Source organism: Parasteatoda tepidariorum, chromosome 2 (genome assembly GCF_043381705.1).
Source record: "Parasteatoda tepidariorum isolate YZ-2023 chromosome 2, CAS_Ptep_4.0, whole genome shotgun sequence".
Taxonomy (NCBI): Eukaryota; Metazoa; Arthropoda; class Arachnida; order Araneae; family Theridiidae; genus Parasteatoda; species Parasteatoda tepidariorum.
The window spans coordinates 97,156,820-97,228,908 of record NC_092205.1 but is presented as its reverse complement, the minus strand read 5'-3'; the positions used below and the strand labels follow the sequence as shown (position 1 = coordinate 97,228,908).

Below are 72,089 nucleotides of genomic sequence, written 5' to 3'. Positions count from 1 at the left end.
AGCGTTCGGTCTTAGATTTCCAAAACTCGATCAATTTTCCTTCATCAACGAGCAATTCCTTGACCGTTTGCTTTGTAAGAAGTAATTGTTGTGAAAACTCAAACATTCTACATGCAAACTACTAGTTACAAAAGCCTTATCTCCCTCTCTCATCTCAGAAACTGATCCCTATTTAAGAAATCGCAACAAGCATCCCAGGAAAAATTTTCTGGATATGTAGAAAGGCTGTAGAAATTTCATTGCCCAGTGCAATAGCCTGTGCATTGTAACAATTTTTATGTCAAAGATTTGATTTATAACATTTTCCTTCTTTTGTGATTCCTACTGACTTCAGGAAGGTACTAATCCTTTCAGTCTATTACCCTCCCTTAGAATAGAAAGACCTTCTTACTTGACAAGATTGTGATTATCTCTTATCTCTGAACTATTTTCTTGTCATTTTGCTATTGATTCACTCCCCTAAATATCTAATCCATTTTACATGTTCAATTTAGGGCTTCAGGAAAGTAAAAAAAATTCTGTTAAGTAAAAATAATAAATTAGAAATGGAAAAAAAAATCATATTTTAAGCAATTTTCGCGCAAATCAAAACATATTAAGAAATTCGCGGATTTTAGAAAGAAAAAAAAGGGACAATTTCGCTGAAATCATCGCGGAAATTCGCGCTGCGATAGACCTGCAGCCCTAGCTATTGTCCTCCTGCCTATTTCAATTAATCCAAAAAAGGAACATCATTATTACGAAGCGTACTAATACATTTATTTGTTAATTATTTAGTAATACATCGAAGAAGAAAAAAAGATGAAACATGCTGGATAGCATATAATAAACGAATTGCCTGAGTTAGTACTTTTATAATGAGTTTTGAAATCTTTGATTGTATATAAATCAAACCTATAATTCATAATTTTTTTAATCTTCCTGCTGCCTTCGCGACATTACTTCAAGTAAAATGCGAAAGAAATAGAAGTGGCATTTTTGAAAAGAAAATATAATATTTCTTATAACAGTATATGGAACGCATCTGTTTCTTCCTCTTCTAATTGGTGTTTGCTATGAATTAATTTACGGATTCAGACACAAAACGTACTTTCTCTGGTTAAGCCTATTTTTTGGATTTGGATTATTAATCCTAACAATATAGTGGATAAACGCTATCTTAAAAATATGGCCCTAATAGCTTCATTAGAGCAAACGTAAGTTAGGGCTCCTTAAAGTAAATTTCACCTTTGCTAATCTCAGGAACGGTTTTAAGTGAATCAAGAAAAAATTTTAATAATTCAAATTAATTAAAACGTTCATAATTATATAAAATATTCTTAATTATAAAATTTGTTTATCTAAGGAAAATTTCTTGTAGAAATACTATAACCTTTAAAATTCCTTTATTGTTTCCTATTATTTTATTTAATAATAGATGAAAAATGTTGGGATGTAAATATTATTATTCTTACATTTTATAAAAACGGTGAAAATAATGCCTTTTCAAAATATCGCCAAAGTAAAGGGGTTATCTTATAATCGTGAGAAAAAAAATTTCTCTTTTTAATCAAAAAATTTTAATAATAAAACACTTTAAAAACAAATATTGCGTGCAGGGATAGAAACGTATTGAATCCTAGTACTTGAAAATCCGACCATTAGATCGAAAGTTATTTCAGGTGTTTTATTTATTTATTTTTCCTCTCAGTTCACTTTAAAACTTCCAATTTTAAAGCTTTTCTTCGTTTTTTTTATTTTTTATTATTTCATCTCAAACTGTATATTTCTTCTTTTTGCAGGTAAAGCCGCCAAAGTTCAATGGAAAAAACTAAGAGACAATTTCCGGGAGGCTTTAAAACGCCAGAAAGACTCTAAAGGATCCAGAGCTTGGAGATATCATCAACATATGGAATTCCTTATTCCATTTATGCAAAGCAAAAATGGCGACTTGATTTACGAAAACGACAAGGCCTCGGACACGACGGCCGAGATCCTTCCATACTCCGAAGATGCCAATTACGTCATTAACTTAGAGGAAGAAGCCAGTGACTCGAGTTCATCGTTGCCTCGAAAGAAAAGAAAAAATTGCACACCCCTGTCTTACCTGGATGATGCAAAACGAATTGAAATGGATGAGTTGAATCAAAATCTACTATCTGCAGGTAGAAATCCTCTTTTAGAATTTTTTAACAGCATGTACAGCACGACAGAGACTTTACCCGCTCACCTGCAGTTGCAAGTCAAGAAGAAAGTGTTCGAAATCGTGACAGAAGCCGAAGAAACGGCCCTCATGTTGCAAGATCAGTATGAGAAACAGAATAAAGAATATGATGTAAAGGATTTTTTGTAGAAAATGTATATATTAAAGTATTTATTTTTGTCGTAATAATTTCTGATATTATGATTTTGTTTTCGAAATGTGCGAGTAGAGTTCTTTTCAGTTATTCAGTTGTTAGAAAAAAAGTTAAGTTGTTATGAAATGTAAAAATTTTATACACGGTAAAACGTTTTGCTTGATAGAATCATTATTGTTTGAATAAATAATTAAATTTGTGAAAAAATAGCTCATTCAGATTACAGATTATCAATGGGATTTACAATTTTTACCCTACTTCTTTGTAGACTTGGTTCTTATTCTTACGAGTTTCAATTATAATAACGAGAATCGTGAACTCCCCAAGTTTCAAATCTTTTCCAGTATTTTTTTTTCTGTAATTTTATAATTAAAAGATGTTAGCCGTCTTAAATAATTTAATTATATTTTTTTTTTAAGATTTTGGTGTATAATCATATACTATATATAAATTTAGGAACAAAACAATATTTCGTATTAAAATTGTTATTAAACTGTAAATTCAAAATTATGCTGACTATTATTTAACTCTTTCTTAAGATTTTAGTAAGACTTCTCCCTTTTTTTTCAATCAAACATACATTTTTGAAATTAAATTTGAAAAATATTTTGAGTTTGTTTTATTCCCATCTAGCATATGCAAAGACTATAAAAGTAAAAATTAGTAGTATTCCTCTTTGTCCTATTTTCCTTTCTTTTTAATTCATTATTATTAAGCAAGACAGTGAAATTAAAATTAAATTTTTGAACATAATTATGCTTATAAATAAATTTAAAATTTTCTGGCTTCTATAATGGAAAAAGCATAAAGCCGCTACATCTATTAGATATAGCTTAAGTTGAATATATTTTTTTACATAGAAATTATATTACTAAAATTACGCAGATTTCTTTTCTTAGTTTTCTATAAAATTATGAAAACAATATTTTGCTTTGAAAATGATTTTCATTTTGAAGTATAGAAGGAAATGTTTTTGCTTTATATTATTCGAATAATAATTTCGCAAAATCTGAACTGGGGTTCTAGTTCTATTAAATAAAAGCTTAATTATAATTTAATTGTAAATTGGGAACATGTTTGCAATTATCATGGTTACTTCATTTCAAGTTTATTTCCCTATCTTTTGAATTTTCTATTTTATAATTTTTTAAGGATTTCAGTTTTAATAATTTAACAGATTTTGAAACCACTAAGAGTAAACTTAAATGAAAATTATTGGAATTTGGAATCCGAATGTTTATTTTGAGAGAAAGTTAAATCATGTAATAATGTTGTTTTAACCTACATATTTACATTATACATTTCAAAATATTCTCTCAAACTTCGTCATCAGCATGCTCTGTAACAATTATCTAAAATAAGTTTATCATATATGTTATATTCATTGCAGTGAATAAAGTTCGTATAGTTTTTTTTAACTATTTTACATCCAGAAAAATTCTCATTAAAAAAATTTTATTCTTCTTACTATAAAAACTATTTTAAATATTATATTAATTTCTATCGCCTGACGCATAATTTTATTTACTCATTTGGATTCATTTACTCATAAGGAAAAGAATTACTATTTTTAAAGTATTTAATTAATAAATATTAAAAATCGAGATTTCATAGTGCAGGACATTTAATTATAAATTTTTTGATTTAAAGATTGGAATTTAATAAAAAAAATTAAAATCGAAGAGCTTAATGGAAATAAAATTTTTAAAAAATATTAATAAAGTTTAAATCGAAATTTTCTGCCAGTTCGAATGTTTTGTAATTTATATTCTTCTGGGTGCTTAAAGCCGCGAAGTGGCCCTTTCCCCGTACATCATGACCATGATCATGACGCTTGGTCAGTCAGGTAGGACAATGCTCTGAAGAATTACAATAGTTCTGAACTTGGCCATCAATTGCTGTTAACAAAATATTTTTTAATTTCGTCTTTTCACAAATCTTAAAATGATTGGTGTCGCCATCTAGCAAAAACAGATGAAACCATTATATAAACATTAAGATTCGTTATTTTGTTTTATCTTATATTTTATTTTTTAAAAATTTCTTTATATTACAAAAGAGAGTGAAACTAAAGCTAAATATATGAATTTAATCTTCACATATTTAAAACTTTCTAACTTACAAAATAAAACTAACACAACACATCGTTTTAGGTCTTTAATCATCGTTTAGGTTTAGGTCATTGTTTTAGCTTTTTAAGTTCCAGAGAACACTCGCTACATTTTTTTGAAAATTAAATCTGGGTTAAATGCAAGCTTGACTTTTTTTTAACTTTCAATTTAATAAGAGTATATAGAAATTAAGTTTTCTCGTTCGTGTATTTGTTTAATGCCTTTAAAATGTGATTGTGACGGTATGAAACCCTTTTTTGCTCTATTATTAATGAATGAAGTACAAGTAATTTTTCATGACTTTCATGGAAATACTACTTTCAAAAATTTAAAGAAAAATTACATTTCTTAAGATAGATTTAAAAGTTTGTAATCGCAAATTGCATTGAAAATTTAAACCAAACAGAGAGAATTGTGTATAAGCGAGCTCGAATATAATTTTAATCATTGAATGTTCTTTATGCGTTGGAATGATAAGTTTAAAAAATAAATGAATCAATAAATAATTCATAATTACAGCGAATAAGTTTTAAAAAAGTCTTGCGTTGGCCGGGAGTCGAACCCGGGTCAACTGCTTGGAAGGCAGCTATGCTAACCGTTATACCACCAACGCTTAAAGAAAACTGTACTTGTAAGATTTAAATAACAATAGTATGTAAACTATTTGCGTTCTATTTTCATGTAAATAAAATTAGAACAAGACCTTTACACGAAGAAGCATTGTTTCTTTAAAACTTATACTAATACATCCATCTTTAAAAAAATCTTACTTGACAAAAAGAATTTAGAAATTTATAGAGAGATTAAACTTATAAATTGGCTACTTTTAAATTCTATAATAGATTTAGAAAAAGAAACTATCCTCTACTTTCTTTCTATTTCTTTCTCTCTTTTCTTTTGTATTGAAAATTTATTCCTTTTTATTCTTTTTTCTTATGAACGTATATTCATCATATCATTAACTTTTGATCAATTATGACGAATTGCGATCACAAAACTTATGCAATATTATTCACAAATGGCACCACTGAAAAATATTTCCATCAGTTAAACGATGTATCTTTTTTTATTAAATATTTTTGTCATTTTCTACAATTGAAAATAATAGCTGAAATTAGAAAATGATCAAATGAACATACTCATAATTGACTTTAAAAATATTTTTTAGTGTCATTTTCTCCTTTTTATGATATTAGAATAAAGTATTGTTTTGGTCCATAACTTATTAAAATGTATCACATTTGTTGTTGATTACAAAAAAGGCCTTAGTTAGAGGAAGGGACCAAAGAAACAGATTTTGACTCCCCACATTTTAGTCAATTATTTTTTTAAATCTCATAAATAATATTTTTTAAATGGTCTTTTTTGTAAACATCTGTAAACCAACGATATAGTCTAGTCTAATACTACGATACTTACGATATACTGTTGTTTGCATGCCAAAGTAAACTTATTAGCTTTATGAGCAAACTATTTTTGAGCTCTTTCCATTTTCATTTCGCCTGCGCAAGCGATTAAGTCGCCAAAAAGAAGAAGAAAAAAAGAAAAAATTAAAAAACAATGAAATCAAAAGATACAGTAAAATCCAACTGTTTTTTTCTCATCAAATTTGAATGCATTAAAAAATAAATAAAAAATTTAAATAAGTAAATGAAATAGCTGCATTTAATTGCACCGGCGCACAAATTTTTAAATCGGTTTCTATCTTTTAAATCGGCAATTTTTATTTCAATAAAATAAGATACATGGTGGCAAAATTACTTTTCTAAGTTGTAAACGCGTCCTACGCGTTTACAACTTTAACGAGTTAAGTTCAACGACGGACGAAAAAGACAAAAAAAAAAAAAAAAAAAAAAAAAAAAAAAAAAAAAAAAAAAAAAAAAAAAAAAAAAAANAATAAAATCTATAAACTCATTATAAAACAATCTATACATCTCGTGCTTGTTTCTATTTATTCTTACCATTTTTTTCAAGCTCTTATATATTTATTTCTGTTATATATTTTATTAAATACATTAAATGATTCCGTTTTCAGACTTTGGGTATTGGTTATTCCAGAAATTGGAATCTCTCAACATGAGGATAGTTTCAAAAAAAGATATCTCTCTATATTAGTTTACACTAATATTAATATCGGCCCTTGAATTGAAATTATCATACATTTTTTTTTAAAAATTAAAGTAGATTAAGTATGTTTGGTTTGTTTTTCTTCAAAATGGCAGGAAAATACGATTTTTTTTTTCTATTATGAGAGTACGTAGCTGCAAAATAAATTATAATTTTATTGTCATTAGCTTTTCCCTTTACATCAAAAAGTCTAAAAACCATCCAGACAATAAAACAAATTAACGATATTTCATTAATCCAAAACTAGTTTAAAGTTTAAACAAAATGAAACGACTTGCTCAAAATAAATATCGATATATATGTATGTATTATTATAACAGTTTTCATTTAACTGGACATTTATCTAAAAATATAAAAAATTTGCATCTTTTTTTATTCCCTTGTTTCTTTTCCTTGAGTAAGAAGCCCACGCGGTGAAAATTTTCTGAAACAATAACAGTGGGGCGATGACTAAGAGAGATAAATCTTTAAAAATGACGATCTCAAAACCAATATTTTAAATTAATCAAAATATGTAAGCTTCCTGCTTTTTAGACAATACCAATGTGTAAAAATATACTCAAAACCGATATGAAGATTCCATACTTATGAAGCAAACAAAAGGCAAAGCAATGAAAATTTTGATTTTACTATCACATCAACTGAAACCATCGTTTAAAACGTATAATAATATTTTAAAAAAAACCTGAAATTATGTCACTTGGCATATTCTCCCTGTAGCATAAATAATAACCTTGATAGAAGAACATTCAAAAAACGAATTTCAAAATTCCTTTCTTAAAAAAAAAAAATTTTAAAAATTAAGAAAAAAAAACTTTCAAGAATAGCATTTTCTTGGGAAAGTTCTGAGGAAGACGAAGACAAGAGCAGGCGACCCCCTGCAACTGGACAAACGTAGGGGTTCATTTACAGGAAGGGCAGGAAGTGAGTCAATCGTGATCGAACTTGTAGCAAAAATGCAGAAGATAAACAGAAAATTCTTGAAGATATTCGAAACCTACTTCCTGTGTATTTACTGATAGAAAAGTAAAGTTTTCCTTCCTTTTCCTTTTTCAGAAGAAATAAGTTTCCAATTTTCCAAAACTGTAATAAGAAAACGTAAAGAAAAAATTTGCATTCACGGCATTTTTTTTAATTACTTGACATATTATTTTTTTTAAAAAATAATTTTTTAAAGAAAAAATTACTTTTTTATAAGAATAAATGCAAATGCAATGCTCTTATTACAAGAAAAATATAATTTATTTATGTCAAAACACTTTTTTTCTTGCATCTACTCATTTCAGTGGTTCATCTGGTCACCTACTCACTTAAAATGAACGAGTTAAAATAACTCAACTTGAGTAAAATTTAACTCATTTGTCTGGAAAAAAGGAGCCTTCTCATCTTGAGTTAAATTCACTCTCAAGTCAAAGAGTCAACTGAAATAACTCTAGTTTGAGTGCATGATTTTAACTCACACTTAAGTGACTTTCAATCATTTTTAATTGGCCATCAGTATTACTTGAGTGGATCAATTTAATTCGAACTTGAGTGAATTTTAATCGTTTTTGATTGACCATCAGTATCACTTGATTAGATCGCTTCAACTCGAACTTGAGTGATTTTCAATCATTTTTTATTCATCATCTGTATCATTTGATTGGATCATTTTAACTCGAACTTGAGTGATTTTCAATCATTATTGATAGACTATTAATATCATATCAGTGCACGATTTTAACTCGGATAATTAGGGAACTCGTAAGCCCCCTAATTGTCTTTAAGATTTTCTATATACAAACCATTGAAGGAATTAAAAACTAATTAGAAAAATAGTGGATTTTTAAATTTTTTCCATTTAAAATTTCAATATTTACACTCTGTGTATTGTGATGTAATAAAATACAAATAATACTTTTTCAAAAAGTTATTTCATTAAAAATTGTATTAAATTGAAATACTTTCTCTATTTTGCGAATGATTTGAACTTACCAAAAGGTTTATCCCTTAAAAGACTATTGTTAATTGATTTATTATTCAAATCAATACTATTATATATTATGTAATTGTATTATAAAAAATATATATAGTGTTAAAAGTTTCTTTCATTCAACTTTCCTTTGTATACAATTAGTTTTTAAGAAGTAGTTAATTACTTTCAAGAAATTTTTTTAACTACATTACATTAGCGTTTGTGAGATTCGACTGAATTTGAATTGTAACGTAACCTCCGACGCGGAAGTCTAGTGTCTGTAGACATTCTCGTGATAACAGGACCAACCGCAAAATTTATCGACGTGTCATTATTAAAGAATAGGAAATAGTTTATGATCACGCATTTCTTTTTGTCACAAGTTTAAATATTCTTTTAAGAGTTAAAATTTTCATATTAACTTCGTCACCATTTTGATTTTTGATAATTTTGAAATTTTTTGTTTTTGTTACTAATTTAGTAAGAACACAAAACTGTAGGAGTTTTACGTGCATACAGGTAAAATTACATCAATGTGTATGATAAAAACGTGAACTTAGCCATCAACTCTAAAACTAGATACCAAGTAAATTACAAATAATAACATTATTAATGTTTTTATTTAAATTTTATTTTTTAAATTACCTCTTAGTATCCCAGTTCAAATATTTGATTTGAAAGAGATATGCTCTATGCATTTTACTATGAGTTACGTTTTTTTTTAAAATTACCTCGTAGTTAATATCCCCGTTTAAATATTTAATTTGAAAGAGATATGCTCTATGCATTTTACTATGAGTTACGTTTTTTTTTTTAAATTACCTCGTAGTATCCCCGTTTAAATATTTAATTTGAAAGAGATATGCTCTATGTATTTTACTATGAGTTATGTTTTTTTTTTTGGGGGGGGGGGAACATTTTTTTTATATTACTAATTTTATCCACGAAGATTAAAATTAACAAAACCGTTTGAGAATTAACTGCTTTCTTGTTATAGTGCAAAGACGAATCACGGGGAGGGGGGACCAAAAAAAATACATGCTATTAAAAATTACATAAATTTTATATCCGATTCGATTCCGACCGTTGAACCCGAATTTAATGCAATCAAATAACTACTCGAACAAAATCAGATATTTTTTAAAAAATTTATTAATATTTCACGTTTAAACTGTAGAGGACTGGAGGGAAATTTTAATATTTTATGTATTTTAATTGTCGATATAATTTTATAATGCATATAGCATATAACTACATTAGTATTGTATTACATAATATATCAATTAACAATAGTGTCTCGGGGCTTGAATCTTTTGATTAGTTAGAAACAATGAGAAAGATGATATTATAAATAAAAATATAAAATATATCTAATAACGTTCGAATAATAAATTATATAACAATTAATTTATAACAGTTAAGGAATTGCTTTTTCTTCCAGTGCTTTTTTTTTTTTTTTCCTTCGCGATTTCCTCAAAAGAACTTTTAAAGTAAGATACTATCGCTGCTGTACAAGATTCATAAGCAACCTGATACTATTAAATACATAAAAATAAATAGAATGAATTGGATGGCCAGCGTGATTCGAATGAGTGATGACAATGCAATAAAGAAGATACCGCTTTTTAGACCCACTGGAACAAGACAGAGAGGAAGGCCGCGGTTGAGATGGGCTGACTCAGTGGAGTCTGATTTTCTAGCAATTAATGAAAATAATTGGAGATCAAATGTGAATCAGAAGTTGTCATGGAGAAATCTTCAGAGGAAGGCATTGGCTCACATCGGGCTATCTGGCCAACTATGATGACGATTATCGCTGCTTTTAAAAATATTTTTATTTCTCTTAGAATATAATTTTTAAAAAAACTTTCGAGCATTGCAAAACTTTTATATTTTGTATGTAATAATCTGCTGAGATATAAAAGATAAGATAGAGGCACTGTTAAATAATATATCGATAATAGCATGATTTACGTAAAAATTACACCTTGAACAATTTTTTGTTCAAAGTAATGCAATTCGTTATCATAATTTAAAATCTGATCCATCATGCTCAAAGTCTTAAAATCAATTACGTAAGCCATCCAAAGTCGACTCAAGACGAAAATAGACACTTNCGCGAAGTCGAGCACTTTACGGTAGCACAGTTTAACGAGGACCAATACCGCACACCGTCGGTCCCTACGCAGACTGATCCAAGTGGTCACCCACCCGCACACTGACCGCAGCCAGTGATGCTTGACTTCGGTGATCTGATGGGAACCGTGTCTTTACGATCAGTCCACTGCGGGACTGATATGCTCTATGCATTTTACTATGAGTTACGTTTTTTTTGGGGGGGGGGACAAATTTTTTTAATATTACTAATTTCATCCACGAAGATTAAAATTAACAAAACCGTTTGAGAATTAACTGCTTTCTTGTCATAGTGCAAAGACGAATCACGGGGGGGAGGGGACCCCAAAAAAGCACGGAAAAAAAATTCATGCTATTAAAAATTACGTAAATTTTATATCCGATTCCATTCCGACCGTTGGACCCGAATTTAATGCGATCAAATTATTACTCGAACAAAATCAGATATTTTTTTAAAAAAATAATTAATATTTAAAGTTAAGAGTGAAGAGAACTTGAGAGAAATTTTAAAATTTTATGTATTTTAATTGTCGATATAATTTTATAATACATATAACTGCATAAGTATTGTTATATATAATATATCAATTAACAGTAGTGTCTCGGGGCTTAAATCTTTTTATAAAGTCGAAACATTGAGAAAGATGATATGGTAAATAAAAATATAAAAAAAATCTAATAACGTTCGAATAATAAATTATATAACAGTTAATTAATGAATTGCTTTTTCTTCCATTTTTTTTCCTTCGCGATTTCCTCAAACGAACTTAAAGAAGTAAGATATTATAGCTGCTGTTTAAGATTTATAAACAACCTGATATTATTAAATAAAATAAATAGAATGAATTGGATGCCCCACGTTATTCGAATGAGTGATGACAATGCAATAAGAAAGATACTGCTTTTTAGACCCACTGGAACAAGAAAGCGGGGAAGGTTGAGATGAGCTGAATCGATGGAGTCTGATTTTCTTGCAATTAATGAAAAGAATTGGAGATCGAAGGTGAATCGGAAGTTGTCATGGAGAAATCTTCAGAGGAAGGCATTGGCTCACATTGGACTGTCTGGCCAACTAGGATGATGATGATGACTATCGCCGCTTTTAAAAATATTTTTATTTTTTTTAGAATACAATTTTTTTTTAAAAATTTGCGAGTATTGCAAAACTTTCATATTTTTTTATGTAATAATCTGCTGAGATATAAAAGATAAGATAGAGGCGCTGTTAAATAATGTATCGATAATAGTATGATTGACGTAAAAATTACACCTTGAACAATTTTTTGTTCAAAGTAATGCAATTCGTTATCATGATTTAAAATCTGATCCATCATGCTCAAAGTCTTAAAATCAATTACGTAAGCCATCCAAAGTCGACTCAAGACGAAAATAGACACTTATCACAATTTTGAGCCTTTAATAACTCTCAATTACGGAATTTATACTATATTTTAATTAATAATGATGATTTAGAGCTATTCTTTGGTGACTCTGTCATCAAATAAATATAGCAAATAACATAATAATATGCTTTTTTTATAACTGTTCTGAGATTGTAACAGTTATTCATGACTGTTAGTGTTGGATTTAACATTACCCATTTTTAGCAAAGCTTACTCTCCGGCAAACGAAAAAAATAACACCAGAAAAAAAAGCACCTGAAAGAACAGCCGGAAAAAATAAATTTAACAACCGATTCATTTCGCATCGTTAAGCAAGAATTCAATATTTATTTGATTCAGATTATATATTTTTTGAAAAATTAATTAATTACTACATTAGTATTGTTATTTATAATATATTAATTAAAAATAGTGTCTCAGGGCTTCAATCTTTTGATAAGTTCGAAACATTGAGAAGGATGGTATAATAAATAAAAATATATCTAACTCAATGATTGACGTAAAAATTATACTTTGAACAATTTTTTTCGCAATTCGTCGTCATAATTTAAAATCTGATCAATCAAGCTAAAAGTCATAAAATCAATTACGTAAGCGATCCAAGCTCTCTCTCTCTCTCCTGGTAAAAGAAAAAGAAAAAGAAAAAACATGAAAAAAAGCACCTGAAAGAGCAACCGGAAAAAATGGAATTTAACAACCGATTCATTTCCGGTCGTTAAGCCGGAATTCAATTTAATTAAATATTTATTTGATTCAAATTATATATGTTTTGAAAATTAATTTATATAAGAAGATTAATTTAGAGTTCACGGAAAGAAACTCTTCTCACTTCATACTATTTAATGAAAATTATTCTTTAAGTTTCAATAATTGCAATTATTTTATTACAATGTAATAATATACAAATAATACTTTTTAAACTAGTTATTTTTTAACAATTACTTTATCATTTAAATAATTCATAATTCTTCTGATGTTTTTAACCTATAAAATGATTACTTCCCTGAGAGACTATTGTTAATCAATACATTAAACTCAGAGGCGCGACAACCCATAGAGGGCCAAGGCCTACTGTGCCCATCTCAGTTTTCTTAACCTTGGGCTCTGGGGTGCAGGAGCAGATGTTCCGGTCAAGTTGTCAGCCGAACGCGGAACCCCCAGTGTTTAGTTCCCCAGTGTTAGAAATATTTATTCAAATACAAAAATATTCGTGTATGTTGCTCTTTTTTATTTCATTTTTTTTGTTTTTTTTTTTTTGTATTTTACGAATATAACTTAGCATGTGCGTATCAGAAATGTTCTCAAAGAAATTCTCCTATTTAACTTTTTGAAACCACTCATTTTGGACGAAAATATTTTCACACACATTTGTAAATTTTAAATTTAAAATGTAAATATCTATTCTCTGGTGGTTGCAACAGACAAACCTCAATTTTCTCATTGAATATTTTGTGTGCTACTATGTAAGTTTAATACCTTAACATTTAGATATCTGTTAACATTTCGATATCTGTTGCACATTATTTGTTTAATACATAGGTGCACATTATGTTCTTGTAGCCCGAATTTTTATTATTTATTTAATATTTTTTAAAATATTATTAATAACAATTAAATATTTTTAAGAATCTACTTCTTATTTTAATTTGCAATTCAATACTTTTGTTTTGTACAACTTGGTAAAACTCTGACAGTAATATTTAATGTTCCTTCAAACATAAAAGCGTCCTACAAAAAATTTTGATAAAGCTGCGGCCCGCCATTTGATTTGTGTTTTTATTTGTGGCCCCCGGCCTCATGCAAGTTGGAAACTCCTGATATATATATATATACACACACAGAGACCGTATCTTAGTAAAGATCGAGATTGTTACTGATTATTTATTGATTTCTGCTCCAACCCTTATTTTTGGCTAACACCTGATTGGGGGAGGCATTATACTGACCCTTATATATTTCCTTTTCAAAGTGTGAGAAAAGTGCCAATTAAAGGGTTTCGTACTAACTTTTGGTCGTATGTTTCTAGAGGAAATTTATGGTCCGTCTAAGATTTCCCCTTTTCACACTTCGGTTTCGATGACTCATTTGAGTTTATCAGTCCCTGCAATGGAAGATTTATCCAGGATAAAGATTTCAATAGGCAAAATATTTCACCAGGAAACATGAAACTGCATGCTTCTGAAACCTGGTCAATAACAAAACTAGAGGAATTTTTGAGAGAGAGATTTTGCGGAGTATACTTGGTGGTGTAAATGAAAACAATAACTGGGAGAAGGAGATTTAACTTCGAACTTTACAAGATATATAAGCAACCTAATATTATTAAATGTATAAAAATAAATCGAATGAATCGAATGAGTGATGACAATACAATAAAGAAGATACTACTTTTTAAACCCACTGGGGCAAGTAACGCGGGGAAGATTGCGGGATGATTCGGTGGAGTCAGATTTTTTTGCAATCAATTTTATATTTAATTTCATAACCGTCGTTGAACAGCCGACCCTATTTTGGGCTTACGACTACTAATGTTCAACTGCGTAGTCTTGTCATTTTGAACCCAATCCAGAAGACGAGGAAACTTCCTGATCAATACTACCAGAAATATGATTTGTTATGGGAACATGTAGGACTTTGTGACCCGACAGATTTAATGTGCATCACTGACCATATACTACACGGGGAGTCTTCATCCAGGGCTGGGTACGAACCTGGGACCTCTTGAACATGGACCCAATGCCCTACCACCCAGGCTATCCCTGCCATTCTTGCAATTAATAAAAGGAATTGGAGATCGAAGATAAACCGGAAGTCGCTATGGAGAAAACTTCAAAGGAAAGTATTGGCCCACATTGGGCTGTCTGGTCAATGAGAGTGATGGGAAATATGTTTTTTTTTCCGACAAAAACTGGAAAAATCCAGTTTTTATGCATGTGATTTTTTTTTGTTTCGTTTAAGATTGAAATTTCTGGTGACATATATGAAAACATCCCACAAATTCTATGCCAGCAATGCTTACGTAGGTGCCGACCGGCCTGTGTAGGGGGCAGGGAACTGTCCTTGCATTAGAAAGGTTCTGGGTTCGAATCCCGGGCAAGGCATGGATGTTCTTTCCTTCTCTGTACTATCTGTCCTCACTGTGGAGTGTGGGAGTAATATGGTGCCCCTGAAAGAGAGGTCAATAGAATCACCCTGCAAATGCCAGATTGACGGATGTTAACACAGGTGGGCATTGGGGAAAAAATGCTTACGTAGGATAATAAATGGAAGAATTGGATTCATGCACTTCAAGAAGAAGAGGATCCCATATGACCACACATGTGATCTATGACGTCAGCGCCAACTGATCGTTTGTAAGGAAAATGGCGTGTTGAAGTTGAGTTAAGTTTCTCCATACAAGTCAAAATATTAATTAAAGTGAAGTTAATTAAATATAGAGCCGTATCGCACATCGAATTTGTTGAAATATAATTCTTTTTCTTCTACGTCTCTTACTTACATAACTTAGATTTATTATTCGTTTAGGTATTTCATTGTAACCATGATATATTTTTGTTTTGTGTTCCTGGAAACTTCGATGCATAATTATTCAAATTTTTTTCCTACATGGCTTCGTGCCTGTTTTTGTGTTAAATTAGAAATATAAAGTGAGAGAATTGAGATCTTTGTGAAATAATCTTTGTAAAAGAATATAGTATGTGTCACTTTAGAGCAGAGGTCGCCAAAGTGGTCTATATAGATCCCCAGAGGTCTATTTAACATAAGCGGGGTCGATCTGAGCCAGGGGGTCGAATGGGGGTCAATCCGCACCGGAAGGGTCGATTGATCGAAGGATTATCAATATTTTTCAGATATGTGACAATTAGAAATAAAAGAAGAAGACTTGGAAATATATACAGGTAATCTTCAAAAATTGGGCGATGATTTTAAACTGCGTTTTGTTGATTTGGAAAACATTGGCATCCCTGATTGGATTATTGTACCATTTTCTGCTCAAATTGAAAACGTGGACATCAACCTCCAAGATGAGCTTGCTGAATTATTATGGGGATATGAAGCAAAGACGCTTTTTAAAAATTTAACAATAAGCAAATTTTGGACAAATATAAATATAATGCAAAAATATGTAAGACNGGACTATTCTCTAATAACATCAATTTTAATTAACAGAAAATTACTTTTATGGGGGTCGATGGAGATTTCGAAAAATTAGGTAGAGATCGATGATCAAAAAAGTTTGGCAACCCCCGCTTTAGAGAATTGATACTTGACGGGATTGTCACTCGAAATGGAACGGAAAGAACTGTTGCTAACGTAAACAAATTCTATGTCACTTCCAGCTATCCCATATAAGTATGGGATTAATGACTATAGTCTGGAATGACGTCTCTCTCAGTATTTCAACGGATAAAAATAAAAGTGAATAATTAACAAAGGTTTGAAGAAAAATTTTTTTAAAAAATAATAATTCGTAATGAGATATCTATGATTGCCTGAAACAGAAAATTTCCATGGCTGTAAATAGGGGGTGAGTTTTTTCTGGTCACTCTGTCTTGAGATTTACGTTGAGACATTTCGTCGTTAAAGTGGTCTTCCTTTAATTCAAATTTGTTACATAATTTACATTTGTTACATTCTTAGTTACATAATTAAGACATTTTTCAATTTGTTATAAAAGTTTTTTCCCCTTTAATTATATCTTAATTGTTTCAATTAATCTAACTGTTTAATTTACCTAATTATTGTAATTGATTTTATTACTATTATTTTTTCCAATTAATCGTACTTGAACCCGTGGACTACGAATTTCTATATCAAAATTTCCCTTGGATATTAAAAGGGCTAGAGGGAGACAAATATATCCTTATTGATTCAGGTTTTTTGTGTGATGTTTTTGTTTATTTAAATGGTTTGTTTGTTTCTTTAAATAGTGGGCCACTTTTCTATTCCCTTTTTGACAGAACTATCTGCCAAAATTCTAGATTTAGTCTATCCGGGATAAAATTAAGAAAACGTATGTTTTTTTTTTTTTTTTTTTTTTTTTTTTTTTTTTTTTNTTTTTTTTTTTTTTTTTTTTTTTTTTTTTTTTTTTTTTTTTTTTTTACTTGAAAACTGCTAATAGACAGAAACTACATGAAATTCTATTTAAAACAGTATTGCAATCTAGTGATCGTCAACTAAATAAATGTTTAATTATGAAAAGAAGAAAAGCAAAAAAAAAAAAAAGAATGGTTCAAAACCCCCGTATAATCAAATTTCCCATATTTGAATATGGAATATTTTTAAGTTGTAACATTATATTTCATACAACAAATTCCTTTAGTTAGTAAGCTTATAATTCCATTGGTTTATTGATCATATTTGTTTCTATTTTTAGCTTCTTGATTTCTGTTATTATTATGTGCTTAAAATAATTAAGGCTTTTAAATTTTCAGTTAATGGGACTCTTAAATTTATAAATAATAGGGCTTTTAAATTTTTAAATCAAAGTCGAAACTACTTAAAATTGTAGATCGAAACTTCAAACTGTTTAAGAAATTTAGACAATATTGTTTTCATTTTAAACGTTTGCATTTAATTTAACAAAATAAAACAAATAAAAAAATATAAATAAATAAATAACTGAATGAAATAAAATAAAAGCAAAAACTTTGTTGTCAATAGAAGGGAATATATTTAAACAATTTGAGTATTAGTAAATCATTTAAAAATAAACAGTTTTTTAGCCATTGAAAAATAAAATTATTTAAGAAAGTTTTTTGATTTGTTTAAAAGGTAATTTTATTTCATCACTCGATCATCAGACTATTTAATATCTGTTTCTAAGGATCAGAATTCTTTTTTTTAATTTTTTACTCTGCAGTTTTATGTAATATGCTGCAGTCTTATAGATATCTTTAAAAAAATCTAAAAAGTGTCTGAAACTGAATGACTGGATTCAAAACTCAGTTAACTAATACTTACGAAAATTTAATTATCTCCACACGTTTTGTTTTGTTATCTCATTTTATATTATCACATTACGTGGAGCAGATAGTTGCGTGTGGGTGTGTGGATTTGGATTATGTAAGTAAAAGAGGCATACAAAAAAGTCAATTTCATTTCAGTCTCTACCCTCAAATATACATTTTTAGACTCCTCGCAAAAATGTACTAAGAAAGGTATACAAATTAAGTGTTATTGAAATATGCTGAATCACAAATAAGATGGGATAAAAAACATCCAAACAAATTTGATTGAATAGTGAAACTAAGAGAAGTTTCTAAAATCCAGGGAATCAATCAAGCTTTAAACTTTTTTCTGTCACAAAATTTCTCTGAGGTGATTCGTTTGATTTCAATATGGGTTATGTTTTTATTGATTAAATATTAACAGATATCTGTCTTTTAAATCCCGATTCAACAAGTTAAGGGTGAACGTTATAACCTAAAAAAGACTATTTTTAAAATATTTAATTAGAGGAATGAAGATTTTTTTATCATTATCAACACTAAATTAGGTTTTACACCCAACAGTTGCATTTGTATTCAGTGTGCTATATCTAGTATAGTTCTGAATTTGTTTTTGATGTATATTAACAAGCTGCAAATGAATAAAATAAACCAAATTATGGTTTACTTCGAAATGAACTTATATGAACTTTTATAAGCGTTAAAAATTGTATTTTGGAAAGCATTTTTTTAAATAAATCTGAGAATATCTGAGCATAAAATGGTGACTGGTGCATGTTAAATTTGTCGAGGTCACAAAGTCCTCCAAGTTCCAATAACAAATCAATATCTCAGGGAATTGACTCAGGAGTTCCCTTGTCTAATGGATTGGGTTCAAAAAAAGAAGGCTACGGAGTTAAACAATGGTAGTCGTTAACTCAAAATTGAGTCGGCTATCATAAAAAATAATAGTAATAATCGAATTGTATTTTCTTGTACTCTTTCAGGTTCCTTTCATATTTTCTACAGTTCTTCATAATTTTCTAAGTCTTATAGATTATGAGCAGAAAAGCAAAATTTAACGTAAAGAAAAAACAATTGAGAAAAAAAATTCAGTAAAAAAGCAAATTGCAAGTTTCATATATTCAGAATTTCGAAGAAAAAAAAGAACAAAAAAACTCTGTTAAATATATAATAGCCGTTTCAGCAGGACAAATTTTTACTCTATGCTTATGATAATTCTTAAAATATGTTTCTGTTGTAACTTTGCTTTCCTTTATAATCTCATCACAATGAATATATTTAACAATCAAGTAATATTATGAATTTTTTTTTACAATTTAATATAAATAACTCAACAATAAAAAACGACAGTTTACTTTAGATGTATAGAAATAGAATTGAACCTATAAGGTCCCCATCACTTTCAATAGCTTGAAAAATCGGTATTTACTTTGAAAATATTCTTAAAAACAGTAAAATTACATACTATTTAACGACTGTCTTTTTCAACAAATTGATTGTTATTGTTGTAGTTCATTTACGTCGCACTATTTCTGCACAATAGGCTATTGGCGACGATCTGGGAAACATCCATGAGGATGATCTGATTGTTGTTGTTGTTAATTTACGTCGCACTAGAGCTGCACAATGGGCTATTGGCGACGGTCTGGGAAACATCCCGGAGGATGATCCGAAGACATGCCATCACAATTTTGATCCTCTGCGGAGGGGATGGCACCCCCGCTTCGGTAGCCCGACGACCTGCGCGCGAAGTCGAGCACTTTACGGTAGCACAGTTTAACGAGGACCAATACCGCACACCCTCGGTCCCTACGCAGACTGATCCAAGTGGTCACCCACCCGCACACTGACCGTAGCCAGTGATGCTTGACTTCGGTGATCTGCTGAGAACCGTGTCTTAACGATCAGTCCACAGCGGTACGAGGATGATCTGAAGACATGCCATCGCAATTTTGATCCTCTGCAGGGGTGATGGCACAACCGCTTCGGTAGCCCGGTGACCTGCACGCGAAGTCGAGCACTTTACGGTAGAACAAGTTAACGAGGACCAATACCGCACACCCGCGGTCCCTGCGCAGACTGATCCAAGTGGTCACCCACCCGCACACTGACCGTAGCCAGTGATGCTTGACTTCGGTGATCTGCTGGAAACTCAGTCTTAACGATCAGTCTTCTGCGGGACTTCAACAAATTGATAGTTTCCCCATGGGAAATAATTTTAGTACTAATGTTTGCGATATTTAAGATAAGGCGATTTTTATTTAGAACTATGATCCTGTGATTCAGGCTTTAAATAACGCGAAAAAAGGCGATTTTATTTAAAATTATACTCCGGAGACCCAAGCTTTAAATAATGTAAGAAAAGACGATTTTTATTAAAAATTATCATTTTGAGACCAGATCCTTGAAAAATGTTTAAAAAAAAGAAAGATGATTTTTAATTTAGAATTATCCTTCTGAGACCCAAGCTTTAGATAAAGAAAAAGCGATTTTTATTAATTATCCTTTTGAGACCAAATCTATAATTTGGGGAGAGGCGATTTTTATTAAGAATTATCCACCTGAGTCCCGCGTTTTAAATAATGTAAGAAAAGGCGATTATTAAAAATTATCATTTTGAGACCATATTTTTAATTTAAAAAGAGGCGATTTTTATTTAAAATCACCCACTTGAGACCCGACTTTTAAAAAATGCAAAAAGCGATGATTTTTTATTTAAAATTATCCTTTTGAGATCCGAGCTTTAAATAATGGAAAAAAATGCTATATTTATTTAAAAATATATTGCTTAAAAGGAATTAAGAGCGTTAATGCAATGCATTCAATTTATTAAACTTATTTAATTTGTTTTAGATATTGTAACTGTTACGTAAAAAAATGATAAATTTTAAGTTTAGCATTCTTTTTGTTGATTGTGAAATATTTTCAAATTGTGGACATGAACCAAAATCCACTGAATTCATACAACAAGATGCTTACATACCATTAAACATTTCAAAAAATTATTTGAATAAAAGTTTTTACCCTTCTTATGATTTTTCATTGTAATTCTAAAATTATGTAATAACATAGAAAATCACTTCATAAAAACAAGCAAATAGAGCAACAAAAAAAAATCTTAAAATATATATTTTTTTTTAAATTCTACCAAATTTTATCCAATATATTGAACTCTGGTTCTTAAGAGGATATGTAGCTTAGAAGAAAGTAAACTCATAAATGTGACAAAATATTTTTTTTTTCAAATTCAAAAAGTTAATTTGTTATAATTATTTTTAATTGCATACAAATGATAAGACTTAATTTTAAAAATATTTTGCATAGTGTAGGATATTTTTGTAGTGTAGTTCTTAACATTTTGGTCAGTAAATTAAGAGTAATAAGTCAAAAAATAAGACATTTTATGCCACAAAAGTCACCGCCAAACGCTTACTTCAATCGAATTTTTGACCTTTCATATAATTTTTCATTGTAGTAAAAATCTTTGACCAACCAGGGTCAATCTAACTATATTTTAACACAGAAAAATCCCATATAAACAGAAAAGGAATCTTAAAATATTATTTTTTTTAACAATAAAATTGTATCTAATATTGTCCAATGTGTTGGACACAGCGTTGGGTCTGAGGTGGTTATATGGATCAAAATTGTAAAATTCAAATTAAAACATGATTTCCATTCATAATTTTGTAAATTTTTGAATCTAATAGTCTAATTATTGAATGCAAAATGAGCATGATTCACAGAATGTTCTAAGATCATAACTTATTAAAGATTTATAGAAAAGATAGTTAAGTTAAGCTGCTAAAATGGACCAAACATGATTTTTGCCAGAAAGTGTAGATGTACAGCACTAGATGGCGCTAAAATCGAAATATTTGGCAAGATCTTGGCCACAGTGGAAAGGCACCAATGATGCTCTCTTTTTCCTCTCCTCTTCAGTCTTCAATTCGGTTTGATTGTGTGCAGTTACGATGTTTTCAGCAATACTTGCTCTCAATTTCCATTGAACTTATCATCGATTTATAAAGTCTATCATCTCTGATGCTGACACCGATTCATAAGATTTAGATTATGGCGGAAAATGAATTGGATCCGAATGTTTATCTAAATGGTACAGAAGGAGCTGATGTGGACGTCGAGAATTTTGTGAATGAGTTTATAAGGGACCGTCTCCGAAGCAGCGGATATGACTGGGACCCCCCTGTTCGCCCAAGTGATACTACGCGTACTATCGAAGCTGATGTCGGTCTTGCTTTGAGATCTTTGGCAGACGATTTCACTTCTTTGTACCACGACCAAGTCAGTGAAATGTGTGCAAAGTGGGAGCTGACCGCTGACAAAATGAACTCGAATATCGAAGCTATGGCCAACGAACTGTTTGGCGAAGGTATCAAATGGGTTCATATTGTAGTCTTTTTCATATTTGGCAGTGAACTTGCAATTAGTTTCAAAGAAAAAAATGCGCATGAACTAATAAATACTCTTGCGCATTCAATATCTGTTTACGTGACTAATACACTTTTACCTTGGATTAACCACCACGGCGGTTGGGTAAGTGTTCAATTTAACATTTTATAAATCAATATTTTTTTTTGTTTTGTTTGTCAGTTGAAAATTTTAGATTAAGAACTAAAAATTACGAATTAGTCAGTGTTTGATCAAGTAAATCAATTTACATATTATTATAGTTAATATTCTTATTAGCTGTTATTAAGGGGTTAATCGTACTATAATTATTCGCTTACCAGACAGTTCATATTGTTAGTTCAAAATTACGTCATTAAATCTTTTATTTCTATAGTAAAGTCAAATATAACAATAGCGTTTTGATTTTGCCAATCGTGAATTTTTCGATAAATTTGGAAATTCTTTTAAAATTTTCATTAATAATAAGTTTAACTGCTGGTGAATTATTTCTGCAAAATTTGGTTAAATTGAAACTTTATATTTCTTATTTCTCTAAATTTTAAAAGCACTTCTTCAATCCGATGAACATCCCAAAATTAATTGTTAAAAAATATTAAGATTCCGAATTGTAGAAAGCGATATGAAATTGAAAATCCATATAGTTTGTGTTAAAAAAAATAAATGAATGAAACTTATTTTACGTCGAATATGTGAATGTAATCGAAATCGAACTCAAAATCTTTCTTTCAACCGTAAGTGTCCAACGTAAAAAATTATTTTGACGTTCAATCTTTTTTTTCGTCCTCCATTTATTTACTTCCGGTTTCTGTTTTTAAAATTTTTTTTGTGTATATTTTAATATATTTTATTTTTTAATATGCATTTTGCGTATTTAGCTATTTCTTACTCTTGGAATTAATTTAAATTATCAACATGTTCATTATTTATTAAAGTTTATTAGTTTAATTATTATTAAGTTATATTGGTATATAGTTATTATATAAATAAATTATACATTTCTATGCATTTTATTTGTTATACATACAATTATATCCCTTAAAAAAGAATTTAAATATCATTATTTTAATAAAATTTTTTCATATAACATAACTTTTTTACGCTGATCTAAGTTAAGCTGTAGGTGTAGACTACAGCATAAATTGAATCTACTTAAAGAAATACTTAAATTATTTTCTAGTATTGAAAAGAAACTGTTTTATAACAAACTTCTTTAAATCAAGTTACTAACTGAATTGATCTTATCTTCAGATGTGTTAAAAACTTGTAGCAATAGTACAATGACTCAGCTTTCTTTCTAAATAGTGTGAAATCGAAAGAAATTCTCAAAAAACTTCTTTTTTTCTCAATTGTAAAATTTAATTCAATATTTAAATTTCATATTCATCATAATTATAGAAAGAAAATTCTATTTTTAACTATTTAATTATAATTATTTAACTATTTAATATTAAGTATAAACTGTGATTCTCAACTTCGATATTCTATTTCTTTGAATTGAAATGTATTTACTAGTAACCCTCCCAATAAAATTAAGCAGTTGGACAATTTCCTCCATTTTGAATTCAAAACAAAAACATTCAGGTCAGTTTTCAAAATCTCATTCCAAAATCTCTGAAACGTGTTAGAAATTATCATTATTTTTGAAGTTATACAAATTATATCTTCTAAATAATATTCGATTTATACAGCCGCCATATTAAGTTCAATTTAAAATTATTTGTAAATAATGATGTAATTCTTTATTAATATCAAGTATATCAAAAATAAATTTCCCTGATTTGAAAGAATAAATTACCTTGATTTTATGGAAAATTGCATTTGAAATGATTATCTTATTTCTTTCCCTTGCTTAATTCTTTATCTTTACTGATAAGTCTACACACGTAATAGTTCATAGAAAGTTGTTTAATTTTTATACTAGATGGCGCTTTTTTAATTCGAAACGAAAGGATAAAGAATACAACTGCGTAAAGAACAGCCGGCTGTGTTTATTCCAAAACAGTGAATTGATCCGTGCGTATCTTGTAATAATTTCTTGATTACCATTTGTTGTCCTGCTTACATAATCCTAAATTTCGTCCTGCTAAATATTAATGCCGACATTATTCTTAAGATTATGGCGGAGAATGACTTAATAAACACAGAAACGACTATTCATCAGAGCAAGGAATCCGTCGATGCAGATGTGGAAAATTTAGTGTATGAATTTTTAAGAGATCGTCTTAGAAAACGCGGATATAATTTTCCTTTGCCGGAAAAACGACGGAATGCGAGACGTACAATCGAAGCCGATGTCGGCACTGCTTTGAGACAGTTAGCTGATGAGTTTATATCACAGTACAGAGAACAATTCAATGAAATGTGCTCACAACTGACTTTGACTGTCGATACTGTGAATGTTACAATTGAAGGTGTGGCTAATGAACTTTTCGGTGAAGGTATCAGATGGGCCCGCATTGTGGCCTTTTTTGTATTTGGTAGCGAACTGGCCATACACTGTATCGACAGAAACGCCCAAGAATTAGTTAATATCCTCGCAGATTCGATATCGAGTTATGTGACGAAGACACTTTTGCCTTGGATTAAGCACCATGGCGGATGGGTAAGTTAAGATTTAAATTATTATCGAAAAAATCAAGGAAATTTTTTGCTATAGCTTTTAATATTTAATTTTATTCGAATGATAAATAAAGAATCCTATTGAATGACTGGCTTTCACGCCTGGCACTCCCAGTCGCCGCTACAGCTGTTCTTGAATTACTTCCGGTTGAAAACGGAGAGTTTTGGTGTATTTTTTGTTTATTATTATTTTATTTTTTTTGAATATTTTTAATTATTTTTCCGAAGTGCATTTGTATTATCCACTATTATATACCATATATCGCCATAACAGCGTAATTTTTGCAATATTTAAGTTAATATTGTTCTAACATCGTATTTTGGTAATTAATGTGGTAAAATCAGTCAGTAAGACTTAGACGATAATTAGCTTTTTACTATTGACTTTTATAATTTTTTTTAAATATTCTTAAATCGAATGTATTATCTAATTACTGATTTATTCAACATTTTTTAAAAATCTTGGGAGTTTCAGTTTTCTACTAAACTGGATATTTATATTTATCGAGATATTAGTTAATTATTTTTTTTTATAAAGAGACTAAGTTCATTTCTTTGAAATTCGTGTTTTGTGTTATGATTAAATTTTAAATAAATTTTATTTGAACTTTACTATTTGAATAGGAAAACGTACATAAAAAAAAACAAGACAGCACTGGGGCTACTAGCGGTAAAAATACAAATTCACTGTAAACCTGCCTGCAATATCTGCCAACGTACTCCCCAGAGTAAAAAAATTGTTTCGTTTTCGTGATCGCAAAATTTTTTTTAATTTATAATTCTTAGTTTTGTTAACTTGATTATGTCTGTCAATAAGAATAAGTAAATCAAAATTTCAAGTAATACAGTGCCCATATTTTTTTTTTAATTTTCTCGTGATAATCCCTGCCAAATTAACCATAATACTGCAAGTATGTTTTTTTATTTAAAAATTTTTAATAATCATATAATCAACTTACTGTATGAAAGAAACAATTTTTGCCTTGGTCAAGTTGTGTAATTCATCGAATTAATGCAGTGTTTTTTAAATTGTTTACTAGTTGATGTTCATTTTTTCCCCCCTTCAGAATTCTCAATTATATCACTTTTCTTATTCAATTTTGTTCCAATTTTCGTTTTCTATTTAGAAATTTCTATTCTAAGATTTAAACTCTGGATGTTTCTTAAGTATCATTAATTCTCGATTATTGCGACGCATGTCAATTTTTAGCTTGCAGTGTTGTGCAATTTGCAGTTGATTTAATATATATGTTTTTTCAACGTCATTAGTATATGCTGAATGTATATGCTTTTTGACTATCCGAAATCTTTGTTAAATATCGATATTTCGTATTTAAGTCGGCAAAACATTAACCGGAATTTGGTTTTTAGTGGTAATAAATATATCCGTCTTATGGATTACATTTTAAATATTTTCAATGTTAAGTAAATCGATCATTGGGTAATGCTGACTCATTTTCTTAGAAACGCCTACTCAATGCGTGTTATTAAACAGCTGCCGCTGAAATATTCAATTTCCTAAGTCACAGGCAAGAAACCTTGAAATCGCAGCTTGAGAAATTGTTTATTACATTTTACATGTTCAGACATCTGAAATGATCGTTATCCCTTGCACATTCATTGGCAGGTTTAAATGTCATAAATCGTGGATTTCACAAAATTTATGAGCGTTATATATATATATTGAAGAAGATATATATATTGAAAATATTCGTAAATTTATCAAATGTTATGGTACGATAAATTATTTTTTTTTTGCTTGTGGTAGAGAACTATAAATTAATCATCAATGTTAAGTGTTTACAGTTTCAGTTTTTAAGCAGTGCACTATCGCGTTAGTTATGTTAATTTTTCACAAAATTTTTTGAACCTTTTAAATCAACATTTCTCTCATTTATCATAGTATTTGTTCAATGTTTTAATTCGCAAACTAGCAGCTGATTAATTCCAAAAGTCTGAATATTAAATGACGAAAAAAGGAAATGACTGTAATCTGAATTATCTATTATGCATTTAACAGATCTAATTTGAGGATTAAATATCAATAAATTCCTTCCCTGAATTTATTTCTTTGAGATAAATGCTTTTAAATTAATATTAGTGATGCCCTATTTTAGCCACATTTGTAAGGGTTATTTTTACGTGGACGCGAGAGGAAAAAAATCTTTTTAAAATGGCAAAGTTTTGATAGAAATTCACATCTAAAAATCTTAGAGAAGCTTAGGATAATGCTAGTTAGCGATTTTTGACGGACCAAAGGATAGGGAAAAGAAAATTCAAAATCACCAATCGTCTCCCTTTTTCGAATTTAGACAGATATCACTCGTTAAAATTTAAAAAAGCTCCTGAAACATATATTTTCATGGTAAATTGAAAGCAAGTAACCAGTAAAATCACACAGGCGTTTCTGATATTCTGATTGGACCAGAAATATCTAGATTGCTTTTGAAAAACATCTTTCGTTTTTCCCTGATTAATCTTTCGAATTTTATTTCTCATTCATTGAAATGATAATCTTTATCGCATCACTTTACTTTATCGTTATTTACCACTCCGATGAAGGTCAAGACCTACGAGTGGTTTATCGATACATTCTCATAGGTGGCCAAAGCTAAAATTCATTGACAATATTTTCAAGCACTGAGAAAGAGACTCCATTCATATTCGAGTCTTCCCGTCCGTTAGATTTGTATTCCTTATCAGTCACAGCATCTAACTACCTTCCAAACGCAGGATGGGAAATTTTTTACGTGCGTGCAGTTAATGAACGTGTGTAGTTGTTGTAGTACGTACACTTGGTACAGAATTGAAAAGATGCTTCATTCATTGATACAGTTGATGATGTCATGGTCGAATGACTTTCCATTTTGTAGACTCTTTTGTCTTAAGAGAGTGTCCAATTATCTTGAGTCGTTTATGTTTGGCATATTGCTCTGGGAAATGGGTTACGTGTTGGAATACAACCCGTCCGTTTTTAAGTGGTTGCCTTTGTTCTTAAAATTAACAGGTCTGTTTATAGCTATATAGAATGCATAAAAAGTGAAGTGCAGATATGGGTAGACTAAACCCTAGCGACTATTATACCTTTGCCTCAGTTGGGCTCAATATGGGTCCTATGTGAACATGTTCCGGGAAACCAATATTGGGATGTCTAGATTTTTTGATATTGGTCCCATGCAGTGTCAATATCGGCCTATATAAGGCTGAATAATGAATATAAAATATCGGGTGAATCTTACAATTCCATATGGGACTGATATTGGTTTTAAAGTGGCAGTAAATAATCGGATGAATCGGACAATTCTATATATTGGCCGTATGAGCAAAATATCGGCCCATTGAACCCTTATTGAGCCAAAATATGAGCCTTATTGAGCCAAGTGAATATTGGTCCAATGAGGGACCAAGTTAAGTTAAAAAATTTGTAAGCTTAAGTTTAAATATTTCCCAATGCCCACCTGTGTTAACATTTCACCGGGTAGATTTGTAGGCCACTATTTCAGGGGCACCCTATCAGGTGAGCCAACGTTGTTCCCACTGTAAGGACAGATAGTATCGAAAATGAAAGAACCCCCATGCCTTGTCCAGGATTCGAACCCAGAAGCTTTCCCATCCAAGGTTAGTTCCCTGACCCGTCATAGTCCTTTTTGCAAGTTTAAATGTTAGATGGAGGAAAATAGGCTAAGATTTTAAACGACGCAAAAATTGATAGACCAAGTTGAGCACAAGTTTCGCTTACCGCTGCATATCTTCTAAGCTTTTTAAAAAGGCAGTATCTAATAAATGTTTTAATCATCTACAAAGCGGATGTTATTTTATTGCTGTAGCTTAATTAAATTGTGAAATATTTAATCTGGAGTTTTGAGTTCGTTCCAGAAGTTAGACTGAAAGATTTGAGTTACGATATAATCAAACGTGCCTCACTCTGTAACTGAATCTCAGGACCGTAGAATATATTATTTAATTCGAAAGTTCATTCTAATAGCCGTGGCTTACTGCTACAACAAAAGCGTGGGGGAAAAAATCATCAATGCTCGGTAAAAAGAGAGCAGCTTTTATCAAAATTAAGAGTTAATACGGTTTATCTAAGTATTGATCCAGAAGTTCCTCCTCCCCACTAGAATCTTAAAATTGTCAACTTTAAGAGGTAAATATTAAGTAATAAAGTCTCAATATTTCATAAGTTTTGTATTTTTTTCCTTAATTAATTTTTTAATGAGCATAATTGAAATGAATACCTCCATCACACTAATTATTTACAACACTAAATTTTATATTACCATGTTGGGACAAATTCTCTTAATTAGCATCTACGCTTCATGAATAACAAAGGCACGGTATTCTCAATAATGAATGGCTTTTCTTTTAATTTTAAATGAGTCGCACCGCAATTATTCGTGAGAAGGTGCCAATTTCTAAGAAAAGGCACCTCTTGTAAAATCCCACAACGGTGTAACGGTTCACTGGTCTTGGGCAACTGTTGTTAACTTAAATGACGTCGCAGATTTGATGATTGTTAGCAGCAGATATTGTTACAACTAGTTTTTATTTTCTGTCCTTGGTAACATAATTTGTTTCTCTTTATAAGTGACTGGATTGAATTGTGTTCTGTACAATGCTCTTTGACTGATTAATTAATTAAAGTGACTCAATTTTTCAACTTTCTTGATTGTTAATCGAAGCAGCCTTGTATCGTCTTATTTTATTTGATTGCAAATGAATTGCACGTTTGAGAGCTGATTTGTTTCAAGGAGCGATGCAACTTTGAGCCTTAGGTTCAAAAATTTCTAACTCCTCTTTGAGCTTAGTCTTTAAAAGAAGCACTTGTTACTCTGTATCCTGAATTTCAAAGTTTTCTATTGTATTTTAAGCAGTTCAATTTAGTGAATAATTTGAATTGTTGGAGAGATTTAGCATTCTCACGTATCTTCTCGCAAGTTCAAGCATATAAGTTTTGCCTAAGCCCGTAAAAAACAAAGGTAATTCTGTAGTTATTATGCTGCATTACATAACAGAGGCTTATTTTAAATTCACACTTTGCATAGATATCGCATAAAAATACTAAATCACTGTTATTTATCATATATTTGTAAAATCGTTGGTTGAAATGTTACTATAAATTGGTTATTGCGACTTACCGAACGCTCTTATTTTGGACTACCTATAAAAAAAATTGACATGCTTTCGACATTTTGGGAAATAGTTGGTAATAATTTTTAAAAAATATCGATTATCTTGTTTAACTTTTATTTATTTTTGTTAATTTTTTTTTCTTCCAAAATGTAATTAAATGTACGAATAATTTAAAAATAAAAATATTGAATCGATGTTGACTATAAACTAGAATGCTAATTTTAATACGATTGCTCTTAATCTGTATATTAATAAGAAATTGAAGAATACGCACAATAAGAAGTATAGTTTCTTAAAAATTGATGTATTGGCAAGTTGTAAAAATTAGTTAAGTGCCAGACGAGCACTAGTTTTTCCAATTCATGGTATTTGGGACCGGGATAGCCTGGTTGTTAGGGCACTGGACCCATGTCCAAGAGTTCGTGGGTTCGATCCCCTCTGCCTAAAACTACCCGTGTAGTAAATGGTGACTTGTGCACGCTAAATCTGTCGAGTCACAAAGTACCCCATGTTCCCATAACAAATTATACTTCTGGGGGTAATGATCCAGGAGTTACCTTGTCTTCTGGATTGGTTCAAAATTATGAGGCTACGGAGTTGAACATTAGTAGTCGTAATCCCAAAATTGGGTCGGCTGTTCAAATACTGATATAAAATAAAATGCAAGATATTTAATAAACCTATTTTTGTAATAGTATTTAATATTAATAATCTTATGTATTTAAATAACTAGACTGTTTCAAACACAGTCATGCTTCACACAGTTTTATTAAGTAGTCGTGGTGTGCTACTTAATAAAAAAAAATGCATCTAAACAATTTTTAGAATATGCTCTTTTTTTATTATTGAACTTTTAACGTGTCTCCCCAAATATTGAATCAAATTGTAAACACAGTTCTAAAATTCTGCGCAATCCCTTTATTCTTTTTGCCTTATCTTTATGCCGGGCGTTTCCTACCGAAGTATATGAATAGAATCTCTTATGCATTCTTTTTTGAATGACATTTTTCCTTTGTTCTTACGGATAGCCACGCAATTCATTCATTGCTTTGTGTGTCTGGGTCGCACTTTGTTGACAAGGCATCTATAGTTCGAAACTATCCAAAACTTTGCCTAGCGAGTCCAGCCAAGCGTTAGAAGCTCTTATGCAAACGTCGTATTATTATTTTTAGAAGTTTCCAAATGGTGTATTCTATTGTTTTTTTTAGTTGGAGGATTATGCAAACTTCATCAATCTGAATAGGTTTTATTAGGCAATTCCAATCACTCACGCATGAAACCTCTGTTGATGTAGTTAAAAGTATTCCTCGCCATTTAGTTTATCAGCTTCCTTATTTTTTATTGTGAGGATGGTTTTAAAGAAAGCATATTTAGCATTATTTATTATATCTAAACTGTACGTCAATAAACATAAAAATGAATTTTTTTTAATACTTCTCTAAAGACTTTTTGGCCCCAAAGATAAATTTTTAGGCAAAAACTTAAAATTGTTGTTTTAAACAGAATTATCATAAATTTTCTCTGCTAACAAACGGGCAGCACTACGAATTTCTAAGTTTAAAAACAAAAATAAAAAGATGGGCTGTTACAAATCTAAAGATGTTATTTAAATGATAATACGCCACTTAAGTGATCGCGACAATTTTCGAAATGCACCAAAACTATACCGTACCCCTTTATTAATATGTTTTAGCCAGTTAATATTCTATAATCAACATATTTATAATTATCCCTTTGGTAAATAAACAGTTGTTTCCTAACATTTTATAAGAAAAAGCTGCAGGTTAACTTCCGAATTTTATACAACATAAATTTATTGTTATCTATACAACAATTTATTTTGAAAAACGTTTCGGTTTCTATTTATTTGGTATTGGTTACTTAATGTTTTTTTATCACCGAGAGAAAAATTGTAAAATTAACTTCCAAATATTTACATTTTTACTATATTGATCCATAATTTTTAATTTGAAAATCCACTTTGTTTATTATTTTAACCCTAACGCCATGGTTTAAAATCGAAAAATTAGGAAACTATTAGGAACTATTCGACGCGTTATTAAATTTCGTTTGCTAAAAAAAAAAAAAAAAAACTCTGAAAATTTGACGTTCTTAAATTTTATTTGCTTGAAAGTTATTTTTATCAATATTAAGATATTCTAAAGAGAATGGTGTCGAGTTCCTCTCTATAGTCAGTTAAAATTCGGCAAAATCTAAACGCTGATTTTAATACCATTGCTGTTGAAATAATGAATGTTCCGAAAAATAATAAATAAAAAATTTCAAACGATAAGTTTTGTTTTGAGACTCGCCGCTTGTTGACGTATGTTGTTGTATTCCTGCTTGTTTTTCGGCTCTTAAATTCCTATCTCCACTCACTAAAAGATAAGCATTCATTCATATGGTCAAGTGACCGGTCTTGCCGGCTTTCTTGCGACATGTTTTCTGACTCATTCATTGAAGTGGAAGGCAATTAAAATATTTCGTTTTGTTTTTTGTTCCAAAGACTTGTTTTTATAATCTCATTTATTTACACTTCACAGACATGCCGATTGAATTGTTTTCGTTGTTTGTAGTTCGAAGGGACAATCTTAATTTTATTACAGGTATTTCAAGCTTCTAGAATTAGATTTGGTATTTTAATTTCCGGATTTATTGCTCTACGTGTAATTTGTGCGTCTTCATGTTAACCTGTTTTTTTTTTTTTTTTTTTTTTTGTTTTNATATTTTAAAACTTGCTTAAATCTTCAAAACAATTTTTTTTTTTTTTTTTTTTTTTTAAATTGTGATAAAAAGATGCTGGTTTTAAAATTTATAAATTGATTTTCCACTCGGAATAAAAGGTGCAGATGATTTATTTATAATAAAATTATAGATAAAAATTTTCCATCATTGACTTGATTATCAATCATAGATAGTCCGATATTATTTAAAAATTTTAAGTCTCCAAGCAGCCAACAGTACGAGATTTGCCAGTGGATTACAAAATTTCTTCTCTTTTAGTTTAAAAAAAAAAAAATGCATTTTTCCTTTACGTTTTTTTTTTTTTTTTTTTNTTTTTTTTTTTTTTTTTTTTTTTTTTTTTTTTTTTTTTGGTTACCCACACTTGAATCTATCAGTTACGCAATCTGAATATATATACACCAATTCTGCTTAAAAAATTTTTTAACACAATTGTTTTTTCGCTGTCAGAAAAAAAACGTTCATCAAAAAGTGCAACTGAGCAAATCTATTTTACAACATTTAAATCCAGCTTTTAGAAGACAGTATAAATCATTCTAAAGTTCCTAAACTCACATAACATTCTGATACCAAATTCGTTCTTCCTCCTGCAATTCTTCGTCCCAGCGATTTTCGGACTCTCAAATATCCACCCCCCCCCCTTCTCCCAGCATCGTTTAAATCTAAAATGGGGGCCATTCTGCATTCTTGGACAAAGTGAAGGTCCGGTTGCCTTGGATCTGCTACGCAAGAATGCCTTTCCGCGGAATTCTCCTAGTCCATTTATCAAGCTCTTATTGCGCAATGGACAATCAAGTCCACAGTTGCAAATCGCTGTTAGGATCAATAATGCTTGGTCAGGCTATTAAACGGGGGCAATCCTTTCTGCAAAATGAGTCTTTTTGGTGTGGAAGAGGATACGTTGTGGGGTGATATATTATTTTTAAGTGGCTGGGCTGCTGACAGACGGGATGACCTATGAAAAATATGGCTGATGTTTACTTCTTTTTTTTTTTACTTAATCATTTAAGATTTATGCATAGTCGGAGCTCAATTTTAACAGTGGTCCTTTGGTCCGAGACCACTAAAGTTTGATTTGAACCACCAAAAATTAATTATCATTGTCCCTCCACCAGTAACATCGATGTAAAAGTGTAGTATGCTGTTTATTTTTTCTCCAGTTTTTATTGTTTCAAATTTGTATATTTCATTATAATTGTGACGTTACACACTCTTTATATTGTTTTTTTAAAACTTCACTTAATTACCTTTTCTTTAAAAAAATCTGATAGAGACATCTAAACGCGCTAGCAAATATGTGCACGGATCAGTAATATCATTTAGTTACTGATCTTTCTGACCTGTGATTAAATTTTTTTGATTTCTATCCATGGTTAAGTTTATTTCCTATTCATTCATTTTAACTGCAACCGAAAAGCAAGTTTCAAGACGAAACTTCAAATATCATTACGATTTGTGCAAGTTTTACGAACTCAGTTTTTGCGCCATAAAATCTTCAAGAATCGTAAACATTAAATAAAATCACTTTATCTGTTTTTAATAAGAATTTGAGAGCATTTCTTCCAAACTACGTTAATTTGTTTGGCATACATACATGGTCAAAAATTACAATTATCAAATTCAATCACTATTTTTTAAGTAAAAATTTCTTTGAACTAGATTAGTTCGATTGGCAAGAATAAGCAAATCTAAAAAGCACGTTTTTAATTCGTAGTTCTGGAGTTCAATGATTAGATAGAAAATAGTTTTTTTTTTTCTGATATGTTTTTTATGTAATATTTAAAGCTGGTATGTCCAATACATAGAACTTAACTTTTTATCCTGTTTCTACTTTTTTTATCACAGTTTAACAATCAAGTTTAGTTGTTAGCCTTGTTATTGAACGCACGAACCTATCGTTTTTGTGATTTATTTATTAAACACCCCTGTTGTTTCTGGTTTTCCTTCTCTTCGTTTGGTTATATTGTAAGGTAAGAAAATACCACAGAGAGAACGATATCCTTTGTTTTTTTTTTCTTTCCCTCTTTAATTTCGTCATACAAGAAAGTTATAAAAAATGATCAAAGTAACAGTGGGTCTGAATAGAACAGTTTATATTTTCGTTTGAGCTTATATATGAAAAACTGGGCTTACAAGAGACCGTTTTTTGGCGAAACTTTTGAGTTCCATTAACGGATGGATCCTTCATGGAATATTTTATCTCGAAAACGAACCCTTCACAGAAATTCCCTCTCTATTCTAAAAAATATTTTTATTGACCTTTTGCATGAGTCTGGTACAACCTGTGGACCACATGTAATTGTACAAATGGTATACCGTAAGCAAAGGGTTAAGTGGTGTAGAGAGTTGTAAACCAAAACTTCCAGATTTTTAGATTATTTCAATAATATTTAAAATGTTCCACCTCGAGAAACTATTCTTGAGTATCATGTGAACGTTCGAACTATTTTCGGTGGACAAAACAATGTTTCACAATGTTTTTTGTTTTAAAAATGGACCCTTCACAAAATTTTTACTCATGAAAAACTGAACTGGCTTCTAAATAACAAACTACTTTACCAAAACAGGACCTTATTTTTACATATGCACAAAAATTGGACCCTGACAGTTATTGGTTATTTAAAATTTTCTTCGTGATCTTTGTGGTGGATACTTGCCAAATTTTGAAGATTTTAAAGCAATATGTTTTTTTTTTGTATGTATTTATAAATAACCTTCAAAACGGGCTTTCGAAATGTATGAAATAATTGTTATAAATTTTATTTGAAGCCAATAGTCCATAAATATGTATTTAAAACTTTATTTTTATTTGATTGAAGTTTCATTGCCGGGATAGCCTGTTTGGTAGGGCGCTGGGCCTTTGTTCAAGAGTACGTGGGTTCGATTCCCGCCGGCCGAAGTCTTCCCGTGCAGTAAATGGTGACTGGTGCACGTTAAATATGTCGAGTCGCAAAGTCCTCCATGTTCCCATAGCAAATCGATACCTCAGGGGGGGGGGTACTGGTCCAGGAGTTTCCTTGTCTTCTGGATTGGTTCAAAATTACAGGGCTACGGAGTCGAACATAAGTAGTCGTAAACCCAAAATTGGGTCGGCTGTTCAAGGACAGATATAAAATTAAATTGAAGTTTCATCGTCTTATAAAAAATAAAAGTTCCGAGAAATGTGCATAATTATTTTTCTATTTAAAAAAATATATGTATTTTTTAAAAACTTTAATTTGAAAATGAAAGCTATAAAAAGAACGTGTATTAAAGTCGTTGTCGTTAATGATAAATGGAGACGAATTACGAAAATATTTCGTCAAAAATTAAAAATTTCTTATTTATTTTAAAAAGTAAAAGGAATGGTAAAAATGTTTTATCAAAAAATTAAGATCAACCTTTTTTTTAAATATATATATATATATATATTAGTGTTATCGAAAATGTTATCAGCGTTAATAAATTGTGAATTGTTTAATTGAAAAAATAAAAAAAAATTTTAAATGTTTTAACGAAAATTCTGAAATTTTAAGAGTTTTATGGGAAGAAAAATAAAAAAAAGTCCTTCGTCGTAAGAAGCTTTCAGCACACCACGATTACCATCATCAAAAACTCCTTTTCTACGTGAACAACAATCCAGTCTTTCTTTAAATCAGGTTTTGCACCGAAAAAAAAGTTCCAATTTACATTCCATATTTAACATCAATTGAAGGGTAGAAAAAGGAATTTTACCTTGGCGGTATGTTCTCGCATCATTTACAGAGCAGATCCTTTTTCCGCTCTGCTGAATTCTATACTAACCCTCCTCCTCCCCCCTTTGCATCCCTTTTTATGTTATAAAAATTCCATCGCATCTTTATAAAAAGAACCTGCTGCCTGCCTCCTCCCGACTTGTGGGAAAAACTGGCTATCCAGTGTAAGGTACAGGTTTGTGACCCCTTCCCTTCTTGCATTTGGCCGGAAAGCTGCTGCTGCAGGCCTCGAGCTACCCATGGCCTATAAAAAGATCAAAACATTTTCTTCCGTGCTCTCTTGATGTGTGGGAAAACAGAATAATGGCATTTTAATCTTCTTTGTGGAAGAGTTAAAAAATGTAATCTTGTTATGTCTTTATTTGTATTTGTCGGACACGATGTAATTAATCTGATAAAGGTCCGTGTGCGTATCAGTATGCAGTCTAATTATGCTTCTTTAGTTTTAAAGGTACATCAAAAAGTCACCATTTGCAAGCAAAAAAAAAAGCAGAAATTGGTGTCGAAGACTTCGTTTTCCGTTTTTAATTGTTGAGTAGTTTATAATAGGACTCTTAGGTACAGAGAAATCAAATCTCTTTGAAGTTATGAACCGATTAAACTTTTTTTTTATTTACTAATTGGATATAGTTGATTATTTGGTACGATTGTCTCTTCTTTTTTTTTGTTACGCAACCGGAAAATACAATTTTAAGATAACTTGAAGTTTTTTTAAAAAAAGTTCTACCTCCCAGAACAAGATTTAAGTTTTCATTTACAACACAGTTTAAAATATTGAATGAAGATCCGTGATTGTTGTGATTTAGTCATTCCAAAGCAGGTTTCACCCCCCCCCCCCTGTTCAAATCAGATCCGATTCATCCTAATAGTGCTTTACAAATAAAAAAATTCTGTCAGTTAACCTAATCTGCAGCTGTTCCAATAACCCTAATAGTTTTCTGAAATGTTTATTTTGTCCTTGTTTGCCAAATAGGGTTGTAAGTTATTCTCCAATAAAACTTGCCAGATATGCACCGAAACAACATTTTCCCCCTCAAACCTGTAAAAGTTAGGTTCATTCTACTAATGTTCAGAAATAATTTTCCTATAAGTTTAACGAATCTGTTCGAACAGGCACTTTTTCTTTTAACCGAATGTATTCTTCCCGAATGAAAACATTTTGTACTAGTTAGACAAGAGCCGTGTCGGTTCAGGGGATAGAGTGTTGACCTTCCAACGAGGTGAACCGGGTTCGAATCCCTGCGATGGTTGGTGGATACGAATTCCGCATCCAGCTTGCACCGACCACAGTGCTGACGTAAAATATCCTCAGTGGTAGACGGATCATGGGCTTGAGTCTCCTAGCCGTCAGACTAAATGTGGTAGGTTCTCGTGGTTTTCCTCTCGATGTAACGCAAATGCTGGTTAGTTCCATCAAAAAGTTCTCCGCGAAGGCAAATTTCTCCCAATCCTTGATCTAGATATTCTCTTGTCTTCTGGATTGGGTTCGAAATTACAAGCCTACAGAGTTGAACATAGGTAGTCGTAAACCCAAAAATTCGGTATTATAATGATAAAATAGACTAAAGATGTAATTTCAGATTCATCTCAGCTGTACTTCAAAATAAACAAATATCGACTCTCCTCAAAAATAAGCATTCAAGACAAAAATCACAATCCAAAATTGGGTAGTGCCAATCCTAGTGAAGTACTAAATAATGCTGCATTAAAATAATAACTTGTACTTCAATTACAATTCATGTAAGAATGATTGCTTCGAAAGAATAAAACTGCAATTCTCGATCGTTCCAGAACAGCTCATTTCTAATCGATACTAAATTCGTTTTTTGGTAGTTCAATTCAGAATTTCCTTTTGCTTCTAATCTGTATTCCGTTCAGCAAAAGGTTGATCCAGTTACAAGTACGTTTTATTTCCAGCTATAGGTAGGTAGCGTTACTTGCCAAGGAGGACCACCATCCCCTGGGGATGCCCCTTTGCAAAAAGGCTTTTCCCCTTTTGACTAATGTTTGCGTGGGTGAGTGTATGAATTTGTATCCCCCCTCCCCCCAAGGTCTCGCTTCCTGTCTCAGCCATTGGAATGGATGGAATACTCATTCACGCTGTAGAATATTTTTTTTTACAACCGGATTCCTTTTTTGATCTCTCTCTTCTACGTGGTTGGTATTTTACGAGGCATCGCCCTCACTCCTCTACTGGCGCCGTCGCTTTGGGTGGCAAATGTCAACAATCATCGCACGCAAGAAATATCTTCTCTACATCCAAAAGATATTTGATATATTTTTTTTTAATATTTTTTAATTGTCCTATTATTTTTGAATTGTCTGTTGTTGTTTTTTCTTCATGATTGACTAACTTAAATCCTATAAAATCTATTTTTTTTTAAAAAAATATTTTGGATTTTTTTAAAAAATCATTTGGATATATATTTTTCATCTTTGTTATTGTTGGATATTTTCTTATATTCCGATTAGATTTGCATTTTTAAAAAAAATTGCACTCGCCCATATTTTTTTATCGCTATTTCTGTATATTTTTTCAAAACCAATACCAGATTTTATATTCTTGTAGAATAAACCACATTACAGATACTTAATAGATATAAGTAGTAATAGAAGTTGAAAATAGCATTTAAAAAAATAAGAAAATGGAAATATGCGTAATATGGAGAATTACGGTAATATAATATCGAATCCTTTTTCTTTCTTTCATTTTCTGGTAAATTTTAATTAATTTAACATGAAAATTTTTTGTTATTATTTTTAAGCTGAAAATAACATGCTTCGTAAAAGATATATTACCCATTGGCAAAATGGGTCTTGCTTTGAGTTTGATGGCGTGCGCACTTAGTTTTGGATGTCATCACACTTTTCAACTGTGTTCAAGAGTAATAGTGAATAGTGCGCATGCGTCGTCATTGCATGCGTTGCCATAGCAACTGCTGCTGTTTGATAATTTTTTTAGAATTCTTTTTTTTTTTTCACTTTAAATTTTGTTATGCATTAAGTTGGTGTAAATTAAAACTATTCATGCATTTCATTTTTTGCTTTTAAGGCTTTTTCATTTCAATGTGATATTAGTTGAAATATTGCTGAAAATAATATTGCTTAACTTTTTTTAGAAACAATGAAAGGAGTCTCCAATTTCAGACACATATTTATAGCATTTATGATTTTAGTAGCCCGTTGAGTTAACCAGTGAGTCGTTTATGCGACTTCTTTAAAACCTTTATTGAAGATTTTATATTATTATCGGGGATCCAGTTTTCTGTGTTTGTTTACTTTTTTAATCAGTGAACGTTGCTGCTTGTCAATGGTGTGTTATCGGGTATTTTGCTTTTGAGATAATGAAAATGAATTGTATGGAAGTTTGATAACTTCAATATTGCGACTTATTTATTAAGTTTCGAGAACCTACTATAAGCACGTTATTATTTTTTTTAAATTATTTTATAAAAAATATTTCCTTTTTGTTTTTAAAATGTTTGACCTACTTTTTAAATTTCTAGAACTTACTGTAAATATGTAGTGTTATTTTTATTATTGTATTGAGGAAATTGAAAAATGATGACATTGAGATAGGAATTGTTTTATTATTTTCAGGAAGTAAAGATAAAAATTTTGTTCTATATTTAGAATCAGTTTATTCATTAAAAACTTTTTTGTGACGGCTTCTTCAATAGTGAGTCTAATGCATTTATTTAATTTATTATTTAAATATATAGTAGGTATAGAAATGCATAACAATAAATAAATTGGAAATCGAGAAAGATTTATTCTGTTTTCAAACGTCAACATGTCCGATTTTTTTTTTTTTTTTTAAGTCAAAGTACGACTTTTATTTTTTCAAATTTTTTATTTTCTAAATTATGAAAAATATGTACGCCAACTTTATTTAAATAAAAAAAGAATTAAAATTCGTCTTTAACAGAATTATTAAAAGCTCTTTCGCTTAGAAAAATTAAAAAAGCTACAGCAAAGAGCCTTACATTTGATGCGAAGCTATAAATAATTTCAAGCTGCCTCTGCCGTTAGAAAATTATCCGTGCTTGAGAACGCTTTTATTAAAAAAAATTTGTTAAATTATGCATATTAAGTTTAAATTAAAAGTTTAAATGGTAATTAGAATCTGAATTTTAATATTTAATTTTCAGTTTATTTTAAATAATTTCCCGTTATCCAGTATGTATCGATTAGTAAAACTATATTTATTATGCATTTTGTCATACTATAATGTAAGTAATGTGAAAGTAATTATTTATATTAATTTTTTGTTTGATAGTAATAATTCAAGTAGTGTTTAATAGTTAGTTACAGTAATTACTTAGATTTATTTTTGATCCTATCTGAAATGGCTGTATAAATTTTGTACAAAAACGATATGTTACTACATACTGTCATACCTATTATTAGTAAAATTAATATAAACTAATATAGTTAAAATTGAAATCAAAGTCTTCCCACTCGAGCAACAATTATGCGATGAAAAAACTGGGTTAAAGTGTTGGTTAAAGCTAATTTTGAGGAGAGGTCGAAGAATTTAATACAGTTGTGCTGTGCATTCGGCTTGTTTACCAAAGGTTAGATATGGTATATTAGTTATATTAGATAATTTTGAAAGGTGTCCAAGCTGGTCTTAATTGAAAAAAAAGTATACCTTACATTTTTTATAAATAGGTTAAGCGTTACGAAGTAGGCATGTTGCAAGTTTATGAAAATAGCACATTCGCCAAAAAGCTTTTATCTCGTGTGACGGCAGAGCTTTCAAATGGCAGCCTTAAGTTATAATTTTAGATATTTGACTTAAATTATGGTGACATTATTACAGTTCGACCCGTTTTCCTTCAATTCATTAATGTCTCAATTAAAGGAAATAGTTAGTTTTAAAAACTCCCAAATAACATTGCACTTATGATATTTATTTATTTTTTTAAATGTCAGCGTGATTTTTGTACATAGCTTTCCTTAATCTTGGGCGTAACTTAGTGGGAATATTGCTGCCAGCAATTTAAATTTGTTGACAATAATTCCGAGCAGGGGTTGCAATAGTCTTGAACTTCATTTAATAAATCTGTATTATATTCGCATTTAATATTAAAAAAAGAAATATTTAAATGTCTCTTACTTGTTTAAACATGATAATTATATCCAATGCAACGCTCTGCCTGCGTGTCTAACCCAGTGACCCTTTTTTAAACATGTAACTGAGTACTTTTTTTTTCTCTGTGTACTTTTGACCCCCTTCACCATTTCTTCTTTTCCCATTTCCAAGAAAAGAAGTGAACTTCGGGGGGAGAAGTCTGGAATGTGTTTACCTATTTAATCTCTTCTGACTTTTTAGCATTCCTGAATAAAACTATACATAAAGTTTTGCTGTACACTAAATCTGGATTTTACAACTTAAAACATTATTTTTTTGATCTATTTATCTGCGGTCTGCTCAATAATAGTTTCTNACCCCCCTTTTTCATAAAAATTAAAATAATTATGTTTTAAATAAAATTAAATATTTACTTAAGGAGTGTGTAGGATAAAGTGAAATTTAAATTTGGTGTATGTTTATAAAGTACGTACTTTGTATAATACCTCCCCCCCCCCTTCGGGATGTACGTACTTTTTGAACGGCCCCTAAATACATTTTTTTTTCCTAATTATTTGGCCCGGCATTATTTGTACGGTCATTGATCAAATGTTGCCATTTTATTATAATTTATTTATTGCAATAAACAAATGAGTTTTCGTCAGGCTGACGGATGTTCTTATTAATATTGTTCCTTGTATTTCAAATACAATTAGAGCTTAGAATCTGACCTAGGACTAATTTATAATGTTGTATATAAGATTATTGTTTATTTGCATTGGAGGTGTATATAGAATTTTAACGAAATTTACCAGCACATTTCATTATAATCCTTCCAATCAAATTATTATTGCTAAAATTTATGGGGAGTTAATATTGTTAAAATTTTAAAATTAATTATTACCGCTAAAATTTATAATTTTCTTAGTTTTTACTTACAAGTGTTAAAAATCACCAAAAAGCGTAACATTTTAACGTCCCCATAGAGGCGGTATATATGAATTATTTATTCGAATTAACTATTTATTAACCTGGCACTAACAAGATGAATCGAGTAGTAGTCACCACCTCCCCCTCACCCAAGTGAAACCGAAACCAAAAGTATAACTCTATCTCCTCTTAGTCAAAGGTTAGTTCTTGTTTCAGAAAAAAAAGTTCCATTAATTAGTGATGCCAAGCATGCTGCCCAACGCCGGCTCTAATACCAAACGAAATTCCTCTCTTTTAACAACCTTGCAGGGGGTGGGGGATGCCAACGAGCATCCCTCTACAGGTGAAGTGAAACGAGAACTAAAAAATTCTCTAGACAGGTGAATCTGGTACTTCGCAAGAATGGGCATTTTCTCAAGACTGTTTGGGGTGGGGGGAAGAGCATCGGCGGTCTTTTAGATCCACTTTTGTAGTTCCCTTTCAAATCCGGCTTCTAGGAACTTTGCTGCCTCTGCATTCCATTCCCTGGGCCGCTGGACCAATGGGAGGCGTTCAAACGATTCTGCTTCCCACGGGGTCGTGTCCTCTGGTAGACCCTTGAATCGCTGCTTCACTTCTTGGGTGGGTGGGGATCGACCGTCAAGACTCACGTGTCTTCTGTGTGAGGCCTGTTTTTTAGATTGAAAAAAGCATTCCTTTTTATTTCGTGAAATAGTTTCCTTTTTTTTTACAGCCTAGACTATATTTTTTCTTTTTCGCCAGAGCTTTGTTTATTAGCCGCTTGGAGATTTTCTGGGAAATCGATCGAGATTAGGCGGAACTTTTTTCTCTCCTCTTGGTTTAATTGGGGTGACTCTGCATGATTCTATCTCGAATCTTTGATCTTCCTTTTCAACGTCTTTTAATATCAATGCATTTATTTAATTGCGAAATCTAATCAAAATAAGGAGTGGCTAGAGTGATATTTACGAACCAACAAATAATCAAGTAGGTTTGGATACTTGACATTCATGATATATTTATATATAATATATGAAATTTTAAGGACATGTTCTTCAAATAAAACTATTAAACGTGTTTTGGTTAGTAAGGGGCTTATAATTTGCTTATTTTTGCTGAGAAGAGGCTTAATGAGACTCTAAAAATTAATGTTTTTTTTTATTTATTTGCTCTTTTTATTCAAAATTATTCCAAGGATTAATTTTGAATTGAAATAAAAGTTTCATTCGGGGGAAGAAGTGGAGAAAAAAATATCTTTCACGGAGTTAAACATATTTATAAAATGGAGTCAAAACGTAAGTGTCTTTTATGCAAAATTTCATATTTTTTTTTTTAAGATTAATTAAGAAAAATATTTAAATTGGATTAATACAGTAAAAGAAAGTTATTGTTAAAGCGATAAACATAGTGATGCAACTTGCCTGAGTACCTAATGTTTGAACGGTAGCCGAAGCTAGCTAGTTTCCTTAAAATCGAAGAAAATTTAAACACATTAAAACATTTTTTATATACAGGAAATAACTAGATATTAGCTGAAATATACAGCTTCTGTATTGACTTAATAAATCGTTGTATTTCTTTTTCTATTTTCGGAGGTTTAAAATCTTATTCTCTCTAGATCCACTTATTTTACCAAAATCTTGTTATTTTTGTGAACAATTTGTTTCAAGTTTTCAAAAATATAATTTATGTAAATATATTTCTGAAGAAAAGTTCATTTCATTTCATTCATTTTGAAGCAGAAATTATTTAATCTCCGAAACTTACAACTTAGCTTTTAAATCGTTTATTTTATTTTTTTCCTTGAAAAAAAGAAAAATTAATAAAGTTATTAAAGCTGGTTGAACACATTTACTGCTGTTCTGAGTGCAAGCTTTTATAATTACAAAATTATTCTACTTTAAGGATTTTTTTTTTCTTCTCGAAATCTTTCATTGCAGACATTGACAAGTTCATAAACTGCAACTATTCAAGCAAACTGTTGTGTATCACTTCAGATTACTAAATTGGAAACATGTTTTGTAGGGCGTGGTAATTTTCTTTCCCCTTGTCTATAATATTTTTAAACATAACATTTTATTCTCTATTTATGTATATTAAAAATTCCATTCAAAAATTGGGAGAAATAAAATTTAATAAACAAAATCAGTATTTTGTGGATTAAAAATTGAGAAGTTATGTGTTTCAAGCCACGTTCATTCATTTTCTATCCCAAGTGTTGTTTTGTCGAGGTCGTCCCGATGGCGACGTCGGTGAAAAGGAATTCCCAATCCCCCTACTATAAACTCGAACTGCGCATGCCCAGTTTTTCATTCACTCAACTGATGAGAGTAGAATACACAGGAAGAAGAGAGGCTGAGAAATAGGGGGGAAATTCTAGTGAAATCTATGGGTGGGGTTTCTTAGCTACCCCCTCTTCTGCAATGGAAACGTGGGAAATATATAAGTATTTTTTTCATACAACGTTGGAATAGAAATGCGTACGCATATATGTATTTTTTGCTAAAATTATGCGCACAAGATGCGTTCTTTTTTATTCCCTTTTTTAAATCGGAACGTTACAAATTTAACAATTTTAAATTTTATTAATTGATTTTTTTTTATCTAGCGAGTAACATTCTTAATTGATAAAGAGAAAGTATTAAAAAAAAAAAAAAACTGATGTCAAGTTTTTGAAAAATTTAGATTTTTAAAATTCAATTTCTCTGTACCGATTTCGTTGAAATTTATTTTTCCTAATAAAATTCCATTCTTTAAAAATTATGTAAACATTTTATATCTTTCAACTCAAAATTTTCTCGACTACTTTTAAATAAAATAAATGATTATCAAAGAAAAGATGTTTGCCGGAAATTTATCTTTGGATAAATTTTATATATGCATGGAAAAAAAATTTTAATTCTCGTCAAAAAATTTTCGAGGTAATGCTGCTAAGTACACAAGAAGTAAAATTAACATTTACTGGTCCAAATTTTCGACCTTTCTTTTGACCAAACTATTGGGACCCTCTTTCTCCTATTGCAGATACCACATTTTGGTGGTCAAAAATCATAAATCGTACAAAATAGGTGTGTTGATTCTGAGAAAGTACGTTTTTCACATCGTATAACGTTACTTAAAATATCACTATCATATGCATAATTGATTAGTATAGTTGAGTTCACCCCCTTGAATTATTAGGATTGAGATGTAGTACGTGAAAATCCAATCATTAGATCAAAAAATATTCAGGATGATTTTTTTTTCTTCCCCATGTCAAATAATTATTTTTTTCCCAGTTTCAGAAGCAGGAAAATTACTGCCGTAATTATGCTAAATTTGTCTAATAAATAAAAAAAAGTTGTTGAATTTATTGTTCCGTCATTATTTCTACCTTTTTATCATGTGTGTTTATTTAGAATTCTTCCTCCTTCTTTGTTTATCTTGTTATTTTACTTCCTTCTATACGCCTACTGGCACATCAGCTGTTTTAGTTTCCGTGCACCTTATTGAAAGTGAAAACACGTTCTATTTTTATTTCTTGCTGTAATTATTTTCAAAGAGAAATTAAACATACTCTCTATATACCGTGGAAATTTTTTTCATTGTTGCCGTCTCTCCCCTTCAAATAGCTGGGATGCAAATCTAAAAAGAGCTCACGAAATCTTTCAATATAAATATTTGTAGTCATGTCAATTTCTTTCCTCCTTTAATTATCGTTCGTCTGTATTGAATCGTTAAAATTCTTCAATTCAATAAATAGCAAACTAAACAAATTAAAAAAAAAAAATTCAATTATAAAAACCTGATTGGCGCTTCTTTCATTTTAAGTCTAATGTTTTTTAGAATCACTAATTTTCTAATTCTTATTGTATTCTTTCTGCAGACTTTGAGGGTATTATATAAGTCAGAAATCTAATTTTAAAAAAAAATCATATAAGGGGTAGAAAATGAATAGGTAGGCTTAGAAGTAGACAGTATCTAAATCTAACGATTCATTAACGAGGAAGCAGAGATTGGAAACATCAAAACCTGTTTTATTTTATTTTATAATCGTCGTTGTACATCAGACCCAATTTTGGGTTTACGACTACTAATGTTCAACTCGTAATTTAGAACCCCTATGTGTATTCTGAAATTCCCTATGTGTAAAATATTTAATATATTTTGCAACAATTATCATGAAATATATATATTTCGTAAAATCTACTGGACTTTTTCCTATGCATAATGTTAATTTGAATTCCTATGATGAAGAGTTTCTTCTCAAAACCTTGTTACGTCTAATATTTATCGAAATAGAACATGGATTTTTTCAGAAAAATAACTATTAACTTTATTGTAAATTTTTTTCGCGTTCCTTCAACTTTGAAATATTGAGAGTATACTGTATCTAAAATGGAAATTATATTTAAGATTCTCACTTGGCTTTGAGTTTTGATTTTAATGCCCACTGTTTTAACATTTTTGTTTCATTTTATTTACTTAAGTAAATTAGCTTTGAAGAAAACTAACTCTCTCTTTTTTATCTTTTCAGTCTGGCTTAGTACAGTTTATGGAAGAAGGAAGGAATGTAGAAGGAGAGACTGGTGGACGGTGGCCCTCTGTGAAGAATCTAATTTGCATAGGGATGACCGCCGTCGGAGCAATCACTATTGGAGCAGTCCTTAGTCGAACCTAAACACGATCACCATTTATAAATTGAGTTTTCTATTAGCCGTCAGTCACCCTTTCATTAACAGAAGCCAAATGATGTCGAATTTCTCCGTCTGCTCATCTCTTAATTACATTAAAATACCCAAAATAGAATTTTTATTTCTTTATTTTCATTATTTTTTTTAGAATTATTTTTGGAGTAATTGAAAAAGGCAGATGCCATTATTAAGAACAAAGTATTGAACTTTCAGATATATATAAAAAATTATTGTTTACTCTATCGAAATGAAAAATGGTTAATATCCAAATTTGTTTTACCCATGGAAATAATATTTGGCTTCTGCTATGGAAAGGGATGACTGATGCGTCTGCACCCCCATAATAACCCTCAGTGGTTAAACGTGAATTTGGAACAATGGAAAATGAATCTCAAAACCTTGCTGTTTGTTTGAAAATTACTGAGAAAAAAATACCTCATCGTCTTGAAGCTCATAGAAAATTTTGAAAAATTGTACGTGTTGAAAGTGAAAATCTATATACGTAATATTTCCTATAGTGTAAATGTGAGATCACATATGTGAGGTTATTTTTTACTTTTCAAACATTTCTTTAAAAAGAAAATATGGTTAACTATGCAATTTTTAAGGTTCGTAAAGTGCAAAAGGAACTCTTATGTTTGTTATTTTATAAAATTCAGTATTAAATGGGTTTTGTCTTGAATCAAAACCGTATGTGTGCGGTCAAATCAAACTGAATTTTTTTTTTAAAACTTAAGTTGTACATTCAAGTTAGTGTCCATGTGTGCAATCTAGTTAATGTGTGTGAACAGATGTGTGTGTTAATAATAGTTAATCAAGATTTATTTGAATTTGTGAAATTAATTATTAAATGGAATGAGTACAATTTGATCCAAAGATTAATTAAATTGCTTTCTGTTCACTTGAGGCAGCTTACTTTTCCCTTCAAGTCTAAGAATCATACAAGCCTATTCTCGGTGCAAGCGATTAAAAATGTCAATGATAGATGACGTCACATGTTTGTGACGTCATTCTGACGGCTGGAGTAAATCGAAACGTTGTATTGCTTGTTCCGAGAATCGGCGTTGTTAATTTTCATCTTTTTATTCATTGTTCATTTCATTATTGTATAATGGCTTAATAATTGTCATATTTTTTATGTAAAGGACAACGATGTCTTGTCTCCTAACAATTTTAAGCTTTTAATATTCTTAATTCAAAGAGTTGGAGTTTATATATTTTTGATAATTCGTTTATATTTTACAATCAGTTTTATTTGTGCGATTTTTTTTTAAAAAATCTATTAAGCATTCAAAGCTTAGTCTGTGTACATAGATTGTATATTATTTTGCCTTTTGCTATGCATCAGGTGTTTGTGTACATAAAATGGAAATGTATGATTGTGAGCTGAATGTCTTGTCCTATGTTCTTAATAAAAAATTATATGAGAAATTATTTGTGTTTATTTCATTTCATTCAAATTACTCTCATTACAAGAATTATGTAAGGTTTCAGTTAAAATTAAATAGAAAAGGAGCAGTTAAAAATTATAAGATTTTTTTTTCATTTAATAAGTTTGATGTGATTGAAATACAATTTTTCATAAACGCATATCCTTTTTGTAATTTTTTCAACACTTAATTGTAAGGTAAATACATTTTGTTCTTTTTTTATTCAGGATAGTTTTATTAATTTTCAAAAACTTCTTTTTCTGTGCGAAGTTAAATTGAGAGCTGTTCAAATATATTGTCTTTCATGAAGTACTGAATTAAATTAATATGCACTTACATTTTAAAATGAATAAGGTGGCATTTAGAGCAGAATATTTTATTGTGAAAGTAATAGATTTTTCATGTAATTAGTTTCATGCAATTCAAGTTAATTTTACGAGTTTCTTTTTATGTCTCGCGCTTTTAATGAATTGACAAAATTTTTTTAAAAAAAAGTACAATTTGGTTTTTTTTTTCTGCGTACTAAATCTAGTAGTATTTCGCTAAAAAAAATATATTTTTATGTTTATACAGAAAATTTCAAATTTTTAAAGCATAATTTAAGAAAAATTTAATTAACACAGCTACATTATACAGCGATGCCTGTTTTTTTTTCTTTTAATTTATTTTTAAGTATTAGCCTGACAACCAATCTTAATTCTGAAATAATGTATTCGAAAAGTTATTTCATACCTTCGAACATGAACTTACTAACTCGTCCACGCTGAAGCATTCGCCAAATGCGATAATATCGTACATTTAGTGAATGATTTTTTCCACTCGAAAGAAAAAAATTTTTTTAACTCTATCCTCAAAATTACGTCAAGATGAATTTTTCTAAACAAATCAGTATTTTTTATTCGATTACAGCAATTTTCGGTAGATGCGCCTCTTAACCAATTAGAATTGGGGTCCAAATAATATAAGCCTGAAGCAAAATAAATAAAATAGTTTTCTATGGGAAAAAAATTTATCTCTTCACAAAAAATAGTTAAGATTTGCATTTGGCGAAGAAATTTGATATTTGGCTAATAATTTGAAATCCTTAGAGCGGGCCCTAAACTATTATTAAGAATATTGAACAAATAGTGTGTTTCAAATAATTGACATTCTGCATACAAACAACGGGGGGAAAAATTATAAATACAAATAATATATATATATTTTTGAGCCGTGGGGGCTTAGGGGTTAGAGCATTCGCCTTCCAATGAGGTGAACCGAGTTTGAATCCCGGCGATGGCTGGTCGATACGAATCAGCATCCGGCTAGCACCGACCACAGTGCTGATGAAATATCCTCAGTTGTAGACAAATCATGGGTTGCCGTAAGCCTAACCGTGGGAGGTTTTCCTCTCCATGTAACGCAAATGCGGGTTAGTTGCATCAAAAGTCTTCTACTGAGGCAAATTTCTCCCTGCACTTAATCCAGGAGTTCCCTTGTCTTCTAGATAGGGTTCAAAATTACGAGGCTTTGTAGTTGAACATTGGTAGACGTAAATCAAAAATTGGGTCAGTGACGGTTATAAAATAAAATTGTTAAGGAGACATAACGTTGGCTCAGCGGAAAAAGAATTCCCTTACCAATGAGGTGTCCTGGGTTCGATAACTGGTCTATATGGGTTCTACTCCCAGCTGGCATGGACCAGAAAGTTAAGCGAAAGATCNCCGCGAAAGCAAATTTCTTTCAATACTTGATCCAGGAGTTTCCTTGTCTTCTGGATTAGCTCAAAATTACAAGGCTACGGAGTTGAATTTAGTAGTCGCAAATCCACAATTGGGTCGACTGTTCAACGACGGTTATAAAAAATAAAATAATCATTTTTAATGTTCCTTCTATACGTGCTTTGAACTAATAAAAAAAATCATGACTTATTCCGTAATTGACAAAATAAAAGCGAATGACTATGAAACACGAGGATAATTACCGCCGTACAAGTACACTAAAATAATGAAGACATTATCGTAAGAGGAAACAGGAAAACGTGAAATTCACACGAAGAAAAAAAAAATTCTCTTTGCCTATGTAAATAAAATTCCACTTTCCTTCTGAATGTCTTTACGTGTGTCACATTTAATTGCCAATGAATGGCAGTCGTTTTTTCGAACGTATACATAGACACTACGACAGAAATCATGCATATTAAAAAAAGTAAATACCGCCTTGTCCCAACACAGTTTGAAAAAAGGATTTTAGTTATAATTGCATTTTTTCTTGTAAATGATTACTTTCATTGTAAAGGTATATTTTTAAATCCAAGGGGAACAAAGAAGTATGGAGGAAAAATATCAGGAAAAAAAAAACTCATTATTTGTTCTATAAATGCAAGTCCAGTCATTGAACCCGAATTAAACTATTTCAACCAATTTTAGGACAAGCACAGGAATTTTATAAAATATATAATTTTCATTGAAATATGCATAAATTACATTCATTAAAACACACAAAAGAAGTTTCTATCATAAAAAATACTTTATTTAAGAAATAAAATGGCGCGTTTATGCATCATTGGCTAAATCGATAACTTAATTAAACACTAGTTTTTTTTATGACATTTGTTTTATGTTTATTCTATTTACTGAACGTGCAACCTTATTCCAATTAACGTACCAGTTGAAATCTCAAGAACGCTTGAAAATACCGGAAAAATAAAATTAGTGAAAAACATACTTCATGGAGATAATAAAAAATTTTTTATCGTCACGCGTCTTAGGACTAAAATGGTTTAACCACTTTCCTTACCAATTATTTCGAAGAAGAAAAAAAAAGCAAAATTCAACATATTTTTTTTAATTTATTAATAAATACAAGGAAATAAAACAAAACATAATACACAAGTTTAAAGTTGAAATTTCAACTTTTTTTTTTTATGTGTAAGAAACATTTAATTTAAAATCAGTTTGCTCGGGCAAATGAAAAGAGTTAAATATTAGTCTTCGTATGATAGTTCTTAAAACAAGGGACAACGCAAAGTGATACTTTTCAAACGTCAGTGAAGAAATACGCTATTTTATTTTTCTTCTTACTCTTATCGCTATGTAAATTCAGCAACCATCGTATATACCAGTGGTTACCAACTGGCGGCCCACGAAGCCTTTTTTTGTGGCCCGCGAACTATAATATATTAGTTGTCATTTTTTTGCGGACAATTTTCGTAAAAAATCTATATGGGTTTAAATTACTTTTCTTTCTTTAAAAAAAAAACCTAATTTCTTTGTTTCTGTGTAATTTAACATACCAACGGTGGAAAAATAAATTATTTCTCAAGTTTTGCATCCAAGAAAATATTTATTCAAGTACAAAAATAATCGCGTATGTTGCCCTTGTTTACTTCGCTTTTTTTTTTTTTTTTTTTTTTTTTTTTTTTTTTTTTTTTTTTGTGAATATAATTTAGCATGTGTGTATCAGAAATTTTCTCGAAGAAATTCTCCGATTTAACTTTCTGAAACCCTATTCATTTTGGACGAAATTATTTACATTTGTAAGTTTTGTAAGCCAGACTGTTTTAAGCCAGAATGTTTTAATATGCAATTAAATATTTTTAAAAATCTACTTCTTATTTTAATTTGTAATTCAATACCTTTGTTTTGTACAACTTGATAAAAATCTGACAGTACCGTCATGTGGGGCTACTTTGTGCAGGATTTCGCAGTTTTTGAACTTTGACATATAAAAAAACTATGTTAATTCAAACTTCAGTAAAATTTATCGATATTATATTTATAACTGGACTCAGACGAGTGAATTTGATCAATATTGGCATTATTTGTATGTAATATTTACACATAATAAGTCAAAACATACCTTGCACAAAGTAGCCCCCAAGTGGGGCTACTTTGTGCAGTGATAGGAATCCAATTTAATAATCATGTTTTTAGTAAAATATTGATATAAAATTGTTAAAAAAGTTATTTTGTTGATATTTTTAATAACAAAAACATCAAGATATGTAAAGATATTAGTTTGAAAATAATTTTCAGCGTTAAAAAACCATTTTTTTTAAAGAATTTTTTCTTAAAAAGAATGTTTATTTCAAAACATTTGAGTTTAAACAAAAGGAAACCATATACATTTTTGAACATTGAAATGGATGAAATTTCAAAAATAATAATTATTACATATTCATTAACATTTATAATATTGATAAATTTGAACATAACATGCTTGAATGAACATGACAGAACTTGCTCTTCAGTTTCTGTCAAAATCACCTGATGTCCTATAAAATATATTTTTATGTGTTAAATCTTTTGATTAATTCATTAAAAAAATCTTTGTAGAAGAAAAATAATAGTTTACCAGCACGTTTCACGTGCTTCTTGTGAATTTTATTAGATATAGTATTTCTGTGGAATTTGTACTTCCGAGAAGCTTCTGCAATCGACATACCAACAGCAACTGCTTGCAAACCTTGTTGCAGCTTTGCTAAAGTGTAATCACGGTAGTTTCTCGTTCCAGGTATTTTTTTATAACGTATGACAATTTTTCTGTCGAAAAAAAAAAACGAATGAAACTGTGCACAAAGTAGCCCCACAGTGCATTTTTTTTCATTTTCCGATTATTTGTTATTAATTTTCAAATTTTTTTAACGCTCACATGATATAATTGCTTATTAATATATAAATAAAATATTTTGCACTAACGACAATTGTTTCATCAACGTCTTTGCATTTCACAGCTAAAGTTTCCACACACACTTTTCGGTTCTCGGAAAGTTGTTGACATTGGATAAACAAAACACACTCTGAGATTGTTTTAAAGTTCGAAAATGTTTTTGTAGTAATAGAGGAGACTTCTATCTTCAAATTCCACACATTTTTAACGTGAAAAAAACATAATACTGAATAGCAGCACTTGAAAAGTGTTCAATTCGAATTTGCACAAAGTAGCCCTACATGACGGTAATATTTAGTGTTCCTTCAAGCATAAAAGAGTCCTATATTAAATTTTGATAAAGTTGCGGCCCTCCATTTGACTGGTGTTTTTAATTGCGGCTCCCGGCCTCGTGTAAGTTAAAAAAACCTGGTATATAGTATATACAATCGCACGAAACACGTGTACAGTCCAACAGCAAAACTCTCGAATAGAACTTGGCAAAACTTCCAATCACAGCAGATTATTTTTTTTGCTTCTGACCGAGTAAAGACGTGATAAAACAAAATGTACTGCCAAATTCTGCTAAGCCCGAGTTTTCTCGGGATGACAAATATTTGCAATATATACGTACCCGAATTAACTCGGGATGATCAGGGAAGCGATTAACTCTACTGTTTACTGGACATTTAAAAACCATCAGATTTCCCCATGCTGCTAATCTAGTTTGCCCCAATTATAGTAAAACAGAAGACACTTCGCAATAACTAATTAACCGCGTTAACTTGGTACTCGAATAGAGAGACCTATCTATCTTTTGGAGGTATTTAAGGTGAACGAACTTCTGATTTGATTCAGATCCGAAGAATAAGTGTCAGCATCACCAAACCAGAATTTAATGTTATTAAATAATTATTCAAAGTGTTAGTTCATTTTTGAAAAACTAATTAAAATACTAAGTTTATATAGAAGTTGACAGGACGGAACTTCTAATACTTAAATATTTCTAATTGTAAATACAACTATATATAACAGTATCGTTATAAATAGTTTATCAATTATCAATAAGTCTCAGAGGGTTAATTTGTTGATGAGTTAAAAATGCTAACTAAAATTATAAAGAATTTAAATTTAATACAAGTTTTTTTTAAAAAATAATAAGTTTAAAAAGTAAATATTAATGTAACACAATAAGTGTAATTAGTTAAATTTAAATTATGAATTTAAAGCTGTTGATGAATTTAAATATCTTGGGACTACTGTAGCCTGCAAAAATGACATAAAACTGAAATCGATAGCCGTTTAGCAATGGCAAACAAGTGCTACTTCGATTTAAAAAGTCAACTAAAAAGTAAATTTCTTAAACAAAAGACAAAAATTAACATATACAAAACACTCCTACGGCCTGTGATCCTATATGGCAGTGAATGCTGGATTCTTAAAAAAAAAAAGAGGAGAACAAATTGCTGATTTTTGAGAGAGGGATACTTACAAGAATATTTGATAGAGTCTATGAGAATAACAAATGGCGCACCCTTTACAATCATGAGTTACATAAAAAGTATAAACAACCAGAAAGAGTTCATATTAATAAAGCCAATCGCATTTGATGTCCGGGACACCTTTAAAGACCCAAAACCCCGCAAAAAAAGTAACTTTTTTTAAACCAGAAGGTACAAGAAAAAGGGATCGTCCACCGACTAGGTGGCTGGACTCAGTTGAGAAGGACATAAAGATAATAGGAATAACTAAGAGGAAGGCCATGGCACAGAATTGATCAAGATGGCAAAAACTTATTGGGACGGCCTTGGCCTGTCATAGGCTGTAGTGCCTAAGAAGAAGAAGGGAAATTTAGAACTGCCGTAAAGTCGTGTTTTTGTTAAATAGAATGTACTGTGGAAGGTTCCTTTCCCGTAAATTTTAAATTAAGCCTAATTATGTTCGAATAATTATTTAATTACCTTATATTCGGATTCGTCGGGCCGAATCAAATCAGACATTACATTTATAAAATTATTAATGACGTGGGTTTTTTTTTTTCTTTCTGGTGCGTGTTTTTCTATTTTTATTATTTTTTTCATGCTTTTTTTCCGTCTGTTTTATTTTTAAATTGAGAAAATTTAGAATAATCTTTTGAACATAGTAACGCGAAATCATTTTTTTTTTTTTAAATAGAATTTAGAAGAAGAGAAATAATAATAATAAGATCCGATATCTTCCTTTGGATACAAAAATCTTATAGTACCGTAGAGTTGTCGAAAATGACTACCTGAAATTTTTTTTGCAAAAGCTTTTTTTTTTCACCTATCATCAATTATTAAAAATTTAGCATACAATGAAACATTTCTCAATGAGAAAAAAAAAAGAACGTTATTATTTATTACTTCGCATTCAAATTCATATTATATTTTCACTTGTAACCACCACTAGCAGACGTCGTCGCCTGGAAACGGAGTGTGAAGGCCAAAAATAAATCTTAAAAAGTCTCTGACCTTAAACTAGTTTAATAATATCGTCGGCAAAGCCGATACATAAGTAGCTGTTATTTACTAACTTTTTAACCGTTCTAAAAGGATACTTGGAACAGCTGGTGGAGGCCGGCTTTTGTAAATTGCCCTCAAAAGATGTCTTGGTGCAGACATCTGCTTTGCGGAGGTTATCATCTGCCTGCGCTAGGCACGTGACCATTGTTCAAGACGCGTGGCCAGCTTGTTGCCAAAAGACCCGTATCGAAATATAGATTTCACACTATTCTTGACAATTACTTTACTTTCTCTTTATAGAAGCCATGGATATGAAATGAGTTTAGAAACGAAGCTGCGTGCGACTCTTATTGTGAAAATCAGAATAAAAATATTGCATTATTCTGTTCTTTTGAACTTATGGAAATCCATGGAACAATAATAATAGGTTCCAGAACAATTACTTTACTTTCTCCGATAGAAACCATAGATAAATCGAGAGTTTTGAAACTGCAATAGAGATTTTATAAAGTGAGAATCAGAATTAAAATATTGGCTCAGAGTATCGTTATTCAGATTATTTGAACTCACAGAACTCTTTAAAATAATAATAAAAAATAAAAAAAACTGCAGCGAATTCTAAAAATAAAAATAATTTTTTTTTTAGAGACACTTATCATTTAATAAAAACATTTCATAAATGAGGGATTTTTTTTCTTATTTATTTATTTAACAGGTAGTAAAACAATTTTTTTTTTCTTTAATAAATAATAGTACGTGCATTCCGAAGTATTACCAAAATATTATTTAAAAAATGATTCCATTTTCCGCGTGAAGGGTAGGGAAAAATTTTTTTTAACTACAGAATTAAAAACCGCTCGCAAAAAAAGAAGAAAAAAAATCATTTTGCAAGCTTTAATAATTTTACCCCTAATAATCCCTAATTCTGATTCCATTTTCCGCCTGAAGCGTAGGAAAAAAAAATTTTTAAGTAGAAAATGAAGAACAGTTCGCAAAAAAAAAGAAAGAAAAAAAATTAATTATTTTTTATTAACAAGTTTTAATATTTTTTTATTTTTTATAGAAACCTTTTACCGTTTACGAACGCAGAATCTTTGACAGATAACTTCGTTATCTGTGACAATTTTCGTCGTTACATCTCAGTACAATTTCATTTTGACGGGTGTTACGATTATTTAAATAAAATGTAATTATACTTGAAAATATTTTTTTTATTAAAACATTTATGTAGAACTAAAAGAGGAAACCCATTGAATACAACAATAGGATTTTTTCAAAAATTAAAAATAAATAAATAATTTTTAAAAAATCTTATTATTTTTTTTAATATTTTCTATTTACCGATTGATTTCAAATTTTATTTATTAAAATTAAAAGTTTGTGCATTTAAGAGTTAAATGTTTGAAACTTAATCTATTTGAAAAGCTCTGAACCAAACATTTAGGCCCACTCATGATTTCTTAAAAGCATAATGAATTCTTTTTAGATTTTTTTAACTGACAATTCCTAATTTGATTCTACAACGGAGTTGAAAACTAAGACAACTTTCTGATTAGATAGATTTGTATTACGTAAGGTTATTTTTGATCTTTGTCTATAAAAAAAAAGGAAAATATGTGCTTCCGAAGGAAAAAAAAAAAATCGAAGCACTCTTCTTTCCTGTTTTTGCTTTGACTTTTACTGTAGTAATTCAATTTTAGGATTAAGTTTCTAATAAAAGTTATAACTTCGCAAAAAATTGTAACGTTTAAATTTATTTTATAAAATTTTGAGTGTAATATTTGTTGGGAATTTATTGTGTTTTCCTTTTGTTTTCAAAACCATTTTTCCTTCCCCAAATTCAATTTTTTAATACAAATTATGACATTTTTCCACGTGTGTTCTCTTTTATTTGGTTTTTTGAAAGAAAAATTTAATGGCTAGTTAGTGGCGGGAGTTAAATAAGCGAGTTCCAAGAGAACCTGTCTCACTTGCTTTTGCGAGTATATTAAAAAAATTATTCTTTCTTCATGTTTAAAAATTAATGTTATTTCTCTAAAACGTTTCAACACAATGAATCAAATCGGACATAAAAACATGAGCTATTATGTCCTAATTGCTTGGCAACACTTCGCTATGTTGTTGATATAAAAAATAAAAAAAATGATTATCAATGTTCTCATGACTTCATTAAAAAGGGACTGAGTGAAATGAAAAAGAAACGTGACCGCTACAAAAACATATATTTTAAAAAAAATCCAACAGTTCTTAAATATACAAATGTAGGGAGTGTCTCAACTTCCGGTCACATCTGAATGACTGGCGTTTTGCCACGCATACGTCGTAATAAATAAGTCATAAAGATGCTGCATGTTGTATAAATAATTCTTGCTTACGTCATTTTCTCTATTTCCTTCTTGGAAACATAGTATTATTTGAGTTAATTACTTTCGAAACCACTATGATTTATTTGGAAATTAACTTTATCCAAGAGTTCGCAACAAGTTCTATCTATATCTACCTATTGTTGGGTGCCCTCATGAAACTGCAGACTTCTTATTTAGGAATAATAATAATATGCAGTGCATCGAACTGTGAATAATTGTAGTATAAAGTTTATACTATTACTCCATATTATTATGTATATCAGCCCAAAATCAACATTTTTGATGTTTTTCCATTGTTGGACCTACATAATCTTGATGGTAGCCATCAATAATTCCATCGTGAACCATTATATTTTTTGATAGTAACCATCACCCACAATGTAGGAATTCGGACTGATTTTTGATGTGCCAACATAAGAAAATTGTTTTGATGGTATGTGCCCGAGAACCAGCAAGGATTTCCATTAAACCATCACGGATTGTTGGTCCATGAAGTTTCTCTTGATGGTTAACCAGTTTGTTGGCGTATCTAAAACCATGAACGCATAATGAAAAATGATGGATGATGGTGACTATCAAATGATGTTGGACCATCATGAATCGCACTAAAACCAACATAAACCATCAAAATGTTTTGATGGGATCATCAAGAATTTGTCTTGGGAGAGTTCTTCCTTGGAATGAAAAAGAGCAGGGTGCTTCCTCACAGAAAAGGGCTCTTTGAGTTTTAAAAAGGCACTCACCTTAGAATTTATAAAAATTTAATACTGTGTAATAATTGAATTTGATCCTCAATTTTTAAGGTACCCTCTTATTCTATTTTATATGTATAGTTGCAAAGTAATTTTAATTCAGTATCAAAATAACAAAAAAAAAATTTAAATTTCTGAAAAATAATTAAAGGCAAGCTAAAAAAACAATCTTTGTGTATAAATTTTCTTCAAAAAAAGTAAACTAAAAAAAAAGGAATTAATTGATGAACAACCTGAAAGCCTTTTTTATATTTTAAACAGAAATCTATGAGGAATATGTATATATAGTAACAGTAGGAAACCGATAATCCGGAACGGTCGGGACAATCGCTATTCCGGATAACTGATTTTTCCGGTTTTCTGAATCGCTACAAAAAGCCGTTTTTTTTATTGCTGAACCCAACTAAAAAAAAAAAAATTTTTGGAAATAATCTTAAAAATAAGAAAAAACGATGAAGTAATACACTAATGATTATTTCCAAAATGATGGTAAGGTAAACATCTTTAAAAAAAGAAAGAAAAATCGTAAAATCTTATGAGGAAAAAAAATTAAAAAAAAAAAAAAAATTCGAGAAAATGTATCGAATTTCGTTCCGGTTTTTTGGTTTTCCGGTTTTCTGATTTCCGGATAACGGGTTCTGTACTGTAATAACAATGTATATATTTTATATCCGTCGTTAAACAGCCGACTCAATTTTGGGTTTACGACTACTAATGGTCAACTCCTTAGCCTTGTAATTTTGAACTAATCCAGAAGACAAGGAAACTCTTGGATCAGTATCCCCAGAGATATTGATTTGTTATGGGAACATGGAGGACTTAGCGACTCGGCAGATTTAACGTGCATCTGTCACCATTTACTACTTCGGCCAGCGGGGATCGAACCCACGAATTCTTGGACATGGGCCCAGAATGCTCAGACAGATGACTAGGCAAAGTATCAATTAATACTCATACTGAGCCTAAAAACACCAGACGTTCTGTTCTAAGACTTGGCATTCTATTAAATGTCGGAATTTTATTTACTGGCGATAACATAAACATTTAGCATGCAACGACATAATAAAGTCGGTGTCATTCCCTACTTTTTCTCGACAGTTTATTTATTTTTAGCAGTTTAAAAAGCAATTATTAATTTATTTTAAATCGTAAGTTTTTAGGAAGGACGAAATAAATAAAAAGAGAGAAGAAAAAGCGCATTGTTTGTTACTAATTAAAATTTATGCAGAAACCCCTCGCAATGATAATTTTACTTGCTTGCTTAATCTTCTGGAGAAATTCCGATAATAAATATATATTCTTCAAATTTCATTTTATTGGTTTATTTTTAACTTTTCAACGAGTCCAGTTTTTTAGTTTCAAAAGGAATACTACAAAATAAAAATTAGTAACTAAAGAATAATTTTTTTCCTTTAAATAAAGAGTGAGAGTAGACTTTTTAAGAAATAAATAAATAAGAGGTATGCACGATTTTTATTTTTATATATTTATTTATTTATTTTGAGAAAATACTATTATTCATCAAATATCCTTGAAAAATATTTTTGTTAATAGAAAAAAATTGGGTTTATATTATTTTTACTGGCAATATTTCGTTTTACCCATGTTTTGGAATGACGTTTAAATCCTGAAATTTTCCGGATAACATTTTTAAATTCTCGGAAAAATTATTAAAAATTTGATTATTCTGCGATAACAAAGTGATTTTTACATCAGTGAGGTCCTATTTTTTTTCTTATCCGTGAATCATCCCCTAAGAATTTTTCAGTTGCAAAACGTTAATTCAGTAAAAAAATATTTCCACCAACCACACTCGATAATGTAACAAATGCAAAAATAACAAGCATAAAACTGGCGCCTTCACCAATTTCTGATGCATACCGAGACGCCCTATCAAACTGGCCATAAAACTTTCTTGACACTTTCACTGACGAACAATTGTTCTTATCATTTGCGAACACTTTAAGAAGCGTGCAAATAAACTCATTGATAAATATCTTTCATTGAAGATGAGAAAATTCTGAATGAAATGGGCGGAAATGTGATACTTTACTTCCTAAAACGGATTAGAACAGACTCTTTCGTAATATTTTGTAAATAACATCCCAAGAAAAATACAAGATTTTGCAAGTCTGATAAAATATTTACGCAAATTTCTATCACTGATTGCTTCATCAACGCAATGTTTTGAAAGGTATCATTTTACCGCAGACATTGCGGAAACAATTTGTTATTTTTTCAGAAAAAATCATGAATTCTAGGAAGAAATAATATAGAAAAACAAATGTCGAAAATTTGAAGAAATATTTTTTTGCATCCTTTAATATTTTTATATTATTATAGCTTGAAGAAATTATAGATTGGAGTTTTTACGTTTGAGTCATACATAACTTCCACATGATAAAAAAATAAATAAAATAAATACAACATAGCATGCAATTTCAGTTGAATTAATTGCATGATTATTAACTTATACAGTTTAAAATTTAAGGAAGACGTTTCTCTCACATAAAGCAAACGAATTTANTTTATTGCTTTTAAAGCACTTTAAATTTATGAAAATTAGCAAACCTATATATTTTCTTAATCAGAAAAGTATAGGCTAATAGATGATGTCAAATTCAAAAAATCAAATTTTTGAAAGAATTTTACTTCACTGTCCCCTTAAACTTGCATTTTAAACAAACACGCTTTCGAAATAAGCACCTAAAAGATAAAAAAATAAAATATTATTATTATTTTTCAAAATGTTTATAATTAATTTTGGATAAAAATGAAATTATGAATTTTGAATTATGATGCATAATTTGTTTAAAAAATTCCCTTCGAACTCGACGGTGAGCAACGAGAAGTAGATGCTGTTCTGTATGACTTGACTTAAAATTGCATTTAAAAATATTTTATCAATGAAAAGTAACAAACTAAATGAAATTTATCAGTGACAAATGAAACTAATTAAAATTCTGTAATGAAAGTAATAAGTGAAAATATTTCTTTGAGATTTATCAATGAAAAAAAGAAACAAAAAAGCGAGTGAAATTAATTAAATGAAATTTATCCATGAAAGTAAGCAATGAAATTGATTAAAAAAATTATTAAATGAAATTAATTTAATTAAATTTATCAATGAGAGTTACAAATTGTTTAATACATACATTGTTTTTGTCTATTATCTATAAACTAAATTTTATAACAATCATTTTCCTATGAAATTATTTTTAAAAAAAATATGTTTTATCTAGAATATTCAGTAACTTAAACTTCAGATTAAATTTTAATTTCTTTATAAACAGTTTCCGGGAAAAGTTTTTAACAATTATACGTTTTAATTTTTTTTAGCTGCAAAGCAGAATTATTTTTCTTCCTTCCCTCTATAGTTCAACACCTAATCAATACTACTACCATCTAGTGTCAAAAGTAAGAAACTTTTATGAATTGCGTTTACTACTCATAAAAATTACGTTTCGAAAATTAACTGTAAAAATAAGTAAATAAATAATATAAAATGTAGCTCATTTTATGACAAAGGGGAAGTATAAATTATAATAAATAAATGAGTGAATAATTATACTGAAAAGTATTAACAATAAATTATGAATATTGAACATTAAAATTTATTAAATACTTTAATTGTGCTCGAACGCGAAGTATAATTAGGAGAATTGATTAATTTTTTGGAAGAAAATTTATTAACATTAGCAACTTGACTTTACTCGTTATTACATTTTTTGAGACAATTTATTATGTAATTAATGTCATTTTTTTAAAGAAAATAACATGCTAATTAATTGCAACAAACATAATGAATTATGATGATAATTAGTAAATAAATTATTCTAATTATATATTGATATTAATACAATGACATTGTATGTAAAAATGGAACTGATTTAGGAAATATATTAAGTTTTAATTATGAAATGATTATGAATAACTCATTAAATGTTATCCTCTTCCCACATGTTTTACAGATTTTGCTTTGTCCTACCTACGGCACTAAAATTTGTTAACTTGGCATGCCTAATTCATTAATGATGAAATGGTGAAACATTAAAAATAATTATACAAGATAAGTGACTTTAAAAATCAAACAAATAATTCAAAACAAATATTAAACTCTTACAATTTTCTTTTTAATATTCCTATAAATATGACCATAAAAATGATATTATATAAAATATAGGCTGTATTCAAAAGGAGAGAACAATTGTTCTAGGAGCATCAAGAGCTGCTGAGGGCCGGTCTAAATTGAAAAAAAAGAAAGTGTTTTTTAATTTACTTTTTAATAGGAAACTGAAAGGAATTCTCTCAGATATTTCTATAAAAATTACAATTTTGAATAAAGGTTCTTCAAAAAATTCTACAAAATTTTAAAATAATATATATGTCTTGTTTTTTTTTTTAGAACGGAGACAGCAGTAAATGTTGTCTTAACGCCAGTTAAACGTGTGTACGGTAGCCTTGTTCAATCATAACGTTCAATAAATGCATGTTTATAGCGTTTAATATAAAACACAGTCCCGCAGATCGTTAAGACACGGTTCTCAGCAGATCACCGAAGTCAAGTATCACTGGCTGCGGTCAGTGTGCGGGTGGGTGACCACTTGGATCAGTCTGCGTAGGGACCGAGGGTGTGTGGTATGGGTCCTCGTTAAACTGATCTACAGTAAAGTGCTCTACTTCGCGTGCAGGTCGTCGGGCCACCGAAGCGGGGGTGCCATTCCCTCTGCAGGAGGATAAAAATTGTGATGCCATGTCTTCGGATCATCCTTCGGGATGTTTCCCAGACCGTCACCGATAGCCCATTGTGCAGCTCTAGTGCGACGAAAATGAACAACAACAACAATATAAAACACAGTGTATAAGACACTGAGCGGTCATTTTCTGTTTGCACAGTTTGACACCCACCCAGCTTCTGATTGATAATTAACAGCTTGTATGGGAAATAAAGATGGCCAGTGCGCAAAGATGAACACATTGACGCCGTTAGTCTCGAAATCGTAGGGTCATTAATCAGCATGATATCCTAGACTGACATCTTGATGTTGCAGTAGTGCCTTAGCATAAATAATTAATTGTTTATCACTCTCGATAAACAGCCAATCAACATAACTGATTTGAGGCACTCATTTCTGAACTCATGCTTGCAGGGGATTGGTTGGATCTAGTACAGCAACATAACTTAAACATACTATCTGCTTACAACAGGGAGAAGGAATAGTTTATATCAGAAGTGTAGTTGATGCATTACCAAAAACAGGACTCAGGGTGCGAACTCACGAGCTTTATGTGATCGAACACCTCACCTCAGATTTGAACCTGCCCCCGAAACTTAGCGAACGTTTTATTTTCCGAACCATTCCATTCTCACAATAATTTAAACATATTTATAGATTAATTTTTAAAAATCTTACTTTCAGTGTGGTCTAACCTGTAGTATAAAATTTCAATTAAAAAAATTATGTAAATAAAAAAAAAACTCGTACATATACTCGCAAGTTTAACAAACTTTGCTTTAAAATAAATACTTTTTTTAAAGTTTTTACCCCTGCCTTTTAAAATGTCCTAACTCTGCTGAAATATAAATTTTCCCGAGTTATTTAAAGAAATACAAATGTACACGAACGCCATTTTTTTTTTCAGGAAGTACTAATTTTTGTGATTAAAACTAAAAGGCAGAGCGTGGAACAGCGCTAACGCCTGAAAATGATTGTTTTCTTTTTTCTTCCTCGAAAATTCGACGGGTTAAAAGGAGAAGAATATATCACTCATCAATTTAACTACATTTTTACCATCTTCAGAAACATTGTAGCGGTCCGCATTACTGTATTATAATGGTCTTATTGGCCTTGATTTTATCCAATTGTATCCTTTCTCGCTTTTCATTTAAACAGCCAATAATGATTCCGTTTTGAAGTAAACAATCATGAAGTAACAACTCATCCATGTGGGCAAGCCAAAAGCTTCGAAGTTATAACAAAGACTGGCGTTGACTGCAACGCGTCACTTGTTCGGCAATCGTCCTTGGTTCCGCGTAACACCTTATAGAACATTTCACCTCTTCCTCGACCTTCGCAGGATCAACAGGTTGCCTACCCTCCCCCAATCGACTTAGTTTTTTTAAACAATTCTTTCTTGTGAATTTATAATGCTTTTTTTTTCTCTTCCCCTTCGCCAACTATTTTAGATTGAAGATCAGTTACGCAATATTTGGCGCACCTCCAACTGGAATCCAGTTGCAACTTGATTTTCAGGACATTAAAAAAAAAAAAAATACATCTTTGTCTCCTGTACCAAGACCCAAGTTCAAGTGGTCTTTGCCCATAATTTCGGATTACGGGGACGAGAAAAAATAAGAGAAGTCACAAGATCTTAACGAAAATAATAGAAGATGAGCCACTTTTCAATGTGGTGTGAAGACGTTGGAATGTCAGTCGCCCAAGACGCCAAGATCATGTGATTCGGGGCTAAGAAGAAAAGAATGAGATCATCTGACTTTCGTGGATGTGAGATGGGTTTTAATCAGACGTAAATATCGTTGGAATTATTCCAAACATTGGTTTCGAATTTTAATAAGTATTAATCATTCCATTTTTTTTTTGTTTCAAAATGTAAATGATTAAAGCACATGATCCTCTTCTTTTCTCAATAAAGTTATTAAACTTAATGATGCTTGAAAGATGAGCGAATTCCACAATCGCAATTACATCCTTTTTATTTATTTTTCTTTTTGTCTTTTTAATTAAAATTGATTAGGTAATAGGCATTTTATATTATTTTCTATCAAATGTAAATGAAAATGTAAAGGCTTGTTTATTTATATACTGTTAAATTTTCACATAAGGGATAACAACTATTATGACACAGTAGTTACGATTAACAAAAAAGAAGGATTATTAAATAAAATAAAAAAATGAGAAAAATGATCGAATAGTTTTATTTTTTCACCTACCTATCGATTTGGGTGTTTTTCACTTATTGATAATGATTTTGAGTTTTTACACTTAACCTTTTGCACCAAAACTTTTTACACTTAAATTCCTTGTCAATATGAGGAAAAAAAAAACGGAGAATATTATAAAAACGGAAAATGAAATAAAAAAAAACGGAAAATTTTATTAATTTAATAACATTATAATTAAGCAATCATTATAGTTTGAGGTTTTGCCCTTAAATATGCTTTAAAACGATTTAAAAAAAAAAATAACCGTGGTAATGATTTCATAACTCAGCGACTATTCGACCTCTCTGCTCTAGGTTTGTGCTTTGTTGTTTAATATTACGTAAATTAAAATGATGTAAAAAGCTGTGTTTATTACAATTCGCAAGTATTTAAACCATTAATTAAATTTGATTTAAAAATAATAAATTATAAGGGATATATTTGGATTAACGAGTTTTATAATTGTGTGCAATTTTTTTTCGGTTCTTTTTTAATAGCTTTAGAGACACGGAAAAATACTCAAAAATGCATTTAACATAAAAGGATCCAAATTCCCGCCTCTCTCCTGTCTACCTTATTGGACCATATTTCTTGAATTGCGTTGATGGTCAAGAATTCAAATCCGTCAGAAGAAAAATTTTTATTCAAAGCAAGCACGTTCTTGTGTCTGATTAAATATGATCTTGAAAAATTAATTTACATTAAGTCATAAGGACTGATTCTTATTAAATGAATATCTAATCCCTAGATTTTATTTTATTTTATAACTACCGTTGAACAGCCGAGCAAATTTTATGGGTTTACGACTCCTAATGTTCAACTCCGTAGCCTTGTCATTTTGAACCCAATCCAGAAGACAAAGAAACTCCTGGATATAGTATTGGGATAAATTTGCCTTCGTGGAGAATTTTTTTGATAGAACTAACCCGCATTTGCGTTACATGGAGAGGAAGACCACGAGAACCTCCCACTCTTAGCCTGACTGCAAGGAGACTCTAACCCATGATCCGTCAACCACTGACGATATTTCACGTCAACACTGTGGTCTGTGAAAGCCGGATGCGAAATTCGTATCGACTGGGATTCGAACCCGGTTCGCCGCATTGGAAGTAATTTATACGCATTTTTAATCTAACCGTCAGATAAATCTGCTCTAATGAGGTTTGAGGTGCACAACTCAAATAAAGTTATAAACTAATGAAGACTATAATTTTAATTACGATATCAGGCATAGAAATGCACTTTTCAGAATAATTTTTTTTTTTTTTCGATGGCCAAAATTTGAATAAAATCGGTTGAATAGTTTTCGAGTAATAAACATTTGGAATGTATCGAGTGGGGCATAGCCCCAATTGTTTTCCTATGAATTTCAAAACTGAGAAAATTAAAGCCAGAGACAACGATTTTAATTAGTTTAGTATTTTTAGAAATACATAATTTAAGATATTTAGAACATTATCTTAATCTAAATAATATGGTAATAAAATGATTTTGTCTCTTAACTAATATGAAATTAACATATTACCTTGAAAATTAAAGTACGACCTAAATTCGATATCTAATCATATTTACAAAACACAAAAAGAGCTTTGATTAAGTTATGTACTTTCCACTCGAAAAGAATAACAACAAAGAGACCGATATCCAGTAATCAAGTATTCTAATTATCTTACCAAACATTCATGATTTCAGATTACTAATTTAATCGATTTTCATCTGTGAACTTGTTTTTGGAACTTTAATTGATTATTAATTTTAGATTTATTTACACTTAAATAACTCTCATATGAATAATGAAATTTATTTCCAAACTTATCTTAAATAAACTAAGCATACCTCACAACCATATCAGAGAGAAGAAGAAAAATACAAAGTATTTTTCGGCTCTTAAAAGCTAATTCAGAACAATTTCAGAAACAATTTTCGTTTATTTTTAATTCTTTTTTTTTTTCATTTTGTCCTGAGAAACGGAAGGGGACCTGTGAGAGAGAAAGGGTTATATAGAGAACAAGGACAAAATAAAAATAAAAAATTAAACTAATTTAAAAACATTTTTAGCATATGTAAATGTATTTAGAAATTTTGACATCTGTTCTATGATGATATGATATTAATAAAGCTTTCTTATAAACCAAAAAATTATGAAAACCATTAAGTCAGATGGCCCTCTCTGTTATTAATAAATAGGAAACAAAGGGCAGCAATGCCTATAACTGAAATTGACAATAATGAATATTAAATATAGGCTACACAGAAGTTTTTAACCCGTCTCCATCATAATCGATTTCAGCAAAATCTGTGCTAAGTATATACGCGACAAGGACAAAATATAATTGTTTTTGAAAATGTTTTACAAGTATATTTTAGCATATGTATTTGTTTTTAGAAATTTTGACACCTATCCTTTAACTTGTTATTAATATCAAAGTTCTATTGTAAACCAAGCAAATATGAAAAATCAAAAAAGGGGCCTCCAACTAAACCATTCAAAAGCAGGCATTAATAATAATTAGAAAACAAAGGACAACGATGCCTATTAAAAAGAGACAATAGTATACAATTAATGCAGATTACATAGAATTCCTTAACCCGCCTCGTATGCATCTCATCATCATCAATTTTAGCGACATTTGTGCTCACTACATAGAGGACAAGGAGAAAAAAAAATTAACATGTTTTATAAATAATTTTTAGCATACTTCATGTTTTTAGAGAATTTGGCATATAGCCTATGACTTGATATACTTGACTATAACATACTTGTATATATATATATATATACTTGATATATGACTTGATGACCTACACTTTTGAACCAGAAAATCGCAATTAGTTCGCTAAAAATACACCTCACAAGCAGCTATTAATAATAATAGAAAAACAATGTCTATAACCGAGGTAGGTTATAGTATACATTAAATGTAGGCCATACAGAATTTTTTAAGCCACCTCATATTGTGTTTTGCAACATCATCGAAGCGACACCTGTGCTAACTATTCTCTATACTTGACAAGGGTTTTAATATTCTAACTATTGTATGTAGAGTGATAAGGGCTGAGTAAAATATGTTTTAAAACTGTTTTATACATATTTCTTAGCGTATGTATATGTTTTTAGAAATTTTGACACCTATCCTTTGACTTGGTATTAGCCTCAAAGTTCTCAACTGAACCAAAAAATTATAAAAAATTATTAAAGTGTCCGCCAAATGTTCCCCGAAAAACCAGCTATTAATAATAAAAAGAAAGCAGCGAAGAGGAATGCTTATAATCAAAGTAGACTATAGTATGCATTTAATTTAGGTTGTGCAGATCTTTTTAACCCACCTCATATCATATATATTAAATTTAGGTTGTACAGAATCTTTTAAACAACCTCATATCGTATTTTGCAACATCATCGAAGCGGCACCTNAAATTTGAATTCAAATAAATGACATGTAATTCGTTAAACCTATTAGAAATGTGCTATAGTATAAAATTTTGAGGCGTAACAGCACGATTGAGACTCATTTTTCAATGAATAACTAATAAAAATAATAAAACAAATAAATTCGTGATATAAATCAAAAATCGTCAAATAAATTCGTAATGTATAAATTCGTGAAAAAAAGCGCTTTCGACAAAATACTAAAATAGAGATCTATCGACAAAGACTACTCACTTCTGCCTAGCTTAATAGTATGAGATTGCCGCAGCTGATGCTCTCTGGTTATTTCAGTTTCCGTTTTTAAAAGAGCTATATGTTGAGCCACCTCAGCTAGATTTGGCATGTGACATTTTTAGCGGCAATCATGGGTCGATTTTCGAGCGTTGCCATTCGGGGAGTTCTAATGAGGCTTTTTTTGTCACCGTGTAAGATAAATATATATATATAGATACTTCCAATTTGTATTTATTTTTAACGTATTGCATTACAATGTTAACTAATACACTCACGTAAACAAGTGCAAACCGGTTTCAGTCGCGTGAAAACAATAAAGCTGTATAGTATCACCTGATAATTAAGATTTGCGTCCTGATAATTAAGAGTGCGTCGAATAATTTGGCCAGGGACTGTATATGTATATATACATACGTATATGTGATGTTAGCAGCCATATGGTTGAATATTCAGTAATGAAAACTAACAGTTGGATGGACAAAGAAGTTTATTTAAGTCATTCTAAGAAGATGACAGAGCTTCTCATCGTCTATTTAAAGCATTGATCGCTCTCCGAATTCTGTATGCTTGAGTTTTTATCATGGGGAAAGTAGCATAAGTTTTTCTCTCTATTGTTTTACGTCTCAGGTAAAAAGAAAAATTTTAATTATTATAATTGGTCTGTTGAAAAGTTGAGAGAATTAAGTTTTCCCCCCATCGGTCAGCAATAGGGACGTATATTTCCTCTGCAGGGAAATAGATGATTTGGTAGCAATTTTAATAAAGGAAATGTTAAAGCTCTCTCTATATAGAGGCATTTTTTTTCCTTCAGAATTCAGGCTAAAAAAATATCTATTTTTTTTAACAATTGTAAATTTCATTAAACAAATATGGAGTGATAACTTAGAAGAGACTGCGTCCATTCATCAATGAAATGAGAGTGGAAACTAAGCCCCTCTCCCCCAGGTTCTGCTGTCCCTGAATCTTTGCCACCTCGAAAGTTTGCAATTATGGTTGGATTGGGAATTGATTTACTATTAAATAAAGAAACAAAATTAAAAAAAAGGTAAGTAAATCATCGAAAATTTAAAAAAATATATTTGTATAAGAACTGTAAGGTGGTTTGTAATCATATTGAAAGGAATTATCATGGAAATTCTATGAATTTTTTTTTTAATGTTTGTAATTTAAACTTTTTTATTGAGTGTAATTTTAGTTAACTAAACTAAAATGATTGATAAAAGAACATCGATCCATTTAAATCATATCAATCAACTAAATAATTTCTTTTCATCAGAAAGATAGGAACAAAAAAATCTTGCACTGGTCGGGAGCCGAACGCGGGTCAACTACTTGAAAGGCAGCTATGCTAAACGTTATAGTACCACCAACGCTACGGAACATGGAAGAGAACATTTTCTAAAAGTGTAGAAATAAGGTCAATATCTATCATAATGAGAGCTGTTTATTGAAACAAATTTCCTGCTTTCTTTCTTAACGAATATATACCATTTCTTATAAATAAAAAAATTTAATCAAATTCTTTTTTTAAGTTAAAAAATAAATTCAGACCTTATAGTGAATATGGACAGTTAAAAAAACAATTTTCGTTTATTTTTCATTTTGTCTTGAAAAAGGGAAGGGGACCTGTGCGAGAGAAGGGATTATATAGAGAACAAGGACAAAATAAAAATAAAAATTTTAAACTGATTTAAAAATATTTTTTAGCATATGTAAATGTATTTAGAAATTTTGACGCATATTCTATGATGATATGATATTAATAAAGCTTTCTTAACAACAAAGGGCAGCAATGCCTATAACTGAAATTGATAATAATGAACATTAAATAAAGGCTACACAGAAGTTTTTAACCGTCCTCCATCATAATCGATTTCAGCAAAATCTGTGCTAAGTATATACACGACAAGGACAAAATAAAATTGTTTTTGAAAATGTTTTACAAGTATATTTTAAGCATATGTATTTGTTTTCAGAAATGTTGACACCTATCCTTTAGCTTGTTATTAATATCAAAGCTCTATAGTAAACCAAGCAAATATGAAAAATCATTAAAGGGTCCTCCAACTGAACCATTCAAAAGCAGGTAAATAATTAGAAAACAAAGGACAACGATGCCTATTAAAATGAGACAATAGTATACAATTAATGCAGACTACATAGAATTCCTTAACCCGCCTCATATGCCTCTCATCATCATTAATTTTAGCAACATTTGTGCTCACTATATAGAGGAAAGGGAGAAAATAAAAGTAAAAATTTATAATGTTTTATAAATAATTTTTAGCATATATGTTTTTAGAGAATTTGGCACATAACCTTTGACTTGATATTAATACCTACAATTTTGAACCAGAAAATCACAATTAGTTCGCTAAAAGTACACCTCACAAGCAGTTATTAATAATAATAAAAAGGCAATGCAGATCAATGCCTATAACCGAGGTAGGTTATAGTTATAG

The 72,089-nt window shown here is 30.1% G+C and overlaps 2 protein-coding genes and 1 non-coding gene across 4 annotated transcripts in view; 2 read left to right on the top strand and 1 right to left on the bottom strand.

Annotated features, from left to right (window-relative positions):
* LOC107454927 (uncharacterized) overlaps nucleotides 1–2,371 on the top strand; it is a 6,471-nt gene extending 4,100 nt beyond the window's left edge. Inside the window, exon 2 of the mRNA XM_016072271.3 lies at nucleotides 1,782–2,371. Coding sequence (XP_015927757.1) covers nucleotides 1,782–2,332 — 551 coding nt within the window. The 3' untranslated portion in view covers nucleotides 2,333–2,371. The remainder of the gene's footprint in view (nucleotides 1–1,781) is intronic.
* A 2,617-nt stretch (nucleotides 2,372–4,988) lies between these two features.
* Nucleotides 4,989–5,060, bottom strand: TRNAG-UCC (transfer RNA glycine (anticodon UCC)). Its single transcript has one exon. It is a non-coding gene; the product is annotated as a tRNA-Gly (tRNA).
* Nucleotides 5,061–21,905: 16,845 nt separating this feature from the next.
* Nucleotides 21,906–48,794, top strand: LOC107454926 (bcl-2-like protein 1). 2 transcript variants are annotated; one of them, XM_043052148.2, is made up of 2 exons: nucleotides 21,906–22,575; nucleotides 47,204–48,794. In XM_043052148.2, exons 1-2 carry the CDS (start codon nucleotides 22,096–22,098, stop codon nucleotides 47,345–47,347), a joined length of 624 nt encoding a protein of 207 aa, XP_042908082.1. In that variant the 5' UTR covers nucleotides 21,906–22,095; the 3' UTR covers nucleotides 47,348–48,794. The 2 variants fall into 2 exon arrangements, with proteins under 2 accessions (XP_042908082.1, XP_042908081.1); XM_043052147.2 differs by lacking the exon at nucleotides 21,906–22,575 and adding an exon at nucleotides 24,374–25,054.
* Nucleotides 48,795–72,089: the final 23,295 nt, after the last annotated feature.

Bases quoted from the DNA above. Each gene is read 5' to 3' on its own strand.
- LOC107454926 (XM_043052147.2), top strand. From the start codon at position 24,569: ATGGCGGAGAATGACTTAATAAACACAGAAACGACTATTCATCAGAGC. The intron at 25,055-47,203 runs GTAAGTTAAGAT...TTATCTTTTCAG, and splicing joins TTAAGCACCATGGCGGATGG to TCTGGCTTAGTACAGTTTAT.